Source organism: Cynocephalus volans, chromosome 1, assembly GCF_027409185.1.
Source record: "Cynocephalus volans isolate mCynVol1 chromosome 1, mCynVol1.pri, whole genome shotgun sequence".
In the NCBI taxonomy this organism is placed as follows: Eukaryota; Metazoa; Chordata; class Mammalia; order Dermoptera; family Cynocephalidae; genus Cynocephalus; species Cynocephalus volans.
The window spans coordinates 117,280,816-117,348,202 of record NC_084460.1 but is presented as its reverse complement, the minus strand read 5'-3'; the positions used below and the strand labels follow the sequence as shown (position 1 = coordinate 117,348,202).

General features: G+C 45.5%; 1 protein-coding gene across 1 annotated transcript; it reads left to right on the top strand.

Moving 5' to 3' along the window:
• The first annotated feature begins 7,033 nt into the window (after window positions 1-7,033).
• Window positions 7,034-44,761, top strand: TMEM44 (transmembrane protein 44). The gene is made up of 10 exons (XM_063101055.1): window positions 7,034-7,262; window positions 9,253-9,379; window positions 10,826-10,919; window positions 11,376-11,536; window positions 11,746-11,832; window positions 15,818-15,988; window positions 17,354-17,500; window positions 19,347-19,451; window positions 26,545-26,700; window positions 40,495-44,761. The coding sequence occupies exons 1-10, from the start codon at window positions 7,126-7,128 to the stop codon at window positions 40,603-40,605; spliced, it is 1,296 nt and encodes a 431-aa protein (XP_062957125.1). The 5' UTR covers window positions 7,034-7,125; the 3' UTR covers window positions 40,606-44,761.
• The last annotated feature ends 22,626 nt before the right edge of the window (window positions 44,762-67,387 follow it).

The following is a 67,387-nucleotide window of genomic DNA, read 5'->3' as shown; positions in this document are numbered from 1 at the left end:
ATTACTTCAGTGCAAATACTCAAGTACTGAGTTCTATTCCAATGGCTCTTTAAAAGGTAAGTTGCCTCACTGTTAAACAGCATTCATTGACATTTGCCTCTTTCAAAATGTAGGGCTTTCCTTGATGTAACATTTCAACATCTGTTAGTTCCATTAGCCCTTTCCTGACTTCTGAGCATCCTGAAGTAAGTGAATTCAGCAACGGGATGTTATAAATAAGGAACCTGAGGGGGAAAAAGTGAAGGAACCTTCACAAGATCATACAGTGAGCTGATGACAGAGTTCTAAATAGAGCCCAGGACCCCAACAGTCCTGCCACCTGCTTCCATCATGACATCCTAACATGTCCACAATGGAATTGATTAGGATTTGGAAATGCCATTACTACAAAAGGTATTCTCTTAGAACTGATTTCACTACAGCAGGTAGATCAGAGTGATGTAGAAGTTTTTTTTGAAGCAATGCAAATTTATTTTATTTTTTATTATATATTGACAAATTATAGTTGTCTGTATATATGGGGTTCAAAGTGATGTTATAATTTTTTAATATAGTGTAAAATGATTAAATCAAGCTAATTAACCTATTAATCACCTCAAATATTTGATGTTTTTTGTGATGATAACATTTGAGATTTATTCTCTTAGTGATATTGAAATGTACAGTACTCAATTATTAGCTATATTCAGCATGCTGTGCAGTAGATCTCTTTAAAAATCAAACTTATTCCTCCTATCTAACGGAGGCTTTGTACCCTTTGATTATCATCTCTCCATTCTCTCCTCTGGTATCCACCATTCTATTCTCTGCTTCTATGAGTTCAGTTGTTTTAGATTCCCCATATAAGTTAGAACATGTATTTGTCTTTCTGTGTCTGGCTTATTTCACTTAGCATAACGTTCTCCAGTTCCATCAATGTTGTTGCAAATGACAGAATTTCTTCCTTTTTTAAGTCTGAATAGTATTCCATTGTATAAATATACCACATTTTCTTTAATCCATTCATCTGCTGATGGACACTTAGGTTGATTCCATAATTTTGCTATTGTAAATAGTGCTGCAATTAACGTGAGTGTGCAGGCGTATGTTCAACATACTGATTTCAAATCTTTTGGGTTAAATACCCAGACGTGGGGTTGCTGGATCATATGGTAATTCTATTTTTAGTTTTCTAAGGAACCTCCATACAGTATTCCATAACGACTGTACTAATTTACATTCCCACCAACAGTGTACAAGGGTTCCCTTTCCTCCAAGATGTAGAATTTCTTTTAACGTTAACTGTTTGATTAGTAGCCACAAGCCCTTCCTCTAAATAATGCATTTTACAAGAACATTGGCAGGAAGCAATGTGCCCTCACTGAAGGGAAACCTGTTGAGCAGCTGGCCTGTCCACCCCTGGCGGCTGGGATTTATGGCGACCATCGACTGCCCACTCCTGCAGGGCTGCCTGGGTTGCTGCAGCCCTTCCTTCTTCAGAAGGACAATGTCCGAGGTCGTGCTGCCGCTACCAACAGGAAATGCCTGTGAGCAGTGACGTGGCCCACTGTCTGGAAGGACAAGTTCTACTGTCCTCTTCTTAGTTTTTCTTTTCAGCAAACTGAACCATGGCCAAAAAACCTTATCTTTAGCTCCTGGGTGGCTGCCAGTCTTCTGAGAAGCCTGGTAAAGGAACTGATTCGCTTCCTGAGAGCCAAGCATGTGCAGGGCCCTGGGGAAGGTACTGGGAGAATCTGGAAGGAGTCCCAGTGAGAGGGAGGGTGTCGATTAGAATACACAATCCCTAAGTGTTCCCTGCAGGATGAAGTCCCAATTCCTCTTGCCTCATCTTCCCAAGCTGCAGTTCCTCTGCTATTTGCCTTTCTCAATAGGCCTTTCTCCTCCTGCCTCCAGGAGGGCCCTGCAGGGCAGGTGCCATGGCCTCATCACAAAAGCAAACACTCTCCAAAGGCCAGCTAGTGTGTTATTTCTTGAAAGCCTTCTCTAACAAACCCACAATCACAATGTTAGGTGTCACCAAAGCACTTTAAACATTCCCCTCCTGCACTACATAGCACATTTTTATGGCCTGTGTAAAAATCAATTTATTCATTCAGTACATATTTTCCTTCTTATATGCCAGGCGCTGAGCTAGAGACTGAGGATATAGGCATGAAGCAAACACGTGAGGCTCCTGGCCTGGTGGAAGACAGCACTCACCCTCTGAGAGGTGCCCTAATAGAGCATGAGTGCAGGAATGGGGGCCTGTCCCCTCCAGGACCAGGACACCCAATCAGCATGGGCAGGGAAGATCGCAGGTGGGGGAGCTTCAGGAGGGAAAATCAAGAGTGTGGTTTTAGATGTGTTCAATGAGAAATGTGAGGGGGACGTCGAGTAGGCAGTTGCACAGGTGAGGCTAAAGTTTGGGAGGGAGGTCTGACCTGGAGCTATGTGCTAGGGAACCACAGGAACAGAGATAGTGCTTAAAGCCAGAGACAGATGAGATCCCCCAAAAGAGGATAGGGAGGAAAGAGAAGAGAACAATGTCTCCCACCATTAGGTGACCTTCCTCTTCAGACTTTTTGAATCCTTTTTTCTTTTGGTGCATCTGAGGCACTTCCTAGGGAAGACAATAATAATAACTTCCACTGTTAACATGATTCTTTATCTGCAGGATTTCTAATAATCACAGTAACTCTAAGGTAGGTACGACTACCCTAGTTTTACAGGAAAGAACACATAGTGCAGCGAGGACCAGTGCTTTGCCCCAAGTCACAGCTGCACGGAAGCAGAAGGAGAATTCCAGTCTGAAATTTGCAGGCTCCAAAGTACACACTCTTCCTGTTGCATTTTCCTGTGACCCAACATGTCCAGCAATGCAAGCAGCTGCCCCCACTGAGGGTCACCTTCATACCCCAGTGTTTCTCGTAAGAATCTCCCAGGAAGCCTGTGGAAATGCAGTGCAGTTGGCTGAATAATGGCCCCGAAGATACCTGGTCCTAATCCCGGGAACCTGTAAATGTTACCTTACATTGAAAAAAGGGTCTTTGCAGTTATGATTAAGTTAAGGTGTCATGAGAGGAAGATTATCGTGGGTTATTTGAGTAGATCACAAATGCAATCTATCACAAGAGAGAGGCAGAGGGAGATTTGACACAGAAGTCAGTGTGACAACGAAGGTAGAGATGGGTTGGAATGATGCAATCAAGGCACGGATTGCTGGCAGCCACCAGAAGCTGGGAGAGGCAAAATAAGGAGTAGATTCTCCTGCTATACCCCACAGAGGGAGTATAGCCCTGTTGATACCTCAGTTTGGGTCTAGTGAAAATCGTTTCAGACTTCTGGCCTCCAGAACGGTGAGGGAACCAGTTTCTTCAATCTAAGCCACTAAATTTGTAGCAATTTGTTACAGCAACACCAGGAGGAAATTAATCCATGCTGATTTCAAGGGCACATGCCCAGAGATTTGGATTTAGTAGATCTGATTTTTTGACAGGCAGTCAGAGTGATTCTGAAACCGATGATCTATGGACCACACTGCCCCTACTGCTGAGGCAGGGGACTTATACGGAAGCACTTGAATCTTTGAGCTAGGGGTTTTTAGTCTGGGCGCCATTCCTCCACAGAATCCAGAGTTGAATTTCAGGGGAGTCCATATATTCCTGAACATCATATGAGAAATCGTGTGTGGGTGTGCACACATGTTCATATTTTTCGAGGATGAGGTTTTCTTCAGATTTTCAAAGGGGTCCCAGAAAAGATTAAGAACTAACCAGTATTCCAAAACAAACAAACAAAAAAAACCGTCTTGAAATGTGTAAACATAGTCGAGGGTGGGTGGAAAGGAATGAAGCAATTTTTAAATTAGGCCCTGCTTCTGAGGGCTTATGCTGAGCCTGAGGGAAAGGGAAGCCGTAACAGAGTGAATCAGTCTGGCCAGTTAACTCAGTTGGTGGAGCATGGTGCTGTCAACACCAAGGTCAAGATTTCGCATCCTTGTACCATCCAGCTGCCAAAAAAATTGTGAATCAAATTAATAGTGGTATCTTTAAGTCTCTACAAAACAGAGTAAGTTGACCCTGCCTTAAGGCCTAGTGAAGGAGTGACATAAGAGTGGGTGGGGTGTCCCCCTACTTTAGGGAGATAGTGGAATAGATTATCTCTTGGGAAAAGTAGGTAAAAAACATCACCAGGGGGCCTAGGATCTAGACAATCACAGGTCAGTATCCAAGAAAGATAAAGGATGAGATGACCATTTACGAGCATGTAGGACATACACCAGAACGCTCAAGGGAACAGAAAAAAGGGACTTCATATTGGGGTTCTTCCAGTGGTGTAGGCAGTGGCTCAGCAAAGAAGACACTGGGTACTTATTATTTATAGACTATGAGAAACTTGCATTATGTGTTTTTTCCTTTTAATTTAACTCTTTAACAATGCCTTAATTGGTATTCATTTTATATCACTTCATCTTAATTATTTTATTCTAAATTTGGCCCTTTTTGCATAATAAGATATTTTAATTCTCTGTTTATGTATTCGATTGCTTGTTTAATGTTTCTCTCTCCTACATGACTGTAAACTCCACAAAGGAAGGGAAAATGTGTTTTTCTCAACAGTGTGTCCCCAGGTCCTAGCACAATGCTCATCTTAGTCCATTTGGGCTGCTATGAAAAAACACCTTAGACTGGGTGGCTTATAAACAACAGATATTTATTTCCCACCGTTCTGGAAGCTGGGAAGTCCAAGATCAAGGCGTTGGCAGATTTGGTGTCTGGTGAAGGCCGGCTTTGTGGCTTATAGACAGCAGCTTTTTGCTGTGTCCTCCACCCTCACAACCTAATCACCTCCTAAAGGCCCCACTCTTAATACCATCAAATTGGTGATTAGGTTTCAACATATGGAATTTGAGGGGACACAGACATTCAGAACATAGCAATGCCTGATACATAGTATTTCATTTCTACCGTGAGTGGTCATAACATTTAAAAATGAATGAACCTGTAAAACAGTGTAGGCAGTTTGGAAAACAGTCTGGCAGTTCCTCAAATCGTCAAACATAGACTTACCATATGGCCCAGCAATTCTACTCCTAGGTACATACCTATTAGGCCTCATGGCCAGCTTAAGGGAATTGGTCTGGGCTGGAAGCAATGCTTCAGAAGCCTATGCCCTAACCGACAGATGCTATCAGAGCACAAGGGCTGTGTCACCTTGCATACCACTGATTTCGAAATTGCCCATTACTGTCAGAATCCTCCCTAAAAGTCTTATAAACCTCCTGCTTTCCTTGGTTAGGGGGAACTGATCTGGTTCAGTCTCCCCTCCACGTGAGTGGAATAAAACTTTTGGCTGAAGTAGCACCCTGCTCGGGTCTCTCTTTCTCTCCCTTATCTCGGTCTTGCTGAACCTAACAGCACCCAACGGAACTGGAAACCTATGTCCACACAAAAACCTGTACACAAATGTTCACAGCAGTATTATTAATAATAGCCAAAAAGTGAAATCAATCCAAATGTCCATCAATAGATAAATGTATAAATAAAATGTGGTATAGCCATACAATTTATTATTATCCAACCATAAAAAATGAAGTACAGGGCTGGCCTGTGGCTCACTCGGGAGAGTGCGGTGCTGATAACACCGAGGCCCCAGGTTCGGATCCCATATAGGGACGGCCACTGGCTGGGCGTGGTGCTGACAACACCAAGCCAAGGGTTGAGATCCCCTTACCGGTCATCTTAAAAAAAAAAAAAAAAATGAAGTACTGATTCATTTTACAACATCAGTGAACCTTAAAAACATGCTAAGTGAGGGCCGGCCCCATGGTTCACTCGGGACAGTGCGGCGCTGGTAGCACCAAGGCCGCGGGTTCGGATCCTATATAGGGATGGCCGGTGCGCTCACTGGCTGAGCGTGGTGCAGACCACACAGTGCCGAGGGTTGCGATCCCCTTATTGGTCAAAAAAAAAACATGCTAAGTGAAAGAAGTCAGTCACAAAAAGGTCAGATATTGGATGATTCCATTTATATGGAGTGTTCAGAACAGGCAAATCCATGAGTCCTGGGGATGGGAGTGTTGGAAATGGGGAGTAACCTCTAACGGGTAAGGTTGGGGGAGGGAGGTGATGAAAATGTTCTAAAGTCAGATAGTGGTGCTGGTTGCACAACTCTGGACATACTGCAAACCACTGAATTGGTATACTTTAAAAGGGTGTAGTTTATGGTATATGAACATCTCAGTAAATCTGTTACTTAAAACAAATCAATAAATAAAATGATACATTCATGTCCTGCTCGAAGCAAACGTACTAAAACCAATAAGGAAACTTAAAAATTGTTTTCAAGAAAAGCAGCCCTGCGCACCTGAACTGTGTGGCAGTGTGGCTGCATGGGAGCGGGCAGATTCCACAGATAACCAGCTCCTTGGCTGCGGGCCGCGGTCTAGGATGACGTCCAGACGCCCCTCCTGGGTGCCCTTGACAGCTTCACAAGACAGAGTGAGAGGCAGATGTAGGGGCACTTGCTGCCTGGCACTTTTGTTCCTCCTTCCTGGCCTCCTACCCGACCCTTGGTATTGTGCCCTTTTCACGATCAGGACCAGTCCCCACACACCTCGGGATCCCCAGCACCCAAGAGCTTCTCCAGCGCGCGTGTGATCATTGTTTGGCTCAGGAAAGTGGTGAATTAATAAAGGCACAAGGTGCCCGGCAGTGACCCGGCAGGGACTCGGCCCTTCCCGAGCCCAGCCTCCTGCCCGGCTCTGGCCGCGGGATTTTGAACGCGGGTGACCGCGAAGGGGTCGTACTGGGAGCGCGCGCCGCCGCAGCTGTCTCGAGGGCGGGGGCCGCAGCCTTTGTGCGGAGGCTGCTCCCGGCTCCCGCCGCTGGGGGGCGGCCTCCGCCCCGCCGACCCCCGACAATAGCGCGAGGGGTGGGGAGCAGCGCGGTCCCGGAAACTTTTCCCTGGTATCCTCGCCGCCGCCGCCGCCCGCGCCCAGGAGCGCGGAGCTGGTCGCGCCCATCCCTGCCCGCGGGCGGTACACCCGGCTGGGGCCGACGCGGCGGAACCGAACCCAGAGAAGGGGGCGCGGGGCGGCAGCGGTCGGGGCTGCCGGCGGCGGGGGAGGCTGCGCCCGGCCGGGCCATGGGGGAGGCGCCCAGCCCCGCGCCCGCGCTCTGGGACTGGGACTACCTGGACCGCTGCTTCGCCCGCCACCGCGTCTGCATCTCGTTCGGCCTGTGGATCTGCGCCGCCTCCTGCTGGATCGCCGCCCACGCGCTGTAATGGGGCCCGGGACCCGGCGGGGCCAGGCGGGAGGCGGGTCTGTAGTGGGGGGAGAAGGGGGCAGGGGTGCTACCCCCCGGCTACTCCCTCTTGGAAGTCCAAAGGCAGGGGCGGAAAGGGGGCATGGAGGAGGCAGCACGATTCCGGGATCAGATCAAACGTTCCTCTGTACACTGAAGTCGGATACTTCTTTCCGGATTCCGCACACAGGGAGGCTGGGCTGTGAGCCGGCGGGAGAAGGCCGGGTGGTGCACCTGGGTCCTGCTGTCAGCCCTTCCCACTGACTCGCGGTGTGACATGGGCAAGTTATAGAACCTCTGGGCCTCGTGTGAATAGGAATGAAAAGACGCCTAGAACCTTTACTGTGGGCCTAGTGTTGCATTCATTAACTCACTCCACCCCTGCCACAAGCCCACTTACAGGTGAGGATCCCCGAGGTTCTGAGAGGTTAAATAACTTGCCCGAGTGAATGGGAAGAACTGAAACCCCAGATCCTGCCAAAACGGGGTAGATTTGCAAAGATTAAATCATCCAGATCACAGATGGACATTGAGGAGGCACTGCAGGTGCATTACCTCATTTGTGCCTCAAAGCCACCCTCTGCAGGCAGCACTGTTAGGCATTTTACGGACCTGGAAACCAAGGCTTCGAGAGGCTAAGTAACTCCCCTGAGAATGCCTCGCTGGTCAGTCTGAGAGCAGGGCCGCTGCTTTTTCACCCTGCCTGGGGTCTAGACATATCCACTTGTTTTCAGGACCTCGCCATGCCTGAACCTCCATTTGTCTTTGGGGAATGTGTCTCTTCTCGTGGTGTGTGGGCTGGGTGGGGTAAGGTCAGCCTGGGATCCCTGGCTGCTGAGAGTGGGGCAGCTGGCTGAGAGCAACCAGGTGCAGAGCAAAGCGCCACTTGTGAAGCCAGAAGACCCGCCAACAGCTCACCTTATCACCATTTTCTCCTCTCACAAATGGGAGGGTTGAAATAAATGATTTGTGATTAGAATCTCCAGTTTGAAAGTTTTCACTCCTCAGCCTTAAATTGGTTTCAGGACCCCAGGGCCCACATGGAGGTTGACGTTCCCACTGTGAGCTTTGGGCTTGGGCGGGCAGGTGGAGAACTTTTAAGGAACCCCAGAGCCTCAGTCCTCCTCCATTATCCCCAAGGGCTGCCACTCAGAACCAGCCAAACATGCCTAAGGCTGTGGAGTGAAGACCACCTTCTGGTTAAAGGAAATGAAATCAGAGCTGCAATCAAGCCTGGGGTTTCTCTGTGGAAATGTAGCAGGGAAACATCACGAACAAAGTGTTTCTGAGATCTGATCAGTGATGCTGACAGAGACCTCTGGCCCCTTCCAGACTGTCTTGCCTTACTGCACGTGTTCCTGGGTGTTTGGGGTGGGGACAGTGCCATAAGGAGAGAAGCCGGCAGTGGGAACTGAGCGGGGAGGTCAGCCCCAAGTGCCATGGCATCTTCCAGGAGTTTTGCTCTCCCTGTGAGTAAAGAACATGCCCAACTTGGACACAGGCCAGCAGAAACCAGGCCACCCCACTGCATGGATGGATTAGAAGAATTTACTTTAATTTCAGGGAAACAAATTGCCTTTTTAACTTAGGCAATTAACTCTGCTCTGCAGTTAACTTTTATAACCCTCCTGTTTCCCTTTCAAAAAATAAAACCATCTAGTTTATCAGTGCTAAGTGGTGGGTTAGTAAATTGAATTGGCCTGATTTGAAGAAGAAAGTAATTTTTCTTCATTAGAAAAGTAGGTGTCTCCACATTTCATGAGGTGTGGCTCCTGCCGTGGGCTTGTTGACCAGGGGCCCTGTAGTCTTGATCTTTTCTTTTCCCATCTGTAAACTAAGTTTAAAAACACCTGGGGGAGAAAGTGCTTCGTAAGGATGCAAAGTCACAATTGCCCTTTTCAGATGCCTGCTCGGGCCTATCCCCAAACTCATGGCTCCTGTATTTGTCCACACCCCTGTACCCCAGGCTTCTCTATCTGAGATGTACAAAGAAATCCAGACAGGACCAGTCGGCATTGTGTGCTGCCTGCTGCCTCCTGACCAGTCTGTGTGACACCGTGGGGGCGATTCTGGCCAGACAACTCACAATCCAGGTATGTCGGATCCGTGGGTAGCAGTGGCTCAGTCTAGCACAGGCGTGTCTTCCCTTTCTCTCCTGCAGCCACAGTGGCTTCTTTCTTGTTCATTCTCAATAAGGGTCTCCTCTGTTTAAAATTGTGACCTACCTCTTCCACCAGCGCTCTAGATCCCTCATACTGATCTGTAGCTTACCCCCTAGTACACCATATACTTTAGTTACTTATGTGTATTGCTTATTGTGTGTTAACCCCACTAGACTGTCAGCTCCACAAGGGCCATATCCCCATTGCTTAAAACAGCACTTGGCATGCAGGAGATGCTCAATAAGTAGTTACTGTTCTTATGGTTTTTAGAGCCTTTAGCCTAGCCCCAGCTCATGCAGGAGCAGCTGAGTCCTTTCCCAGGTGGTGATGTGGGCTTTGGAGTCAGTGGGAAGCAGTTTCAAGTTCCCCAAAACCCATGTAGAAGAGTCCTGTCCCCAGACACATATCCTAAGGGAAACTTGGTGGGCCCTACCATGGGAATACCTCATGGAGCTGGCCCCGGCCTTGTGCCCACCCGGGTAGAAATGAAGGAGGGCGGCCTAGTGGTCAGGACACAGCTCTGGAGAGTTCTAATGACCCTGCTTTCAGAAGCATTATCTCAGAAGCAAATCACCTTTCATTCTGAGTGCCTGTTCCCATTATCTGATAGAATATAATGAGGCCCAGCTCAAGTCCAATGATAATGGCTAGTGTTTATTAAATACTTAACTATGTACTTGAGACTGAGGACCTTTCATGTGTTAACTTATTTAATCCTCAAACTATCCTGTGGCATGAATGCTCTCATCATCCCTGTTTTGCAGATGTAGAAACTGAAGTATAGAGAAGTTAAATGATTTCTTTAAGTTAAATGATTTCTTTAAGGTCACCCATCTAGTAAGTAGCAATGCTGGGATTCAAACTCCACAACACATGCTGTTAACCACTAACTATATTGTCATAGTAGCTGGTGCCTTTATTTCTTCCAGGCACTGGTTCTAGCACTTTCCACATATTGTCTCAAGCAATCTGCTTGACAGTCTTTGAGGGAGGCACTGTTACTATGCTTGATTTACAGATGGGGATACTGAGGATCAGAGAAGTTCAGTGGCTCGGCCAAAGTTACACAGCAAAGACTACCCCATGCAGTGGAAAGAGTGTGGAGTAGGAAGCAGAGGGCTGGGGTCTTGTCCCATCCCTACCCATGGGCATATGTGTAGCTTGGAATCAGTCATTTAAATACCCCGCCATCTCATCAGTCAAATAGAAATGATAATGGACCTTCTGGGGGCTGGTGGGAGGTGTCACTGGACTACTATGTGTGGAAGCACTGCATCAGTGTAACCCATGTGGGAGGGGATCCCAGGATGACAGGTGCTGTAGTTGCTGGAAAAAAAGATGCTTGGACACCAAGACTCTGTTTCCATTTGCTCCCAGGTTTTCACTGGTGCCTATCTAGCAGCTATTGATTTAGTGAACTTTATGTTCACTCTCTTCCCAGTCTGCGGATCCAAATTCAAGTCTACTTCAGGTGAGTGTGTGGCAGTCTGTCCTGCTTCCTTCATTCGTTCACTTTTCGGCACACTGAGTGCCTACTCCTTGTCACACCCCAAGCTGGACCCCTGCCAGGCACAAACAAACGAGGTCCTGACCTCACCTAGATGAAGGAGAGGGCCCTAAACAGTCATTAGAGATGCCACCTCAGAGGTGTGTATACACCTTAGGCAACTAGAGGGAGGGAAGGGCTTCAGGTGTCAGGAAAGCATGTGACATTGGAACTGGGACTGCAGGCAAGGGCATTCCAGGTGGACAGACAGCATGGGCAAAGGCCAGGAGGAGGGATGGTGCATGGCTTTGGGGGATGAGCAATGACACCTCAGCATGCGAGTAAGTCCAGGTGGCCAAGCAAAGCCCCACAACTTCCCACCCAGCCATCTGATAAGTTCTAGGTTCCAAGAACCATGTGAGATTTTGGTGTCTGTTGCAGGTTGGGGCACCCCAAAGAGGAAGAGGAGGCGACGGCTCAGGACCAGTGTATTTGCCCTGGCTCTGCCACTGAGCCTGGGCCCAGGCTTGGCTCTCTGGACTGCTGTCCCGAAAGCACCAGTCCGAGGGCCACAGCGGAGGCTGCTGGGAAGCCTGTTGCAGGTGAGAATATGGGGTAGTGCAGGTCCCGGTCCCTTCACTCCTTGTGGTCTTGTCAAATGCCCTGGTTGGGAGAGGGGTGGTGAAGATTAGCCCTTGCCGTTGTTGGGAGAAACCTTCTAACAACAGAAAAGGACTGTCAGGTTTTGCTGTTTGTGGGACACACGGATGGTCTCTGCAGAGTGCTGAGATCATATCACCTCTTCTTGCAGGAAAATACTGAAATCCTCGGCTACCTTCTGGGTGGCATCGCTGCCTTCGGCTCCTGGGCTTCCCGGATCCCCCCACTCTCCAGAATCGTGAGGCTGGGGGTGGGACTGGGACTGTGGGTCACGTGGCAAGTCTTAGGGCACCTGGGAGCCTCCTGGAAGCTCCAGGTCATTGGGGAGGAGTTGGGATGTCACTGTGTATGTATGTGCACATGTACTTAAATTTTTCTGAGGAGTGACAGTGTGTATGACAGTGACAGTGTGTATGACAGCAACAGTGTGAATGACAGGCTGAGTGTGGGCAGCCAGCGCAGGGGAAGTCCTGAGGATGCAAGAGCCTATCAAGGAAAGCCCACTGCATTCTTTCCCTTTTCTTGTAGCAAATGAAAAGCAGGCTCTCAGGAAAAAGCCACTGGGGTTGGATAAACAAGAATCTTATTGGAGAGTAACAGGGTTTTAGAGGCTAGACTCAGTCAGGTACCAGGGTTCTGTGCAGTTCCACAGCATTTTTTGGCAGGTATTTTCTAAGTACCTGGGGTGGGGAAGCCCCGTTTTGGCCCATCCTGTTTGGGATATAGATGTGAGTTGGGATGTGCTTGCCCTAGGGCAGCTCACAGTTCACGGAAGACACAGAAATAGGAAGCAGGATAATTTAATGCTCTTAGAAAGATAGACACAAATATTTGGGGTTTGGGAAGGGAAAGAGAGGCTCCTGCATTATTCAAATGAGCGGCTGTGAGGCTGTGAAAACTGTTTACGCTGCCAGGCCACTTGTGGTGGGAGGCATCAGGTGGGCAGAGGAAAGGTGGGATTTGAGGAGGCGAGTCTAGGCAAAGGTGGCCTGGGCAGAGAATGCGGGAAAAGCAACCATGTAGGACAGCACCTGAGAAACAGCAAGACACTGTGGACGTGTGAGAACTGTTCAGCCAGGCTTCCTCGTTAGACAGCTCTGAGACAGCTGTTCCTGTCCCGCTGGTAGGAACAGCGGCCAAACCTAACACCATGAAATGTAGCAGGCTCATCATTTAGTCCAAAAAGAATCCTTCATTGAAGAGTGGTTCCAGGGGAGCAGCATTCAGGGATGCGAGTGGTTAGTGATCATTTATGTGAAGCTTCAGCCTGTGCTGTGGCTGCCAGAAGCCTTGTGGGGCATGGCCCATCAGCAAGTGTCCTATCTCCAGATTAAAGGGGAAGGGGTGTTGCTGGGCTCCATTCAGCATCCACTGGGGTGGGGTTCCAGGGTGACGGGGGCGGGGAGGTTGAGGAGCCATGTTGCATGAAGGCCTCTGAAGGAGCTGGCATAGTGCCCTGACACGTCTATTGGTGGCCTAGGGCTGCATGACAAACTTTGAACCGAAATTTATTGTCTCACACTTCTGGAGGCCAGAAGTGGAGATCAAGGTGCCGGCAGGGCCATGCTCCCTCTGAAAGTGACAGGGAAGGACCTGTCCCAGGTTTCTCTTCTAGCTTTGGTAGTTCTTGGCCTGTAACAGCTCACTCCAGCCTTCACATGCTGTTCTCCCTGTAAGCATGTCCTTACTTGGCCTTCCCTCTGTACCTGCTGTGTCCAACTTTCCCCTTTTTATAAAGACATTGGATTAGGACCCATCCTAATGACCTCAGAATAAGAAGACCTTATTTCCAAGTAAGGCCACATTCACTGGCATTGGGGGTTAGGATGTTAACATCTTTTGGGGGAACACAATTCAACCCGTAATACTACTCCACCTAAAATAGCCCCCAGGCCAGCCCCACCCATGTGTTCCCTCACTCTTAGGAGGTAGTGGGCTTTATTTTCTTATAATAGCCTAAAATTAGCTCCTTTAGTTATTTACTAAGTTACTGCCTGGTCTCCCAGCAGAATGTCTGCACCATGAGGGCAGTGGCCTTGTCTGTTTTGTTCCCCACTGTAGTGCAGGTGCATGGGGCCTGCCCATGGCAGACGTCATCAAATTCTTAGTAATGACTGACTTAATCTGGCCTGGAAGAATGGAAGCTTATGGGTGCAGGAATCAGAAAGGCTGTTTGGGGGCAGAAAGAGCATCCTTGTTCTCAGGTTTCAGAGAACAGAACCAAGGCCAAGATCAAGAAGAGGTTGGGAGTGGGGGGCAGTTCTCATTGAGTGAAAGGAGGAACTTCATGGGTAAGACACTTTGCATGTGCCTGGCATATGGAGAGCAGTCAGTATTGTCCCTGCCTTAGAAGGTGGCGGGTTCCCCATCACTAAAGGCATCAAGCCTGATGGCCCCTGGGCAGGATGATAGAGTGAGATTGTAGTGGGGATTGGGCTGGGCACTGCCTGGGTTGCTGACAGAACTGAGTGTCTCTGTTCCCATGAAGAGTCCAGAGCTAGGGTTCCCTTGTTAGGGAGAAATCCAGCAGGGTTTGGGGTATTCTGGGAAGGCTGGCCAGCATGGCATTGGACCCTGGTTCTCCCACAAGTGGCTTCTGATTTAGCCATGAAGGGGCACTACAGAGAGGAATGGCTGGGTGGCTTTGCTAGGAGAGTTTCTATTGCCCCAGGAACAAGTCCTTGAACAGGACGTGGCATCAGTAAAGCACTGTGCTGACACCAGGAGTCGTGGCTGCTGCAGTGGCTGTCTGAGGCATGTCCTGCCTCCAGCCCCTAGCATGGGTGTGCCAGGTGGCCAGCAGTGGGGGGTGCTCCCAGCGTCTGTCGTGTCCTGTAGACGAGACCTGCTGTACTGGAGAAGGACCTGCCATGTCTCACTGAGCCATGATCCAGTTCCATTCTTCAAACAGTTATGAAGCACCTGCTGTGTGTCTGGCACTGCAGATATATAGAGCCCTTTAGGCCCCAGTACTGACCTGAAAAGCTATTGAGTTTGGAAGACGGTGGGCGCCGTAAATGAGTTAACATGTGGGCAAAAGCAGAGGCCTCCCCAGCATGGGCACGTTGAGCAGCAGCAAGAGCCAGGCCAAGAGTCAGGAAGGCCAGGCCTGGGCCTGGCTCTGCGGTGGCACTAGCTGTAGCAGTGCTGCTTCCTGTGTGCGGCGCATCATCCCATCCTCAGCCTCCGGCCCCTCCCGGGCCAGGTGCTCCACAGAGGAGCGTCTGATGGTGCTGTCTCTATTAACCACTCTTCAGCGGAGGGCAGGCCGGAAACAGGGAGGCCTGGGAACAAAATCAGACAGAATGCCAAGGGAAATGTAATATTCCTGAGGATTCTTGCTGAGAGTTAAAATAAAAATGGGGGGAAATCAGCCAGAATATGCTTTTTCCCCTTAATTTTTTCCATTCCCTAGCCAGGGCCTGTGTATCTCTAAATATGGTCATTTAATGAGCAAACTAAATTGTATGTAATGTAACTTATATATATTATACATTAATTTAAATATATATAATTATATATAATTGGAAATATGTAGTATTTGTGTATATAGATGTAAATGTATATGTAAAGTGACTTTATACCTGTAAAGTCTACTTACGTGTAAATATCACATACATTTCCTTTTTTTGAATCAATATTTCCATTACTTGTTCTCCAAAAGTGTCCTTTAGCTTTAAAATTTCCACAATATCAGCTCTCATTTTTCTGACCTTTCCCATCTGACCTGGTCCAGAATTCTTCCTGGGATGAGAGGGAAGGGGCAGGCCTTGGCTGTTCAAAATTCAGTCTTCCTCGTGTCCTTCCAGCTGACATTCATGAGCCCCTGCCCAGCGTCAGGTGCTGGGCACTGAGGTGGTGGGGACCCCGGTGCTGCTCTCAGGAGCCTTCTGAATGTGTGAAGGGCTAAGTCATGATCAGTAAAAGGCACTCTGCTAGAGGGATGTGTCACGTATGATGGGCCCAGAAGAGGGAGCTACTCGCTTTAGGGTGGGGGTGGTAAGGGGAGGTTTGCCAGAGTTAAGTGTAGGCCAGGTTCTGAGGGATGAGTAGGAGTTTGTCAGGCCAAGGAAGCACCTTGAGCAAAAGCTGGGAGTCTAACAAAAGCAGTGTCCTTGGAGACTGGTGTGGGCAGAGGGCTTACTCTCCAACCTGCTATGCCTCTGAGGGGCCTGGGTCTCATGCGGTTCCTCCCTGCCCAACCCCTTCCTCTCTCTGCCCAGTGCCAGGGGAAGACTTTTCCCTTCATCCACCTGTGGGCCCGGCTCCTGTTGGCCCTGGCTGGCCTTCTCTATGCCTCGGCCATCGTGGCCCATGACCGGCAGCCTGAGTACCTGCTGCGGGCCACACCCTGGTTCCTGACCTCCCTCGGCCGTGCTGCGCTGGACCTCGCTGTATCCACCCCAGGCCCAGGAGCATGACTGCCTAACAGCCAGACGAGGCCTGAGTCTCATCTCCTCCCTGCCCCGTCACGCCCTCCTCCCCTCTTGCTAGGTGGAACTCTCCCAGCAGTCATGGAGGTGGTTTGAAGCCTGGGGTAGGCAGACACAAATGCAATTATTTCCAGTTTTATGTCTTCCCTTTTTTTATAAGAAGAAATCAGCTCTTGGCTGGAGCTCTCTGAAACAGCAAAGGGTGTCAAGTTTCCTGGCCCTGGGGTCAGAAGACCCAGGTTTCGAAAGTCTCCGTTCTGCTCTCTGCCTGGGCATCTCATCCCAGGTAGCTCCCTGCCTTCCTGTGAGCTTATTTTCCTCACTTTTGCCTTGCCTTCCCACAAGGCTGTAGAGGCTTTGCAAGCTGACCCACAATGCAGGGGTGATTACTCACTCTCTGCTTTCTGTTATCTTTGTACCATAGCCTTTGTCAGAGAAGCAGAGATAAAAGTCGGCAAGTGCTGCCATTTGCCAGTGGCTGCTGAGCACCTTCCTAGGTCCCAGGGTGTGTTGCCTGATGGGCTGACACCCAAGTGACCTTGGCATTAGAGCTTCAAGGGCAAGCTAAGCTCAGACAGATGGTTGGAGGTGCTGACAGTGGATGTTGTAGGTGGTGGTATGTGTGTGTAAATAAACCAGACGTCTGGAGTCAAGGCAGGGCCACACTCTCTGAAGGCTCTAGGGGATAATCTTTTCTGGCTTCTTCCAGCTTCTGGTGGCTCCTTGGCTCATGGCATAATTTTAGTTTCTGCCTCTGTCTTCACATGGCCTTCTTCCTTTTGTATATCTGAGTGTCTTCTACCCTTTTTTTTTTTTTTTTTTGTGGCTAGCCACAGGGTGTCTTCTCTTCTTGTAAGGGCTCACCTTGGATTTAGGGCCCACCCTAATCTACTTTGATTTCATCTTAACTAATTACATCAACAAAAACCCTACTTCCAAATAAGGTCACATTCTGAGGTCGTTGGTGGATATGCATTTTCAGGGGACACTATCCAACCCACTGCATTTCCTGTCACTGTAAACCACGCCCTTCAAGAAAGATGTTTTTCAAAGTGCTTTTGTTTAACAAATATTTACCAAGTGCTTGTTAGGAACAGGGTCTTGCTGGTTGCTGGGCCCTCGTGGGGACAGGAATGTAGAGTCAGATCTGGCCCTGTCCTCAGATGAACTCATGTATGTCTGGGGCACACCCAGGCAGGGTAATACCAGGCAGGGATGAGAGTCCAGAGCGGCAGGAAGGGCCCGTCCCAGGGGTGGAGGGACACAGGGCAGCACTAGGCAGCAAAAGTGCTCTGCTTCCTTCTACCTTAACTTCCACTACCTCAGATCATTTTCCTTTCGTGTGTGATGAAGAGCAAGATGAGACGGGCCTTCAGGTTTGCCACTGAAGCCAGAGAGAGCCCCGACACCCAAGCCCTTTTGACCTGTGCAGAGAAAGAGGAAGAAAATCAGGAGGCAAGAACCGAGCACCAGGTCTCTCCGGCTAGAAAATGTCTGTCCCACCAAAGTGTTTATTGGCATGGAGTGGACGAAGTCCTTTCTCACTTGGTCACTGAAAAAAGCTGCTATTTATGTCCAAAGCTAAGGTGACCTTGAATGCAATGAGATCCTTCCTTTTCCCAGTTATAAGAATTTTTTAAAAGTTTTTTTGATCACTCACTTAATCAACTGAATATACTTGTAGCAACATAGATGAAATAATCAAATGTCCACTTATGCTATTTAGTGATTTACCTACTGATACATCAATTTACATACTACATAAATTAATATATTAATTTTAAAATAATGTGATTTTTCCTCTCATTTTATAAAAAAAAGTGTTCCCACTTTCACATGCGCCTTTAACATTCACATTGTCACCTAACACAGTGTTCCAGAGCCTATTACTGTGCTAAGCTGTGCGGTACAGCCTTTGTGAATCTGTGTGTGACACTGTCTAGAAATGCATCTCAGGCCATAGGACCCATTTGCTATTTGTGGTCACTAAAATCACATTGACCACAAATAGCACTTGCATTGCTTTTTTTTTAGTCAATATTACTAAAAAGCTGTCCTTTATACATGTTATTTACAATAACATTCAACATGTACAGTTACGTCCTACCACCAATAAGAGTTAACGTGCCCAGGGTGAACGCGTTTGTTTCTTTTACTGATTCAATCAGGTGACCTCTACAAGTAGCCAGAACTTATTCTAATCAAGGCAATTTGTTTTCATCAAAGGTTCTTGGTTCCAAACAATTGAGAAAGCACCTGATAATATGAGAAAGCCTGTAAGGACTTAAATATAGGGTGGCTTCTTCTTTCTAAGATAATTTTTTTGGGGAAAAAAAATCTCACCTATTGCCTGGTTCTTCACCACTTAGGTTCCTCTTACAGAGACTGGAAATGAGGCTGTGAGTGAACGTCCTCCATGGCCGGGATGGAGGAAAGGGATGTACTTAGGCAGATAACAAGAAAAACTCCTCCAAATGTTCTAGGCTTCACAGTGTGATCAGACTGAGTTAATAAAATCGAAGACAGTGGTGTATATGACGAAAGTAAAAGTGATTTGTATAGGTGCTTGGAACAAAGAGCCAAGTTCCCCTAAAGGCCCCAGTGGGAAGTTATTCTCACTCCATCCTAGCTACTGTTATGAAATTATATCTCAAAAGGGAGCTAAAATATTTAGAGAGAGCTCTGTGTCTTAGTATTCTGAAGAGAGAAGTGGAAGCTTTTGGAATCTCTTCAGCAATCCTTTACAGCACCGGCTCTCAAAGTGTGGTCCTTGGACCAGCATCACCAGGAACTTGTTAGAAATGCAAATTCTAGGGCTCTACCCAGATCTCCTGAACCTGAAACTGAGTATGGGGTCCAGAAATCTGTGTTTTAACAAGCCTACGGGGTGCTTCTCAAGCACCCTAAAGTCTGAGAATCACTGCTTTACCAAAGCATTTATTTAGCACCTACTGCAGTGGTTCCCAGACTTTGCCACACTTTAGAATCAGCGGGGGGTTTTAAACTATCCAATGCCCACGTCACATCCCATACGTATTATATCAGGATGTCTGGGGGTGAGAAACAGCAGTTATTTTGCTCTTTAAGATCCCCAGCTGATTCCACTGTGCTGCAAAGTTTGGGAACCACCAACGTACTGTGACTGCAAAGAGAGAGATAAAGACACATCTTACAGGAAGCAGAAAGTGAGATGTGCTGTAAAAAAAAAAACAGACAAAATAACTTGGGGGTTCTTTTGAGTAAAATGAGACCTTGTTTTTAGAAAATCCCTCTTGATTTTAATAATTCCCTTTTCTGTTTCCCTATCTCCACTTGAAAGAATTCAGATTGGGTGCCTCTTACCATGCTGTCACACTGCAAGTCACTGAGGACGATGGCAGCAATCAGTCACTACATGGAGCTGACCATTGAGCCCGTGCAGCAGGTGAGTGGCTGTGGGCAACAACCGGGTGTCCAGAAGGGTGGGAATCAGTCACGGTGATGCTTTAGCTGAAGGATGGGCAGGACAAGGCAGGGAGGCATGTAAAAATGGAGCTCTCCAAGGCTACCATGGAGGAGCAGGTGAAGAGGAGTGTAGGGGAGGAAAAATCTTCTCCCTCTACCCGCCTAAGTTCAATGTCTAGGTTCTGTGAGTCAAACTGATAAAAGACAGAATAACAAGAGGAAAAAAAAAAAAAAAAACAGGTTTAATTACTTGTACAGGAAAGTTCACAAAGAAAAATGTGGTTCAGGGAGGTGGCCTGGTGATTGAGGCTTATATACCATCTTAGGCTAGACAAAGGAAAAGGGGTTGGGGCTTTGGGGGTGGGAAGGCAAGTTATGGGAAGGTGAGGGAGGAAAAGTATGTTAAATAAGGGTTATCTTGTTATGCAGATAAGAGTCTCAGGGGTAAGCCCTGTCTCTGGAAGTAGCTCTCTTCCTGGTTCAAGAAACATCTTTAGAAATGTAAATTTCATTTATAAAGAGAAAAATTATGCTCTATATATAGGCAGTTGGGGGAAGGTAAATACTGTAGCTTCTCCTGCTTCTGCTGGTTTTCAATTGTCTTTAGCTCAAAATAACCCAGAGGCTTATTTGTGGGTGGCATATTCTGGTACAGTAGTTCCCCTTTATCTGTGGGGGATACATTGTAAGACCCCCAGAGGATGTCTGAAACCATGGATAGTACCAAACCATACGTGGAAGTTAATGAAATCACTTTGTGTCATACTCAGACGAATTAGGGCCTTGTGCAAAGGCACAAAGGAGCAAAGCTCATGCTTGCTTGTCTGAGATAAGAACTGTTTCCAAAGACCTTCTAAAAACCCATCAGAAATCCCTTCATGTCTTTCATGTCCTTTACACATCTCCTGCTTTGCACATATGCACGTGTTTCTGTGACAAAGTTCATCATTAGGCATTCTATATAATTGCAGTTATTCAGAGAAGGTGCTCTGAGAAGAATCTTGCCCAGTAACGCCTCTCATCTGATGAACTGATGACAAATCTGACTTTGAGCATTCTAAACCAACGAACTCAGTTTCCAAACAGCTTATGTGAACCTCTCTCTTTTTGCCAATAAAAGCTTTCTCTTACCTTTCCTTTACTGAATGCATTCATGGCTTACCATGTTATGCGTTCCGGATTATAATCCTATTTTCTATTCCCGAGTGAACACAACGTATTTGGAGATATTTTTCTCTAGTATATTTCTTCTAGGTTAATACTTATATATCCTATGTTTTTTCCTATACATGCACTGTGGCTGTAACTTTTGCAGTTTGAAGTGCAACAGTAAAACTAGCATGAATTTCTTTTTCCTTCTTCACAAATTCACAGGTAGAAGATTAATTCTTACCTTAGACCCTAGCCACCTAAGCATACAAATTTTTTTCTTTCCTTAAGTCGAGAACTTTCACATTTTCACTGAAAGGAAACACTTTTCGGCTTCTCTTTGGCATATCTGAATTGCCAGCATCACTGCTCCTGTGATTTGGGGCCATTATTAAGTAAAATAAGGGTGACTTGAACACAAGGACTGTGATACTGATACAGTAACAATTGATCTGATGACCGGTGGCTACTAAGTGACTAACGGCAGTAGCGAATACAGCATGGACACTCTGCACAAAGGGACAATTCATAAAGTGGGACAGTGCGAGATTTTATCCCGCTACTCTGAATGGCACGCAATTTAAAACTTAAGAATTTTATTTCTGAAACTTTCCTTTTAACATTTTCAGATCGACTGTGGGTCACAAAGTGCGGGAAGCAAAACTGCAGATAAGGGGGGACTTCTGTACCCTGCAGGAGTGGGGTGGATGAAAAGGTAGAGAGGAGGCACATCAGATCACATGATGGAGTCTGGCTATCATCCTGAGGTGATGGGAGTTGGGGAGGCTTCAGGACTGGAGACTCGAGGTCAGATGTGCATTTTAGAGCCTCGCTGGGGCATTGTTGGGGGTGGACTAGGGGAGATGAGACCAGAGGCAGAGCAGTCAGTAAGGGCCACGGCCAGTCTAGGAAGAGCTGGTGTGACCCCAAGGCTGGAGCAGATGGAGCAGCAGAGAGGTGGGCAGTAGAGCACTGGAGGGGGTGAGGATGTGGGGTGAGGGCTCCAGATGACCCCCAGGCTTCTGGCCTACATGCAGGGGTCCTCAAGAGGAAGAAGACCTGGGAAAGAGGTGATAAGAAGTTGTATCAGTCTGTTTTTGTGTTGCTATAACAGAAATACCTGAGACTGGGTAATTTATAAAGAACAAAGGTTTATTTGGCTTATGATTCTGGGACAGCTGCATCTGGTGTGGGCCTCAGGCTGCTTCTACTCATGGTGGAAAATGGCAGGCTGATCTGTGGGTACAAGCAGATCAAATAGTGAGAGGAAGCAAGAGAGAGAGGGGGGAGGTGCCAGGGTCCTTTAAACAACCAGCTTTCTTGGGAACTAATAGAGCAAGATCTCCCTCACTACCCCCCACAAGGCACTTAATCTATTCCTGAGAGATCTGCCCCCATAACCCAACCCATTCCCGACATTGCCTAGTTGGGGATCAGATTTTGACATGAGCTTTGGGGGGACAACACATCCAAGCTCTATCAGAAGTTCACCCCATCGTCCCACTGTCACACAAAGACTGTTGTCAAGAATCAGTGAGCTCCAAGTTGCTAAATCAATGGTCATTTCTGTTCTAATTGAGGTTTGACTCATTTGGTCACTAGCTTTGCCTCCTTTCTGTGGCCCCCACTCTCCTAGTTTTTCTGCCACCATCACAGCCTCTGCTGGTTCCTCCTGGTAATTCCTGTCCTGGGGGCTTCCTCCTTGTGTGCTCATGTGGTCCCACAGCCCCATAGCTCTAAATCCCAGCTCTCACTGGCGTCCCTGGATTGCATCTCCATCCTTCTCCTCTGCCCTCAGGTCCAGTCTTGGCTGCCCAGCTGCCTGCTCAACGTCACCATGTGGCGACTCACGCTTACCGTGTGCAGCACAGAATTCTACATTCCTATGCCTAGACCCGTTCCTCTCATCTGCCTCATCTCTGTAAATGACACCCCTATCCATGCAGTGGTTCAAGTCAAAAATTCCTGTCTTCCCCCTCTCTCCAGCCCCATGCCCATCTCATCCATTTGTGAGATTTGTAAATGCTTCCTTTAAAACAGGTCTTGAGTTCAGCAGCCTCTAAATGGTCTTCCTCTACACTTCTCCTCTTGTCCTGCCCCCTCCATCTGTAGCAGCAGCCAGAAGGGTCTTTTACAAATGTAAATTACATCTTGTCTCTCCTATGTTTAAAACACACTTCTGACTTCCCTAAAATCTAAACTCCTTACAAAGACTTCCAAGACTCTCCAGACCCAGGCCTTGCTCCCTCCCGGTGTCCCCCTCTCTTTCCCTGTTTACTCCCTTCTCGCCTGTTCTCTTGACCTGGTTCACTCCTCTCTGGCTGCTCAGGGTTTCTCTCCATTCCTTGGCCCAGAATGCTCTTCCTCCCTCCCGAGTTTTTTCCTTTTAACATGTCTGCCCCTTTCTTATCTTTTAGACTTTAACTTAAATGTCACCTTCTCCAAAGGCTTTCCCTAACCACCCAGTCAGAAGTAGTCTCCACCCGTCTGTCCTATCACAGATGCTCCTTGGCTCACAATGGGGTTACATCCCGATAAACCCAACATAAGTCAAAACTATTGTAAGTCAAAGTGTGTTTAATACCCTGATAAACCCGTCATAAGGTCAAAAACTTGTAAGTCAAACCATTGCATGTCAGGGAGGGACGTCTGGACTTTATTCCCTTTTACTACCTTTTGCTTTTGTTTGCTGCCCGTCTCCTGCTGGGATGTCAGCTTTGTCTCCTGTCTTGTTGCTCCTCATGCCTATCACATGGGAGTCAGGGGCTCAGCAGCCCAGAGGACACACTGGTGCTCCTCAGAGAGAGTTTGGGCCTACAAGAGAGGTCTTTCTCTGTGCTGCTGTTGTTCCTTGGATATCGGGTGTAAATAACTGTGTATGTGATGGACGTGAAGTTCAGGGAGATTCAGAGCATGCCAAACCGTTCTTCTGATGGAGGGAGGGAGGGTGGAAGGAGAGGTGGGAAGGAAGCCCTCGGGAAAGCACAGGGAACTCCAGCAGCATCTAGCCAAAGGTTTGTGAAAGGACGAGTCGACACCAGTTGAGGATCCAGAGAGAGCTCGTTTATTAGGCGGCACACACACATATATATAGGGCTTTTAGGGAAGGCTGATTGGCTTAAAATGCAATCCCTACTTAGCATACCGCATGGGGCTTGGGGTGAGCTGATTGGTGTGCGATTCGTGCCGGCGGGAAGGAGAGTACGGAAGAGAAGGGCAACCAGCGCCATGATGGGGTGTGGCCGAGAAGGACTTATGTGATCAGGGTGTGATCCCTTGGGGCATTTGGGTTCTTACATTCCTCGGTGTGATCCCTTGGGGCATTTGGGTTCTTACAGTTTGCACTAGAACATTTTAAATTGTGAACTTCTGAAAAAGAATAGTGTGGAAGTTGTATTCACTTTAACCATTCTGGTACCTCAGTCCTGAGTGGATGCCTGCTGGGGAGCAGATTCCTCCTTCACTCTACCGGGGAAGCTTCCACCCAGCCGCTTCCTTCTGTGTCCACCAGAGGGCGACAGGTGGCTCCCAGGCAGCTCCCAGCAGGAGCCTGAGCCCAACTGTCCAGCCTGGGCAGGAAGCCGCCTCCCTCAGCTCTAGGGGCACCGTTTCCATTGTTGCCTATTCACTGAGGGCTGACTGCTTGCCAGGCTCTGAATAAATAATAACAGCCAACGTTTACGTGTGGTTTATTATGGGCTAGCCTATTGGTCTAAGTGCTTTACATACTTCAAGTCTATTATCCTCACATCTGAGGCATTATTCTAATTTTTACAGATAAGGAAACAGGGGCACAGAGGGTTAAGCTGCTTGCTTAAGGTCACAGTCTGTCAGTTGTAGAGCCAGGATTCAGACCTGTCTCTACCCGAGTTTGAACCCTTGATTGCTATGCAATGCAGCCTCTTCCTTGACATATGGCTGATACCAAGTAAGTGCTTGGTAAATGGTTGATTGTTACTATTATTAATACAAATTCTTATAACAATCCTATGGGGTAGATACTATTATTAGTTCTAGAATTATTATTTTCCTAGCAATTAATAATTTTATTATTTTATTTTATTTTAAAAATTTTAACATTTATTTATACATATTTGTGGGGTACAGTCTGTTGTTTCAACACATGCATATCTTGCAAAATGATTCACTTAGGATAGATAGCATGATTTTGTACCCATTAGTCCACCACTTAATAATTTTATTATTTTAAATTGAAGAACAGAGAAGTTAAGTAACTTACTCAAAATCTCATAGATAGAAAATCACAGAAATAGGTTTCAAACTAAGTCTTTCTGATTCTGGGCCCTGAGCTTTTGTAAAGACAACATGAGACTGGCCAGTTAGCTCAGTTGTTTAGAACACAGCCTTGTAACACCAAGGTCAGGGGTTTGGATCCCTGTACTAGCCAGCCACAAAACAACAACAATAAAACAAAAGAAAGAGAATATGCTCTCTATGCTGCCATTTTGTAGAAGCTCAGTTAGCAATTTTTTTTATTTAAATAAGAATTTCCCAGCAGGCAAGGTTGCGGTGAGGCAGGTACCCTGCTGGCCATGTGCATCAACAAACTCCTGTTTGGACAGCCACCTGGAAATGGGTAACGAGAGCTCCAGAGGTGTCCCCTCATGTTCCCATCAACCTGCCTCCTGAGCACTGATCCTAAGGAGAGATTTTCCAGGAGATGTTTCTTTTGTGGGATTTCTCTGCCTTTCCTGCTGACTCTCACATGAAACTGCACACTTAAGCCTTCTGGGCTGGAGCCCACTTGATTTGGGGTCCAGTACTCATAACCATTCTTCTCATGTGCCAGGGCATTTATATCTGAGCCCCGTGACACCCCTTCAAAGGAAGCAAGGCACGGATTACCACTCCATTTTACAGACTGGAAACTGAGACTCAGGCAAAAGTTTTTTTGAGGTCACATGTTAGTTAGCAAAAGACACCAGTCCAGAAAACAGGTTGTTTGCCCTGTCCTGTGTATGTGGAAAGCCTGAATCCTGTGTGACTCAGTGAATCCAGCTGATGGAGTTTCGTAGATCTATATTGAAACGCCCTGTGAGCACTGTGGGAGAAAGCTCTCGGCTTAGATAGATAGATAGAGAGAGAGAGAGAGAGAGAGAGAGAGAGAGAGATGATAGAAAATCTCACAAGTTTCTCCTTTAAACCTTCCCAACCCACTTTCATACACTGTTGATGGGCGTGAGTTGGTGAAGCCTCCATGGAGTACATTTTTGGCAACAGTGATCCAAATTACAAATGCACATACCTGGGCTGGCCGGTTAGCTCACTTGGGAGAGCATGGTGCTGGTAACACTAAAGTCACAGGTTTGGATCCCCATACTGGCCAGCTGCCAAAAAAACAAAAACAAAAAAAACCCCAACAAAACAAATGCACATACCCTTTGATCTAGCAATTGCACCTCTAGGAATTTATCCTTTAAATATCCTGAAATCTTGGATGTATAAGATGTAATTTACTGCAGTCAGTGTTAACTATGAAAGCAAGAGATTGAAAACATCCTATATGTCCATCAGTAGGGGACTGGTTAAATAGATTGTGAACACCTACAATGCTACCCAAAAAAGCCCCAAGACTTCTGATGTAGAACTCTCTCTAAGGCGTATTGTTAAGTGAAAAAAACAAAGTGCATAGGAGGGTTTAGAGGGTGCTGTCATTTGTGGAAATAGGGGGAAATACACATATGCATTTGACTGTATATGTATAGAACATCTGGAGGGATACACAACAAAGTGGGCACTGCTGCCTCTGGGAGGATTGGAAGGCTGGGGGTGAGAGTGCAGGCAGAGGGTGCGCTGCACACACTTGTGGCCTCTGGGATACTTAAGTGTGGGATGCTTTGACAATTCCAAAATAAAGAAGCAAACTAAGTGTCCCTGCCTCCCCTTTCCCACACACCTTGCAGGCAGGCTGCAGTGCCACAAGGCTGCCTGGCGATGGACAGATGAGTGCTGGCGACCCAGCCCCGCAGGAGCCCCCCTCATACCCTCCCGTTCAGGTCATCCGGGCCCGAGTATCATCCAGCAGCTCCTCTGAGGTCTCCATCAACTCTGACCTGGAGGTACATGGCTGTTGCCTGCCGCATGGGTACATGGGTGTCGTCATTCACCAGCACTTGCCAGGTGCTCCGTGGGGCTTGCTCTGCTGTTCTCTACTCTTGCCCACATTAACCGCATGCCTGCTAAATAATGATTAAACCCCTGCGGAGCGCCCACCATCTGCACGAGGAGTTTCCCAAACTGTGTCTGTACTGAGAACAGGTTTCCATGGTCCAATTAGTCAGAGAACACTGCATGTTGGAGTCCAATCTTCAAGGATCACGTACACATTCAAGTCCTACAGTAATAAATGCATGGATAATAAACTTTTTAAAAGTCTCAGTGTTTCCCAGCCTCATTTGACCATGGAAGCTTTTCTTCCCCCTGAGGACCAGCTACATCCTCTTGTGTTAGTAGTGGCATTCATGGGGGGACCTGTGGTGGGTCCTATGCCTGGCACTTTTATAAACTACCTCATTTTGAGTTTTTATATCTGTGCACAAAACGTGTCACTTCTTGGATACACAAACAGGTGTAACTCTGAGGTCGGAGCTGTCCTGTCCCTCTTGGTCCCACAGCTGTGGTTCCTAGCCCTATTCGATGAGGAGGTTTCTTTTTGTCTGTGGAAAAACGAGAACCATGAGGACAATGTAGTGGCCACATGTATGTCAACAAAAGGTCGCCAACTGTTTCGGTGGGTGGAAGAACAGTCTTTTGTTCAGAGTTGTGTCCTTCAACTTTTTTGGTGTTAAATGCCCTTTTATGAAATGATGGCAAGAGTCAGTGGTAGTTGGTGTTGAGTGTTTGCTTTGGATTCTAATGCCCTTATTTGACAAAGTAATCAATTAGCCATCCTAAGTCCCCCAAATTTGTTGAACTTATACTGGACTTGGAAATCTGAAACTCAGAGCCACTGACTGTGTGATAAATCCAGAGTCTTCAGTGTGACGTTCCAGACCTTTCACAGCCTGCCTAGCCTCATGTGCCCCCCCTGCCTTCACCCCATGCCCTTCCCTGACCATGGTCTCTTCTCTGTCCCCAGGCCTTCTGGGCTTTTCCTCCTGGGGTTTCCTCTGGCCCCATTTCCTGTGTGAAATACCTCCCTCCCCCCAAGATTAATGGCTCCTTCCTCTGTGTGCCCGGAACACACACCTCCCTTACACAACTTCCACCATTGGCCTGTAGCCCAGGTTGCTGTGGGGTCCTGGGGCGCCTTTATCTTTCCCCTTCAATCCTGGGACACAGCTGGTCATTGAGAGCTGGGTTTGAGTTAGGAATTCTGCATCCTCGGGGTTGTATCGCTGTGTCATTCTGTGTTATGTATTTCTTGGATCCAGTCTCAGGATCTGTAGGACACCTAAGGCCCATGGCCTGGCAGCCTGGAGCCCACGGTCTTGGCAAAGATCTAAGGCTGAATGGGAGAGGAATGAGCTTGAGCAGTGTGTTCAGAGAGAAGGGACGTGAAGTCTGTGAGTCAGGGAGGGACTGGGGAGAGGGGAGGCAGCATTTGCTCTGTGGAAACAAGGGCGACTTCTGCCACCCACCCTCAGTTCAGGTAAGCATTGGACAGTGAACCTGAAAAATTCAGAAATTTGTCCTTGCTGATTTGGGCCATTTCTGTTTTGCAGTCCTTGTTTTTCCCCTGTTATCTCTCTTTTTAAAAAATCTATTCTTTGACATATGTAAATTCCAATGGGACAGGGTCACACTCTTAAAACAGGCAAATGAAAATGAATGCTTTTGACCTTGTTACAAGGAATCATTTGTAGAAGTTCAGCTGCCCCAGCCCGACCCTCCCCATCTTCCCGCACCTTCCCCCCGGCACAGCCTTTCTGTGTCACACCCTAAAACATACACTGCAAATGACAAAGTTACTGAAGTCCTGTAAAGAGATAGCTTAACATTTAACTAAACAGGATTGTAAAGCTCCCAATACAAATTGTTTAATATATGACCAGGAGATGGGATAGCTTTTTTCAGGTATGTGATGCAGCAGGGCTCCTGGTAATCTATATTTTCCTGTTCTTAAAAGTAATACGTGTTCGGATCCCCATATTGGCCAGCCACCAAAAAAAAAAAAAAAAGCGAAAAGTAAAAGTAGTACATGTTTTTGGTAGAAAATGTGGAAAATGAGAAAACTGTAAAGAAGAAAATTAAGATTAACCCCCAAGCTTACCCACCAGTGGCTGCCTGTGGGTGGAGGGACTGGGCATGCCTGACATGCTCCCTGTGTTGTTTGAAGCAATATTCCTTGAAGGTCCTGGTTCGTTTATGGTGAAGAAGGTGTGAGCAAGGTGTCTTTTAGCAGATGAGCGTCACCACACTTCACCTGGCCGTTTGGCCATTCACTCAGCACGCGTCTTCTGAGGGTAGGAATTTGAAAGAAAAATGCTCGAGGAATGACGGATCGGCTCGAACCCTCATCTCAGGGTGGGAGGTGAATCGACGCCGTGGCTTTCCCCCTGGTTCTTTGCACACTCCTGAGACAGGAGCAGCTGTTGACTGATGTAGGGCCTTGGGTCGTCACTTCCTCTGCCCTGTGACTTCTCTTGCTCCCAGCATTGCGTAATTCAAATATTTCGTGGCCTTGGGTTCAGACGACCCAGGGTACCTGTCCCCGCACTTGGGTGGCCCCTGTCCCTCTGCCCCGACTCTGCTGAGGTGGGCTTCCACTCCCTCACCCACCTCATCAGCTTCTGTTTGTCCCCCTGGGTTGATGAGTGGATGCGTTCTGACCCAACTGTCGAGGCCTGTGGGCCTGGGAGCCACGCTGTGTCTTTAAGGCAATGTGGTCTTTTATCATCTTATAACTGAACTCTGGGATGGTGGTTTTGTGTCCACGTTCTTGGGGCATGTACCAACTGTTTTGAACACCTACTTCTTGCAGAATGCTGGGAGAGATGGAGAAATGAGTGATGCCTCGCAAAAAACATTGTATCCACAGCACTCTAGTTCACGAAGTGTCTCTGAATGCATTAACAAGAATGACAATAGGCACTGCCAGCAGTGACTGTGCATGTCATGTGCTCAGCACGGTGTGGTCTATCCTTTACAAGTGCTGCTTCTTTTAATAGGCCTGACGCAGAGACTGGGCTAAATGAGATTAAGTAACTTGCCCAAGAAAAAAGAGTAAAAATAATAATAATGAAGGAGAAGAAGAGGCAGAACTGGGATTTGAACCCAGCTCTGCCTGCTGTGAAACCTCTCTTGTTTACCATTCTGCTCCACTGCCTTGGATTAGCTGGTACCCAGGGAGGTATGCAGGACCATGTTTGTTATCCATTATTCCCATTTTACAGATGGGAAAGCTGACTCTCTGCCAAGGATCTTTCCACTCACCTGTGCCGTATGCTCTGCCTCTGTTCTAATAGGATAAAACATTGGGATGTACAAATTATTCCATTGACGGCAGAACATGAGAAAGGGTGAGACAGGACTATGGGAGCTTGCAAAGAGGGACAACTTAGGATCTTTTCACCTTTCCTCAAGTGTCCCACTGGCTGGACTGGTCAGGGCACCAAATGAATGATGTGAGAGCCTCAGTATGACCAGTTTGTTGACCAAAGTAAATTAACCATCTGGTCGAGATATCAAACAAAGAGGATTTATTTGACAGCTCGCTAGAACTGCAGCCCAGCAGACACAGGTCCAAGAAGTCTGGGACGTGCTCTGAGGGACAGAAGAGGGTCAGAATATTGAAAGGAGGAACCCGCGGAGAGGAGGGGTGGTTACAGAAGTTGTGTCTGGTACCAGCACACATCAAACAGTCTTGTCCATATGAGATTAGTGATTAGTCCTAATGGTTCTTTGAGGCAGGCTTTAGTCAGGGACATTCTGATTTGGTAGGAAGTAGCAGAAAATAGAGATCAGCAGATTCATAGCAGTTCATCCAGGAAGTCATAACCTTCGTGATGCAGCTGAGTGCAAGGTTTCAGAGTGTTCTCAGGATGTGCCTGGAGCTCAAGCTGGGATGGCCTCCCAGCTCCATTTTAGGTGCTTTGACTAGACCAGTGTCACTTTCCCTTGTCACCAGTAACCATGTAGGGAGGCCATTGCTTGGGCTGTGCAGATTTCTGAACATCTCTATGGGAGATGGCACATGCCACAGAGATTGTGGATCCACTCATTCATTCACTCACCCACACATTCAACACAAGATCAGCCCTGTTCCTGGCAAAGCCATCTGAAGGGCAGACTGGATGGATGTTGAGTAGGGGTTACCAAGCTCACGAGTCCCGTACCCCTGGTCTGCAGGTGGGGAAAGAGGTCAAGAGGGAGCAGGGCTACAGGAGCGGCCTCTCACTTTCCAGGGCAGCAAGAACCTGTATTATGAGTGCAGGGTTGTCTTTCTCCGCTAAAAATACTGTGTTTCATCCCTGTTTTTGGCTAAAGGGGGGCAAGGGTACGAGTGCACGGGGAGACTTTGAAAACTGGCAAAGGACCAAACATCTGTGTTGTGACATGCCTGAAGACTGCTGCTCCTGCACCTTTTCAAGACCCACCCTCCCTCCCTCTTCCTACCTCTAACCCATCCTTTCCCTTCCCTTCCCTTTTGAGATTCAAGAAAATGTTGAGTCCAGCTTTGTGGCGAAAGTGTTTAATCATTTTTTTTCTTCTGTGCTGACGGCAATGCCATAGACCTGATATAAGCTTTATAGGAATTCTGCAAGGAGGCTGTTTCTGTCATTGGAACGAAGTCTGCATATTGGAGAATGACAGCAACAGGAGCTGGTGCTGTCATGTGTGTGTGTGTGTGTGCACGCGCGTGCACACAAGTGTATGTGTGTAGAGCATGAGAACAGAACCAAACACCAGATTGCTCTGTCCAAAGAGGGTCAAGTCCCAGGCCCATGTGTCCCTGCTAATTCTGTGCCTGAGGCTGTTGATAACATGACTGCTTGCTCCCTCTCCAAATGGTTTCCAGCACCAGTAGACCAGGGTGGATTCCCTTGGATGTTTGCCATTCTTAAAGCCAAATCATTCTTTTAGGGAAAAATGTGTGTGTGCATGTGCATGTATGTGTGTATATACTGACTAAAGAAGTGCTAATTTTAGAATTACATATAAGTATGAAGAAAGAGGCCCAGAACATTCCAACAGGCACCAAAAGGCCAGAAATCAAGTTCAGGTCAAGCCACAGATCTGTTTCCTCCCTGAGGAAGTGAAGCCACCTGCCATGAGACAGCAAGAACCAATAAACACAGTCCATCTCGAAACATGTGGGTCAGCCAGCTGGTTCCCTGGGGGATGAGGAAGAGACTTCATTGGTCCCCAAAGAAGGAAACATTACCACATGCAACATAGGGGAAAGAAACATTACCACATGCTGCATAGGGGAAAGAAACATTACCACATGCTGCATAGGGGCTGTGCAGGGGAAAGAATACTGACCCAGGAGCCAGCTGAACATGGGGCTTGCCTGGGCCTTCAGCCTGCCCTGGACTTCTCAGGTGTTAGCTTTTCCCTCTGTGAATGGGAATCATGAGGCCTGCCCTCCCTGTATTACAGAATGACTGGGAGGGTCAAACGCAGTGCTACTGACTCTTCGCAAGACTTCCAAAGGTGCTGCACATGGTGCAGTGGAAAACGGACTGCAGGTGGAGCTCGAATACCGGCTCTGGCCCTTACAGCCATCGAACTGGGCAACACATCCATTTCTCTAGACCTGCTCTGAAAGGAGATAATAACCCTGGGGAGGGTGGTGAGGCTCCAACAAGGTCAGACTGTGAAGGGGCTTTGATGCAGTATAGTACTGTTCACATAATGCCAATTGTGAAACTCCAGCTTTGGACTGGGCCATCCTTAAGGTCTAACTTAGCAATGGGACCCTAAGTGTATAAGTATACTGTTAGAAGAGGTAGGTGGAGGTTAATTACACTAGGTCAATTCTTAGTAATAGAAAGGCTTCCGTCAGGAAAACAAAAGGGTAAGCCACTGGCAAAATGCGTCATTGTACCTGATGGCCCAGCAGCAGAGGCTGCAGGGTCTGTCCGGATTCCACTCTCTGAAGCACCTCTTCTGTAGCCTCAGTCTCTAGGTTTCCAAACCCACTGTCTGAAATCCAGGTGAGAGCCTTATTACTTCCGCCTGGACCAGGCAGGTGCTCTTGATGGAGCTCCCCGCCTTCTTTCATTTCTGTCCCATGCAGAATATGGCATGGGATCTTACCAACACTCGACCCCACCCTGATAGCCTCCCTGCTCGAAAGCCTTCTCTGGCTCCTTACTGCTTGCAGTTTAGGTCCAGACTCCTTAGCCTGACCTCCAGGACACTTTCTCGTCTGTGTCAACTCTCCAGGTGCTTCTCAGTGCATCCAGCCAGCTTTCCCTTCTCTGGATTTCTTTGCTTGTCTCTCTAGTCTCCTACCCGAAGCCCTGGCTAAATCCTCCTTCCTCCAAGAAGGCCCTGATTATCTGAGTAAGATTGCCAGATTTGCAGGTAAAAAATACAGGACACCCAGTTAAATTTGAATTTCAGATGAATGTACTTACGCTAAACAGATATTCGTTGTTTATCTGAAATGACTCAGATTTCACTGGGTATGCATTTTATCTGGAAACCTAGTTCTGAATTAAACTTGACCGTGCCCACTTTTAGCCCTTCCCTGGACCACTTCTTCACTTCTTCAGAGCAGCATTTGAACAGCAAGATTTCTTCCAAACAACCAGGAACAGGAGCCATGGCTGCCAAGGCCACTGGTGGTCCTGGGATTTGGCCTGGAAACAGTATTTGTATTTCCTTGTGACTGCAGTTCGGAGCTGCTTGTCTCCACCTCCTGCACACACAATGGCTTCTCCATTGTGGTCCTTTCCTCTCCAACCTTGGGATGTTTCTGAAGTGAAGCTGTGTGTCATCTCTATAAACGAAGTCAATTCACTGTGGGTCAGAACTTTTCTCTCATTGACCCAGTTCATGACGGCCCTGTTGAGACCTGAATGGAGAAAAGCTTGGGCAGTTAAGCCACCCAGAGTGACAGGTAATTGGAGGACATTTTGCTTCAAAAGCCTCGCCCTTGCCTGTGGCACTTGGTGACCCATGAAGCATTTCCCCATCTTACTTCCCATCTTCCCCCCACAACAGTCCAGGAAGGAGGAGCAGTACAGGAAATCTGGGGCAGTTAGAGATGAGGAAATAGAGCTTGGGGAGGTGAAACTGTCTGATCCAGAGTAAGTGCCATATAAGTGGTTGTTTAAGGGCTGGCCCGTGGCTCACTTGGGAGAGTGTGATGCTCATAACTCAAGGCCACGGGTTCGGATCCCTAATAGGGATGGCCGGTTAGCTCTCTTGGGAGAGCGTGGTGCTGACAACACCAAGTCAAGGATTAAGATCCCCTTACTGGTCACCTTTAAAAAAAAAAAATAGGTGGTTGTTTAACTATAAATATTGTATAGGTTAAAAAAAGAAATAGGGGCCGGCCCGTGGCTCACTCGGGAGAGTACGGTGCTGATAACACCAAGGCCCCGGGTTCGGATCCCATATACGGATGGCCGGTTCGCTCACTGGCTGAGCGTGGTGCTCACAACACCAAGTCAAGGGTTAAGATCCCCTTACCGGTCATCTTTTAAAAAAAAAAAAAAAAAAAAAAAAAAAGAAATAGGATGAGATGTTGAAGCATATGGTGTAATTTTTTAAAGTCTGTAAGGTACCAGGTTAAAAGGAAATCTATTTAATGAAATCTAGGAAAAAACTGAAGCTGGTATATACCTGGCCAGTCATAAAACTTTATAATCCATCCAGAGTCCAGCATAATCTCATCTCCCAATCTTGGGGAAAGTCACTTCTCCCTAAATATAAGATGAAAGAGTTGGCCAGATGGTCTCTGAGGGCCCATCCAGCTTCCATGATCTAAAATCTAAGCATAGAAAGTGACTATTTCCTCAATAACTTAGACACACCCCAAACTTTTCAGGAATGAAGGAAACATTACCACATGCTGCATAGACAGGGGCTATAGGATGCTTCTTGATTTCAGCAGCATGGAAAAGTGCTTTTGGACATGAAGTGAATTGTAATACTAAATGCTATGGTTCACGAAGGTGATAGAATCATAGTTCAGAAGACAATTTAAGGACTTGTAGAAATGCTCATTATATGTTAAGGGAGAAAAGCCATTTGCACAATTGTATTATATATAATATATGTATGTTTCAGAGGGCTATTCAATAACTTCATAGAGATGCTCTTTTAGGCATAGAATTATGGGAGGTCTTTATTTTGTTCTTTGAAAATTTCTCTATAATGAACACATTTTGCTTTTGAAACAGAAAATAAAATTTTATAAATTATAAAATTTTATTTATTTTTAGTTTTGGGGGGCTGAGGAGAGACCTCAGTTACAAAGATTTGGGTTAATTGTACTCCTTAGGCACATTGTTATTGGTTTAAAAAGGAACTTAAAAAAATACTGAATACTACTTCCACTAGAGGGCACTCTTCTTAAATTTTAGACTGCCTGTAATGCTGAAGATTTGGAAAGGAAGTTTCAAGATTTCATTTCAATCCAGTTGAGGAATCAAGCCTATTTATTTGTTTGCTTGTTTGTTTGCTTGGCTTTAAATAACTTTTTTATTTTGGAATAACTTTAGATTTACAGAAAAGTTACAAAGATTGTCCAGAGAGTTCCTGCATGACCTTTGCCCAGTTACCCTAATGTTCATATCTTACATAACAATGCTACGTTTATCAAAATTAAGAAATTAACATTGGTATATTACTATTAAGTAAACTACAGACTTTATTTGAATTTTTCCAGCTTTTCTGTTAATGTTCTTTTTCTGTTCTAGGATACAATCCAGGGTACCACATTGCATTTATTAATTTTTTTTAAACACCCATAGCTGTAATAACTGTAATAGCCACAAATTATCATTTATATTTTGCATGAAGATCAATATTTTTTAAAGAAAGGTGAAGGTTAGCATTTTTTCTTTAATCTCTCTTTTTATTTTCATTACATTTGTAAGTTATTTAACCTTTTCAACCCCTAATTTATGTCATCTGCATTTGCTTTTTGCAGTGTGTGTGGAAGCATCATTTTTGGTAATTTGTATCTCCTGTGTTAGTCCATTTCTGTTGCTTATAACAAAATACCTGGAACTGGGTAATTTGTAAAGAAAACAAAATTTGTTGCTTACAATTTCAGATTCTGGGAAGTCCAAAATCCAGGGAACACATTTGGTGAAGGCCTTGGTGGTGGCAACAGTGACCCAAGGGTCTCATACAGCAGTAAATGGCAGTGCAGAGAGAGGGATAGTTCCTCATGCACTCTCCTTTTAAAGCCCTCAGAACCACACCCATGCCCACCATTATTAATCCACTCACTATGGCATGATCCTACAATCTAATCACCTCCTCAAAGCGCTACCTTTCAATTACCGTAATAGGATTTCCCACCCTCAACAGTAACAGTGGGAATTAATTAAGTTGCTAATAATATGAAATTTGGGGGACACAATCCAGTCAGTCCACAGCATCCTCCAATTAATCTTTTTTTAATTTTTATTTTTCAGTTTATGTTTCCCCAACAGGATGTCATTAAAAGATGAAAGCTAAGGACTTATTTATAATTTTGTTCTGTATAATAATGGCATTGTGTTTAGGATTTTTAAAAAAAGTTATGTATGAGATACATTCTGATGCTTTTACAGATGAAATTATTTATTTTAGAATACTTTAGGGCCGAGCCCGTGGCGCACTTGGGAGAGTGCGGCGCTGGGAGCTCAGCGACGCTCCCGCCGCGGGTTCGGATCCTATATAGGAATGACCGGTGCACTCACTGGCTGAGTGCTGGTCACGAAAACGACAAAAATAAATAAATAAATAAATAAAGAATACTTTAGCCAGTAAAAAAATAAAGAGAAAACACAAAAAAATAAATATTTGAGGTAATGAAAATAAATTAGTGGTTGCCAGGATTTTAGGGGATGAGGGAGGGAGAGGGATGAATAGGTAGAGCACAGAGGATTTTTAGGGCAGCAAAACTATTCTGTATGATAGTGTAATGGTTAATTCATGGCATTATGCATTGGGAAAAACCCATAGAACTGTACAATACAAAGAGGGAGCCCTAATATGAAATTAATATTAATATATCAATATTGATTCATGGTTGTAACAAATGTAGCACACCAGTGTAACATGTCAGCAATAGGAGAAACTGGGTGGGGGGAGGGTATGGGTACTTTCTGCTCAATTTCTCTGTAAAACTAAAACTGCTATAAAAATAAAAAATTTTATTTACTTTTTTAGAAAAAAATTCAAGACAAAAAAAGTTGGGGAGTTAGACCAAATAAAAGCAGATGTATTCGTTGGTGTTCTTTAGATATTTCTTTTACCTTTGTGTGTGATTGAAAATCCTATAATTAAAAAGTCATTTAAAATGAAAATGTAAAAGACTTGAACAGTACAGACTTTGTTTTAATGTGATAATAACTCCAAATCCTGTGGACTGTTCAGATTGTTAGCTGTTTAACAGACATTCACGGATCAGTATAACAGAAATTTGCAGATTCATAGCTCTATGTCAGAAATACAGGTCTCCCAGGCACTGCATGAAGTGCTGCAGGAACGAGAGCAGACCATGGCACCGCCCTTTGAGAACCTAAGTCTGACATATCTGAGGCTTGGAGTAGAACCAACCATGCAGTAAACGCTGATTAAAATTGAATCTTGGCTGGTAGCAAATACCCCATATTTGCAAGGCAAGAATTTTATTTGCATCTGTCTTTCTTAGTTTATGGGTTTGAGTCATCTCAGCTGTGTGGTTAATAAATGGGAGATTTATTATTATTACTCTTAATAATAATAATTTCTAATAATAGTAATTTTTAAATCTCTATAGACTGTAATTTTTCCCAGGACCTGCAGCCATTCGTAATTATCACAATTATCTTACTGATTATTTAACAAAATTGTAAGTCCTGCTTGCTGAAATCAGCTGTCCCTTTGTCCTCCAACCCTCTGAGGGCTTGTCTCCTGGCTCACTGAGCAGTCAGGGACTGGCACTGAGCTCTGCTCTGCTCTGTGATGGCGGCAGAATCAGTCCAATACTTTTTCTATCTCTCTTTTTATTCTGCAGCAGAAGTATTGGGAGGCCCTAAACTCAGAGCACGTATGGATAATCATGCTGTCTCTCTCTTGCAGGAAGGGCTTCATATGGCTTGATTTCAATTCCTGTTTTTGTTAGACCCTATTGGATGGCTGGGCCCGTGACAAATTCCTGTAATTAAAAAAATGTAAAAATGAGAGGCAAGTCTGAAGATCACTGGCACTTTCAGGGCTCTCTCAGTTCAGAGTTCTTTCTGCTTTGGGCAGTATTCAGATAAGCCCCAACTATCTGGTAAGGGCCCAGAGAAGAAACATGGTTTGGAATAAGGGTCCGTGAGAAAGCAGAAAAGCTACAGGCCACTAATGGCAGTAGTGCTGGGCATGGATGCAATAGCTGTTGCAGTGAACAGTCCCACACATTCTGAGACCTTGGGCAGCTGGCTCCTGTCTCTCTGTGCCACCCTGGCCTCCAAGTGACCTATGAGCACATGTGTTATGACAACTCCCTGTGCCTGTCATCTCCCAGATTATTTCCCATATGAGAATAGATCATCTTTTGCTCAAATTCTCTTTATGTCTGGTTTCCAGCAATGTTTTTATTACTTAAGATGAAGTTTTAAAATGCATTATTCTGAGGATTCAGAAGAAAGAGATTTTAAATGTTTTTGAAGAGATATATTACTTTAAAGAGGTCAGTTGATCAAAGTGGTAGGTTTCTTGTTTGCAGGCAGCTAAATTGGTCAGGATTAGCAAGAATAACTCTTAGGAAGCCATTTAAGGAGCTGGATCAGTGGTTCTAAAACATCTGAGCACCTAAGAATCACCCTAGGAGAACTTTAGGTCTTAATCCACAGAGAGGGGCTGGCATGGGCCCCCAGCATCAGCTTTTAACCAGCAGCCTGGGTGCTTCTGGGGTGGTTGGATCAGAGCACACTCTGAGAACTATGATCTAGGACTTGGGCCTTAGCTTGGAAACAGCATTGATCAAAGGGTATACTGTCCATCCTCAGAGAATAGAACACTGGGCAAGTGGGTCCCATAGGCTGAGGGGCTGGGTGAGCTTGTTTACTTGGCGTCTTTGATAATGTCAGAAAGGGATTTGGTTAAAGGTGTCCAGCCAAGTCTGCAACCACAAATAAATGGGAAGTTTGTACTGGCAGTGGCTGGCACAGCCCCAAACAGGTACAGGGGGCTGAAGTGCATGAACCAAATCAGCTTATTCCCTGGCCTGTAGGGTCACTGGGGATGAGGTGATCTTTTTAGCGTGACTTTTTTTTAAATCACCAATTAGTAGAACTTGGTTCAGTTATTATCTGTAAATCACTAATTGAATTTGGCTCTTTCTGTTCAAAATAATGCCACAGTTTGTGTTTTATATAACATGTTTTATAAAACGTGTTTTATAATTTCATGGGCATTATGTCATTGGCTTAGGGAGCCTTGAAGACTCTATCTGGGACTTCTAAGGCCTGGACTGTTTGGTTCAGCTTCAGTTTGAGCAGCTGGTAGAACACCTTTTTTTTTTCTTTTATTATTTGTTTCTTCTCTCTCTCTATCTATCTATCTCTATCTCTCTCTCATTCGCTCTCTTTTTCCTTCGATGGTAGAGCATCTTTCTTGGAGTGCATGTCCATGCCTGGGTCTATTATTTTGCCCAAATAGATCATCTGACCCATGCTGACACGTCCTATGTTGCCTTGGCTTGTTATTTCCTGGGTCTCCTGATACTGTCAAATGTGACCTTATGACTCAGAATCATCAGTCATAGAAGCTTAGACATGGAAGAGATCTTATTATCTAATTGCTAATCGAACACTACAGCTTACACATGGGGATACTGAGTTCCAAGGAAGAGAAAGCAAGTTGGTGACAAGAGGAAAACTTGAGCCCGATCCTCACTTGCGTCTGTGGCTGGAACTTCAAAGGTGGCACTAAGGATCCCCTTGATCTTGACCCATGTGCAAAGCTCTCTCCCTAATCCATCACATTAGAACAATAGGACTTTGCAAAGAGCTTCATCAATGTTTATGCTCATTCTTTTTAATCTTTCACTCTTAACCTTGCAAATTTCAATTTCCCATACTTATCTGAGTCAGAGTGATGGAATATTCACTGGTAGTGCCCACCACTCTGAACTGGGTTTTAAGTATTGTTTTTGATAAATCTGCTGAGCCTCAAGTTTAGAGGAAACACAATATAGGTGGTAAAGGCAGACCTGTATTTTGCTCTTAAGGAGCTCACCATCTGAGAGAACAAGGCAGAGATGTCCAAAGAAAGGCCAAGGCTGTCCATGCTCAGGTGCAAATGACTGGTATAGGTAATACAGAGGGAAGCGGGTAAGAGTTCAGTGGGCTAAGGCAATAAAGGTAGGCTTCCTGGAGAAGGAGGTATTTACCTGGGCCATAAAGAATGGGTTGAGTTTGCCTGGTCTTTTCCAGGAATAAGTTTGGCATGGAGGTAAGAATTCTCAGAATAAAGGGAACATGACTCAGTCTCACTAGATAAGGACTTGGTGAAGGTGGGGAACAGTGGGGGGAAAATAGGTGGAGCTGGTCTGTTCAGGGTGGCTGTTCATTAATTCCTTAATTTAAAGCTAAACTTGTCCCCTTAGGTCCTAGAAACACTAGCCTGGTTAACTTGTCCTTACCTACTTGTCCTTGTCTGTGCCTGGGTCATGAGAACCAGACTGGAGCTGCTGTTTGGGGTGGGGGATTGTAATATATGGGAAGGATCTGTTCCACCCAGGTACCCTTTGTGTCTTTTCTCCACAGTGGGACCCTGACGACATGAACCTTGAAGAGAACAAAGACAACACGGAGATGCTCAGACCCCAGGTGCACAGGGGCTCTTTGAGGCCAGTGGATTTGACCTCTGATGATTAACACTTTCTGGAACCAGCCCATCAACTCAGAGCCCAAAGTCAGGCATTTGTCAGTAACTGAGCAGGGATCAACCTGTAGTGACACCCGTGGCAAGAATTTAAGCTGCTGCAGAAGCTGCCCAGGAGAGGGAGGAACCAGGAGCTGTCATTGAGCTTGGCCGGTCTACATATCATGGCTTAGAATGGAGCTGAGACTTTGGGTTCTGTGCACAGACCTGGATATGCCCGGAGTTCATTCTGAAGATTTGAAGTTCACAGATGGCTCTTGCTTTGTAAAGATAACCCTTCATCCAAAGATCATTGAACCCTCTTTTCCTTTTTTTCCCCTTTTCCTCTATTCCCTTGAGATCTAACCATAAACTGAAAACCTGCTAAGTGCCAGGACTGAGTTCTCCTAACAAACGGCTAATGTATTTGGATCTCAGCAGAGCCCACTCTGCAAGACCTGGCTAAGCCCAGGAGATAAAAAGATAAATCCACGTGCTGGAGAGCCTGGGACACATACACAGGAACTGATGGGACCTGGCTCCTGCCCTCTACTCACCCACTTTGGTTATCTGCTGGAAGCTATAGATAGAACTGAACAGTCAACCTCATGCATGTGAGATCACTGGTATTGCAAGGACAAGCAAAGCAAATTGCTCTAGGTAACAGGACTTCCTCCAACCCAGCACGGAGTGTGCTAAGGCAAAGTTTGCAGGAGTGGGGGACTGTATGCTTCAGGAGGTAACTAAAAGCATGCAAAGGGTAAAAGGCACAGTGGGAAGTGTTAAATTCTAACAGCAATCTCATTTTAGGATTACTGTGATACTGTGATCATGAGTGAGGGAAAGGGTGAGGGAATGGGATTAAGGTGGCAGCAAACACTGGAGTGAATAAAGTTTGAGGGAATGAATTAAAGTCTCTCACTGTGGAGTACAGTGACAAATCAGAATCCCAGCATAGTCACAGAAGTCTGCCATGAAGAGAACTGGGAGAAATGCCAAGAAACAGCTCTGCTCCTGGCTGACCCACAACAGCCTGTGTGAGTCAGCTGCAGCTGCCCAGTTTATCCTCAGGGTGAGTGCAAGTCCCAGCAGCATAAAGAAGGGAAGCCAGTTGGTTCTTGTGGTCTCTGCATAGATCCTAATCTCCTGAGTGACCCCTGAACAGGAAGTGAACTTAAAGCTGTTTTATTTATCCCCTTTACCTGAACTGCTTTGGCCCCTGGTTCTCTTGAAAGGCAAAGTTTGCTTAAGTCAGCTTTGCTTTGTGACCGTAACCACTGAAGCTGTACTTTGAGGGAAGAAGATTTGAATGGATGCCCAGGGTTGGGGAGAGAAAAGCATTCCAGAAGATGAAACAGTAGGCAGAACTGAAGGCAGGGGAGGGAGGAATGTAGTCAAGGAAGGAGGAATCTGATGTGGCCAGGATGGATGGTACAGTATGGACTGTAGGAGGTGCGAAGAGGCTGTAAAGAAATGAGACCATGGAGGCTAGGGAGTTGATGCTTCTGTGGCCAACAAGTAGCCGTGGAAGATACCAGAGTAGGAAAGGGACTGACTTGCTTCAGGTATGCCACATCTGATTGGTAAGTTTTTCATCGCTATGGCTACTTTTTAGGAAGCAGAGTCATGGTTACAGAGTGAACATGGGGAACGTGTTTAATGTAAAGGGTACTGAGTGCTAACAGCAGGGCAGGAGGAGGTTCATGTGTAGAAAGGTGGAAGGCATGGGAATAGGACACCTCTGGAGTTTGCCTTTAGCACATCCCCCCCTGGGGAGGGGGATGGTTAGGTCATTCTCCCTGGGACACCAGAAATTGGTTGGATCTTGGTGGATGTGGCCATTCCCCCGAGAACATTAAATGATCTTCCTGACTGAGTAGCTACTTGAGGTCCAAGTATCTATCCAAGTATCTCTATCTCTATAGATCCCATCATCCCAGAGTCCTCCCTTCACAAACTAGTTCCTGTCAGTGTGGTCCCAGCTTGTCTCAAAGCTGAGTCTTAAGTCTCTTCATCCACAGTGAACCATCAAACTGGGAATTTTGGAAGCAAAGTTTGGCTTCATTGTTCAGTGAGAATCTGCCTATATGCAAAGCTCTGAAACTCTGGAGCCTTTGTGAAGAGGTGCCAACCAAAATGCCTTTCTCCAAGTAGGAGAGGGCCTCCGTTGCAGCTTCATCCCTACCTATTAGTCAAGCTGGGAGGGCAATAGATTTTACTTGCCCTGATGACCCCACTGAGCTCTGCAAGTAGTTATCTAGACTGGGGAGGGACTGGGGAACAAACTGTAATCATCATCTCCTGCCTACTCATTTGGAGATGGGAGATGGTGTAATACAGTCTTAGTTGTGCTGCCTATTGTCTGCGTGCCTCAGAGCATGTTACCTGACCTTTTTGAACTCCTGAGATAGAATGAGAATACCTACCTAGAAAGCCTGTGAAGACTAAGTGAATTAACATGTAAAATTGCATAACATAATGCTGACTCAATGTAGACTTTGAAGAGTGATTAGTTTCCTTCCTCCCTATACTTCCTGGACACATGCACTGAAAGACAGTAACCGAAGAATCAGAACTACAGATGGAAGGTATTTCAGGGGCCTGAATCCCCTTACCAGTAAGTGATTATCCAGCCCCTGCTTAAGCTCCACTGAAAAAAAAAGATTTCACCTGTTTCATCTGCCAAAGAAGTCTGTATCATTTAGGGAGAGCTCTAATTACTAAAATTTTCTTAAAGTCTTTCTAGATCTTGAAGAAATAATCCCCTGGTGTCCCCCCAGAACTTCAGTATGATGAAGAGATTTACGAGCATCATCTGATGACACACGTTTGTTACAATGGGTATGAGTAAGGAGAGGCACGGGGCCAAGGAGCATGGCCGGGCTCCAGTTCCTAGGTCTGGTTCAGTGTGATCCTTGTCATTTCCCTTTATGGGTCACGGTTTCCTCATCTGTAAAATGAAAGACCAGATTTCTTTCCTTTTTTCTCTTTTATGAATATGCCGGTGAATTTGTTACCCAAAAAAGACTGACATCTTTATAAACACTCAAGAAAGAGCCATTATAATAAAACAAATTTCAGATATGCTTTGAAAATAGGTTTCATTGTAATATACACTTCTTTCTGTTTGGATTTTACCAATCATTTAAAACAAAATCTGTGTCAACCACTAAGGAAAAGGATAGAGGAGTCTTAGGAGTGTCTCCAGAATAATTTTGCAACACTTCCAAGATTCTCGGTACTTCTTTTTCAGTCCTTTCTTGATCCTTCTCCTCCACATTTTCCAACTGTGTAGGAATTGCTCTACTCTCTTCGATTTTACATTTTTTTCCCCTGACGTTCAGGTCGATGCTTTAGTAGAGGAGGCTCTGCTTTGAACGAACTCAAGACATACTGCAAATGCTGAGGAAGATGTCTTGAAGTTAAACATGCCTGTCCCGTATTCCAAAGATCATCAGGTGAGAGGGGCGATCTTAGAGAGGAAGTTAAAGGAATGGCGCTAGATCAAATGGCTGAGAGAACATCTAATTTGCTTTTTCTTTACCTAATTCTGAAAGCCACACAAGGCACCGGACATTCAGGGCTGCTGCTTTTGAGCAGGACACTCCACTAAACAGCGTTAAACTTCTTCAAGAGCCTTCGTTGACCTGTCACTGGGAGAACTCGGCTTACCCTGCCAATTCTGTTGGAAATTTTCCATCAGCTGCCGGTATTGCCGGCAGGGAGCTCGGGTCTTCTCTTCCTCATCCTCGGGGTCTGCCGCTGTGATTGCGGTGGGATTTAGTGCCTCTCCGGGGTCAGGGGCCCTTGACCCCCTTTTCAACCTCCAAGGGTCTCATCCACGATCGTCCCGACGGGGCAGTAAGGGGTTTCCTCGAGCTGTAGACAGGGGGCACTGTCGGCACCGGTCAGAACTGAACCCCGACTCTCACTGCCTTCTTCCTGGGAGAAGCAGCCATCCGCAGACATCTTGGGGACCATTCAAACCACCGGCCGGAGACTTCCGGGAAAAAAGGGAGCGCGCGGCTCTGCGCGTGCGCGCTCCGCCACCACCTCCTCCAGCCGCAGCGCGCGGGCTCCGACGTCGCGACAGCAGAGTGTCCTCCCGGGAGAGCCGCCGGCGGCGACCCCCGTAGTGTGGCTTTCACCCCACTGGGGTCTAAGGACGTAATTACAAGGTTATTTTACGGTTCCGAGCGTATTTGAGACGGTAACCATCCTCCTTGTTTTTGAATACATTCAAAGTTTGGTTTTGAAATCAAAATAGTGCAGGCACAAGGTTTAAAAAAAGAATCAGACGGTACCAAAAGGATTATGAAGAAAAGCAACAGTGCCCAGCCCCTCCGCCCCAACAGTCCTGCTTCTCCGGCAACGGCTTGTTTTTGTTTTTGTTTTTCCCTGAGGCAATCAATTTTAACTGTTCGGCTTGTTCTAGTTTTCTCCGTTAGGTTTGATTTCCAACGTGCTTTTCAGTTATAGATTCTAAAATTATACTTTTTCTCCCTTTGGCTAGATTATCTCCAGCTTCCAGTGAGTACAGGCTAATGAGGCACAGTAGCTAGCACAGGCCACCGACGTGCTGAGAACCGTGCTAAGAACGGTCTTCACATCCGCGGGTTGCGTGGAGTCCTCAGCCACGGCCTCCTTGGCCACCCCATTCTTCCTGAGCTGGGGCCGCTCCCACGGGCATCTGCCCTCAGGGCAGGCTAGGAGTTCCCCTCCTCTGCTCTAGACTTGACCTTTCCCTTCTTCATCCTACTACTTCTCTGGTAGCTGTTTTAGCGCTTGGAATTACCACTGCAAGTCTGAAGGATTTTCTAAACCCACAACTGGAAAAAGGGCCACTACAGTCTCTCCCAAGGACAGCCTGGCCATGTATGAAAAGGGCCATTTCATAAGCCTTACCTTCTAATTAATTATCATACTTTGTGGAATATGTATATCCTAAAGCTCTGATGTTCAAATATAGGCTCTTAGGTTCCACCATCTGAGGACTTCCTAGGTCTGGACCAGGCCTGGGAATCTTAACAAGCCCCTCAAGTGATTCTGTTACAGAGGATCCAGTACTACTCTTTGAGAAACACTGTCCTCAGGAAATTACTTTTAAAAAGTGATCTATTTGTATGAGATGTTCTCATAAAACTATTTAGAATAGCAAAAAAAAAAAAAAAAAAAAGAAAAAATGATAAAGCCCCAAAACTCTACTGTTGGGAAAGGTTAAACATTATACTTTAATGAAGAAGTGATATTTTGCCATTAAACCTAGATCATAGAACCATAGACTGAAGAACAGACCTGAGTTACCTTGAAATCATCTAGTAAAGTGCCTGAGTAGCTTGCCTGTTTTCACAGCATGGATTCCCAATTCTAACACGGTAAAAAAAAAAAAGTCTACAAAAGATAATGTCAAGTAATAAAAATAGAACACAAGAGACCAATTGCTATTATTAGCAATTATAAGAAAAAAAATTTTACTAATAAGATCAGAAAAGTCTTGTAAGTTTGATTGTAAAGAGTGTATGTAAATTCTTGTAGTAGAGGGTTTTTTTTTCTCTTTTTGGCAGCTGCCTGGTAGAATAGGGGTTTCTTGACTGTGGAAGCACTTGAAATACATCCCCCAAATAAAAAATATCAGTCCCACCAGCTAAAGGTAGTGCGTTATCTCAGTTGGTTGTTCATAGTCACAGATCTAACTCCTTTTTCTACTCTCTGCCTTCTCACTACTGGACTTGACTAGTCTTTAAAAAAAAATTTTTATATTTCTCACTAAAATTCACTTTTCTTTAAAGTTTGCAGCACAAATATCTTTTACTCCAAAAGAAGCCCCTTGCCTCAAGCAGCTGTCCTACTGTCAGCTCATTGCCAATCATGTCCCATAAGACCCAGAAAGGGTAATAGGAGATCTGACAGAAACTACTCCCAAACCAGAGAAAATAAGCAGGAAAAAGCCCCTGGGAAAATATGACAGCCAAGTTGTACTTAAAAGCAGGGCAAGAAAAAAAAATGATAGAATTTTTCTGGAGGCCTTAGCCTGAATAAGGAAAAGGGCATTCAAAAAATTTTTTTAAAAAGTAACTTTATCAGGATATATTTATGAATTATATCCTTGTTAATGTCTTATAAACTTTTTTTTGTTTGTTTGGTGACTGACTGGTAGAGCGTCTGCACCCTTGACCTTGGTGTTATCAGCACCATGCTCTCCCAAGTATATAACTTTTTCACTTAGCATATATCTATTTATAATTAGACAAAACAAACTAAAAAAGGCTTCCCCAAATAAAACCCACATAAACATAAGGAAAGAGGAAATTCATAAGTAAGTGTTCTGTGTATTAATGCTATATTTTTTATCTTGCTCTCAGTGTGTATATAGAAATGATGTTTCCTTTATACTTTTCAGTATTTTATATTTTTTCTATAATGAATATACATTTATTTTCAAAATAGATAAAAACAAGCTGAAAATTAATCCACCATTTTGCAACCACCATAATTGACAGGCAGGGACCTCAATAATTGCTAAAAGTATTAGGTGAAAGATTAATGGGAATAGGATATTCACATGGTCTCAAAGTATCACCCCACAGATTACTTTATTAATTACAAGGGGAAATGGGTTTCTGTACAATGGTGAAATCACCTTAATAAGGATATCAGCTTAATCAAGTAATCACATTCATATCACTAAAAATGGGATAAACTGACATCACGCACCTCCTGATGTAATATCTGGAACAGGACACATAATCATCTATGAAGTATTCTTGCCAAAATACTTTAAATGGAATGTATTTTTGTGGAAATAACCAAAACAAATTCATATTGTGGGACACTCTACAAAAAACAACTAGCTTGACTTTTTTTAAATGTCAGTGTCATGAAAGACCAAAAAAGGAAGAGAACTGTTGTAGTTTAAAGGAGTCTGAAGTGGGGGTGGGCATGGGGTGAGCTATATGGGATTATTGAGACAATTGGGGAAATTTGAATATGTACAGTATGTTAGCTAACATTATTGTTTCATTTCTTGAGAGTGATACTAGTATTATGGTTGTGTAGGAGCATGCCCTATTCTTAAGATATACATGTTGAACTATTTGGGAGTGAAGCATGATTTGGCAACTTAATTTTAAGTGTTTCAGCAGAAAAAAAAGTATACATTTCTCAGGTATATATGTACACAGAGATAAAGCAAATGTGACAAAATGGAAACAATTAGTGAGTGCAGGTGAATAGTATAAACATGTTCATTGTGTTATTCTTTCATGTTGGAGGAGAAAGTACAGGATTAAAGAAAGACTCTCACAATCATCCCCTCATGAGTTGGCTCTCCACAAATCTCCATCACACTTGCCAGTAGAGGACCCTGAAATCCTAGGGCTTTGTGAAAGAAAGAGCTAGATTACCAGGGACTGCTTTTCAAGCAGCTTCACAAGTGTGGCAGGATTCTGAGCCTGCTAATTGTGGCATGACATCAGGCCACCAAGCATGGACAGATTCCAGTTTGTCTAGTACTGAGAAAAAAATAGGCCCTATATCTTAGACAGCCCTGATAATGTGCCTCCATGGATATGAGTAATGGTCAGACCCAGGGGATGAACCGGGGCTAAGCAAGCTGGACAATGGAAAGTCTGGAGCACTGTGACAAGGAAATTCTTCCCCTGAATTGCCTTTTCCTATTGAGATAAGATAGTACACAATAAAGCGACAGGCTCAGAAGTGCTGCCACCAATCCCAGCAAGAGCAGCCTGCACTCAGGCCTGAGCTGAAGCACATGAGTGCCTGGCAGTGTCAGCACCTGGGGTGGTCTCCAGAGGGCTAGCTCTGGCCTGACATGCACAGGGCAGTCATTGACCTTAGACCCAGAAGGCCTGGGGTAAGTCCTGATTCTCACCACTCACCAGCTGTGGGATTCCATTCCAGTTATTCTTATTAAAAAAAAAAAAAAAAATGTGAGGTTGTCCAGTTAGCTCACTTGGTTAGAGAGTGTGCTGATAACACCAAGGTCAAGGGTTCAGATCCCCATACCAGCCAGCAGCACCCCCCCAAAATGTCTACCCGACTTCTACCTGCATTACTGGGTGGCTGCAAAAACTGAAAACAAACCCTGAAAGGGTCTTTTCAACTCCTAAATGCTATGAAGATATCAGTTATTATCATTACTTCCCCAGCATGAAGCAATTGGTTTTTTAGGCTTCCCGTTTTTTAAATCTAGTTCCAGATTTCCTTAAAACTCCCCTGGATGTCTTTTAGGCCCTGAGTACATTTTTATTATGAGATTGTATGAGTAAAGCCATTTGAACTTCTGAGGAGGCAGGATTGAGACATTTTGAAATACTCCACTGTCTTCTGAGTGAGCAGAGAGTGGCAGAGGATGTCACCCCTTTGATAGCACCTTCACTGAGAAATAGATCCCCCTAGGCGAGCAGTGACTTACCCACTCCACCCTGAGTGAGTCAGTTTCCTAGCCAAGCAAGTGCTGTAGCCTCCGCTGCAAGGGATGGGAAGCAGGGCCTGGACTCGGTCTGGATGTCAGCCATGGCATGTCAGGAGCCATAAAGCAGAGCCCACAGAGTGAGAAGGGAGCCAACATTTTCAGAAGAGGATAGAGCTAATGGGCACATGACAGAGAGAAAAATTTTAATATGGTGTAAGGGAGAATTTTCCTTTGGCCCTGTCCATGCTGCAGTAGGTGCCAGTAGCTCCCCTTACTAGAGTTATTCCAACACAACCCATCATCCCTCCTCTAAGATGTTTGGGGGAAGACGCATCATTGACCAGAGAGTTGGATCAGATATGTCAGGGCTCTTTCCAGCCTTAAGAATCTGAACTATTTTTGTCTAGCAATGAATTTGCAGTAACCCGCCCTCTACTTAGTAGCCATGTGAACTTAGACGTGTTTATTGCCTTTCTGAGCCTTATTTCCTCAGCTGTAAAATGGAATTATTAATATCTACCCTACCTATCTCATAGGGTTGCTTTAAGGATCAACAGAGATAATAAATAATTCCTGGTAAAACCATAAACGTTGTTCTCACCTCTATCTCAGAACGTCATGATACACAGTTCCAGGGTGACCAGATGAGTGTCTGGACTGGCTGTCCCATGCATGAGAGCAAAGGTCACATTTACTTAAGGGGTCAGCATTAAATCAGATTTCACTAGTCATCCTCCAAACATCGTTGCCCCTTTATTCTTTCGTCTTCCCTGTCCCTCTATCTTCTCTCTTATCACCTTCCTTTCCCTTTTGTTTATTCACCTAACCGTCTCTGAGGGGTTGCTATGTCCAAGGCCCCCTGCTGGGGGGGGGGGGAGCATGTAAATAATTCCCAGTCCTTGCCTGCAGTGTGTCTTAGCCTGGAGGGGGGAGCACAGTGCGTGGGGGAGAGGCTGGGAGGAGGCAACACTAGACAGGGAAGGTGTTCACCAAGAAGACTTTGAGCCTGGCTTTTAAGAACAGATAATGATTTTCCCAGTAGAGGAGCAGGGGAAGGGCCCGGACTGACAGTGCATGAACGTGTGTCTTGGGCCGTGGGCCTTGCTGCCTGCTGCAGTACCTACCAGCACCTCCCTCTGTGCTTCTGCCTGTGGAGCAGTGTCCCCTGTATGACAGAAGAGGACTTCTGGTCAGGCTCTGTGTGCAGCTTCTTTCTCAGCAAGAGGATTTGAAAACCGGAAGCTGTTCCTGGAGACACTCTGTTCCCTGCTTGTTAGGGGCTGTGAATATGACTATGAAATAAAGCAGGAATTCTCAACTCTGGCTGTACACCAGAATCACCTGTTTGGGGTTTTGATTTAATTCACATTTCCTGGCCCCACCCTTCATTCCTTCTGATTCAATGAATTTGGGTAGGGCCCCTGTAATTGGTATGATCTGCTTTTATGAATTTGAAGGTAGAAATATTGTCACATCATCTTTGTTTTTCCAATTCCGTGCTAAAGAATGTACATGTTTTATTGCAGGAAACCCAGACTCCCCTAGTGAAGCTTCGCACCTACCTTAAGTTTTCTGAGAACCCTAAAGACTTAATGAAGTTCCAAAAAGTGAAGGAGCTGCCACGGGATTAGTCCGGCTTCCATTCCCAGAGGGGACGATGAGCAGTCCACTCCTTTTCTTTGCTGTGCCTCACTTTCCTCATTTGTGAAATGATAATAAAAATATTTCCTACCTCATTAGATTGTGTGTAACATTATGTGTGTGAAGACTAGAAAAGCGGGGGAAGCCGAACCCAGCTGCAACTAGGCAAGCTGCGGCCACCACCCCAGGCCCCGCTGGGACCCTGAGGTGTGGAGCCCGGGTAAGCCGAACCCAGCCACAACCAGGTGAAGAGCACACCAAAAACTCCATTTCCACACGAGTAGCCCACCATAGCCACTGCAACTGCCATAGCTGCTGCAAATACGGCTAGTCTCCCTCTATAGCAGCAGTCACAGCCGCCGTGCAAATGGCACGCCAGACTCTTCCCAACTTCATTGACACGAGGAGAGGCACCAGCGGAGACCAAAAAAAAAAAAAAAAAAAAAGAGAAGAGGTCCTCTCTGTCCACAAAGCACACTGCAGAGTAATAGAAGAAACATCTGCTTTACAATAATGGGGGAGGGCTTGATCACACTGTCTCAGTACTGGACAGATCATCTAGGCAAAAAACCAACAGAAGAACAGTTAATCTATCTATGATTGTTGGAGGGGAGGAGGGAGGGAGGGAGAGGGGAGAAGAGGAAGAGGGAGGGGAGGCATTTATAAGGGGCATAAAGAATAAGTATGATCTGTAACAATGAATATGCTAATAAAAAATAAAAATAAAAAAATTTATTTACAATAAAAAAAAGACTAAAAGAGCACAGAGAACATAATAGCACATAGTAAGTGCTTAATAAATGATGGCTATTGCTATGGAGGCAGCAATGCCTAGTGGTTAGGGATGTGGGCCCTGGGGCCAGACTGCCTGGGTTCACAGCCTGGTAGCCACTCTAATTGTGTAACCACCATTCCTCAATTTACTTCTCTGTACAATCAGGGCCATAATGATTCCCTCACAGAACTGTTCCTAAGTGCTATTTGTTTTTTTGTTTGGGGGGCTACCTAGTATGGGGATGCCAACCTTGACCTTGGTGTTATAACACTACACTTGAACCAACTGAGCTAACCACCCAGCCCATTTTATTTATTTACGTTTTTTTGTTGTTATTAAATAAATGAATAAGTGTAGGGCACTTCCATCAATTCTGGGCAAATAACACCAAAGAAATATTAGCAGTAATGATTACCTCTGCTGTGACTTCTCACTGCCTCATGGTGTCACCATCAGACACTGGTCCTACCCTGTCCTCAGCTGGCACTTGCCAGCTGCTCCTAGCAGCTTCTCAGGCCAACTGTGGCCTTGCAAGAAGAGACCACTCCCTCCGCCTTTGCTAACCTTGGCCAAGGGAACCCCCACTTGGGTTCCTAATACAGCAGTTCACCTACACAGCCTCTTCCCAGGATACCAGCTGGCCCTGGAATGCTGAGTCAGACCTGCTCCAGTCCCACCAGCACTCAGAGCCAGAACCTCCACTCTCTTGCCTTCTCTTCCCCAGAGATCTACCCTCGGGTCCACAGCTTTTTTTTTTGACCACCTTGGAGCCTAAAGGGCCTGAGTACACCCCTTTCCCCATACAGTGAGGCTATTCTTTTAAAGGAAACTACCACGGTAAGTCCTGGGATCCCCAGACCCCACTCTATTCAGAAGACTGTCCTCTGAAACTTCACATGATTTACTCTCATAAGGGAGATTCCCCAAGAGATTACCAGGTGCCAACCAACACTCATGGTGGAGCCACTGCCCAGGATTGCAAGTGATTTTTTTTGCTTCCTTAGAGAAGTGAGGAAAACCCCCCACATGTCTGATCTCTGCCTGGAAACCATAGTATGTGTAATTTTTTAACCTCCCAGGCATGATTTTAATATGCATCCAAGGTAGAGAATCAATGAGGTAAGAAGACTGAGACCTAGTGGTTATTAAAATGCACCTGCACAAGTGGGAAGCTATGTGCTTATTCTTGCAACTGCCATCCCTCAGAATGTTTTGATCCTAGAATATTGGAGCTAAATCAGTTCTTAGAAATCAGCTGGCTTGGTCCTGAGGCATGGAACTGAGGACCAGACCCCTCCCCCCACAACCAGCCACACCGCCAGTGCCATGGGGCCCACCTGGAATCGTGAGGCATGGAGTTGGGGACTGGACCTCTTTCCCACAACCAGGCGTATTGCCATCAACACCACCAACTAGGTAAAGAGCATGCCAAAAACATCACCTCCATGTGGGTGACCCACAACAGCCACCACAATAACCACGGCTGCCATGAAAGTGGCTAGATGCCACAACCACCACACAGATGGTCTGCCAGCCACTGGAGTGCATTGACACAAGGAGAGTCACCAGCAGAGACCAAAGAAAGGAAAAGGGTGTCTCTCTCCACAAAGCCCGTTCCAGGGTGACAGAAGAAGCATCTGCTCTACAATAATATTGGGGGACCTGAACACACCTCTCAGCATTGGACAGATCATCTAAGCAACAAATCAACAGAGTAACCATTACTCTTTCAGAAGGAGAGAAGAAATCTAGGGTTATCAGAGGTAGGAGGGGGGAGGTAGAGGGGGATGGGGAGAGATTGGACAAAGGGCATAAAGAATAATTATGATTTGTAACAATATATATGCTAGTAATATTGATTTGATTAACATATCTCAATGTTGAACCCCCAAAATACATATTATCAATTATGATTCAATAAAAATTAAAATAAATAAATAAATAAATTTGTAGAAAAGTGGGGCATGTGAATATGAGTAACTATTTTCAGAATTCAGTTGGATGCTTCTACTTTCATAATTAAAACAATAATTGGAACATAAAATATTTTGACAGCACTTAGTCTTTTTTTTAGAACAGTAAACCTTTTAATAAAGGAACTATTTAATAAAGACTTTACAAATTGAAAAAACAAGAAAGAAATCAACTGGCTCAATGAGTCTCAAAATCAGTGTGCAGCAGAATCACTGGGTGGTCTGCTTATAATACAGATTCTCAGGTCTCAGCTCCTGGTCAGCAGCACTGATTCATTCAACAGGTCTGGGGACAGAGGCATGGGGAGAAATCCCACATCCTAGTATGGGACCCTGGGTGTAGGCAAGGTGGGAGGAGGGGTGCCTGCGCAGTTGAGCCTAGGCAGGGAGTTATGAGAGGCAAGGGCAGCATCTGAGATTGGATCAGGTGTGAGGGGGTAGGCACCAGAAGCTGGAAACAAACTGCATTTCTTAAAGCCACATCTCAAATCTCTTGCCAAATAATATATCCCTTGTCTGGCTATCAGGGTATATTTTCAGATGGAAGAAAATGTATGTCCAAAGCAGGAATCCTAACATCAGAACCCTATGTGGGAGCGGAGGTGAACCTTTGGGAATGCAAGCTGGGAAGACAATTGCTGCTAGTGGTCAGTGAGGAAAGCCTTGGGCTCCGATGACCTCATGGCTCTTTTCTGTCGCTGGTGACTGGACACTCCCTTCCCCTCTGCCCACCTCCACCCACAGGCATATCAGACAGATGACCACATGAGCACAGGGGAAAAGTGTTCCCCATTGATAACACATTCTCACGTGCTGCTGCTGCCGTCTCCACCTCGTCCCCCCGTGTCCCATGACGGCAGACTGAGCAAGGCTGACTGAGGTCAGCCTCGAGCTCCAAGTTCTCTCTCTCCCTGGGGACCAGGGATTTTTGAAAAGTTCCATAATGGCAAATGTGTGGTCATGCCTTGAATTTTTTCACATGAAAACTTTAGCTCGGACAGCTCAGGTCTCATTTGTCCCCTGGCACACTGTGTGTGATTTTGTTTTTCTAAGCAGTGTTTACCAGGAAAGGTAAAAGAATATTTCCGCTTCTCCTCATAGGGGCCAGCAAGGCAGGCTGAGCAGCTGTGAAGTGGAGAGAGCTGGACCACACTGAGCTCAAATGCGACACCTCCTGTGCCCACAGCTCAGGAGTCTCTCCCACTCTGCACTCCAGCAGTAAGTGACCCTATGGTGTCCCCTTACTCCCAAAGTGCTCTCAGTCCTTCCAAGTTAGTGATAAAGGGCACAAGTCGTGGAGCCAGACTCCTGCATCTAACCATTCCCAGAAAAATGCAAAGAGATCACCAGAAAAAGTCTTTTCCTCACATTATCATGCTCTCAAACCTCTGACCGCTCCCCAACCCTCTCAGGCCTCCTACTTGGCTAAATATTTGGGAGCTGAAACAATAGCCTTCCTAAAGCTGTGGTGGGCAGTTACTGGAAGGTCATGTGATTGTCCCAGTTGAACCAGTTTGTCAAAGACCACTTTCCTCTCACTCACCACCTCCCCACACCCCACGATAAGATAGGGTCCCCAGAGCACAATAATCCTTTCCTGAGATACAATGTAGAGGCTCCTGAGAAAAGAAACAAAAGGGAGGCTAATTTTGGCTTTTCTGAGACTAAAGAAAAGCACACAGGCAGGCCCTGTCCTGCTCAAGGAAGCCAGGGTGGGCCTTGTTTCTCGTCTCTCCAGGGTATCTGCTCAGATCACCAAGGGAATTGGAGAACAATGCAGTGGGGGGTGAGGCAGAGATGGGAACAGACTCCTGGCCCTGGCTACAGTGACCTTGCCTGGGTTCTGAAGAGATCTCTAAAGTGACAGCCCATGGCTTCAGACTTAAATTTTGTTTTAGCTGCAAACTCCTCACCACCCCTCCTCCACTAAATTATTAATGAATTAGGATTCAGGGGTTCTTTACAGACCCAGGGATTCCTCACAGTCCTTGATGTTCTTTAGAGTTCTGTGACTCCTAGAGTTGTACAGTAATGTTGGTATGCATCTACACTTTTTCTGGGACATTCCTTGGTTTTCCTCTAATTCTCAAAGGAACCTGTGATCCAAAAATGGTGTACATTTCTAGGAGTTACCCTCCACTTCCCCACCCCACACCCACCCCCTGTCACCTCCCTGCCAGGCAGAGCTCCTTTCCTTTCTGGCAGTGCTGGGCAAGTTTCCATATGTATTACAATCACCTGGGTATAATGTCAAAATTTAGACTGATTCATTAGGTCTGGGTGAGGCTCAAGAGACCGTGTTTCTGACAAGGTGCACACAGGTACATGGTGACATCTCTGTATCGAGGTGGGTGGGGAGGCTGCCAGTCTGCAGACTACACTTTTGAGTAGCAAAGCTTGATGGCAAGCAACGATTTGCTCGTGCTGAGCCTGTACCGTAGCTACAGCCTCCTAAGTGAGCTCCAGTCCACCCTCCTGATTGCCACCAGAGTGATCTCAAGGCAAATTCTAATTACGTTTTTCCTCCTCCTTAAAACCTTCTATGTCCTGCCTGGCCTGTATACTAAGTAAAGACTCCTTAGAATCTATAAACAGGAGGGCCGGCCCGTGGCTCACTCGGGAGAGTGTGGTGCTGAGAACACCAAGGCCCTGGGTTCGGATCCTATATAGGGATGGCTGGTTGGCTCACTGGTTGGGCATGGTGCTGACAACACCAAGCCAAGGGTTGAGATCCCCTTACCAGTCATCTTTAAAAAAAAAAAAAAAAAAGCATCTATAAACAGGATGTTCCATACCTTGTCTCCATCCTATCTTTTCTCTCATTGTATCACTCCATAAGCAATTCATTCCATCCATGCTGGACTACATAAGAGCAAAAGACACTGGTTTGACCCTCGTTTCTGCCATTTACTAGCTTCATGACCATCTGAACTCTATTTTCTTCACATGTAGGATAGGAATAAAAATATCTACCTCATGGAGTCACCATGAGGAGCAAATGAGATAATGTATGTAAAGCATTTAACATAATGGTTTTGCATAGTAAATGCTCAATAAGCAGTACCTGTTGTGACTTAATCATGATACATCCTAGAGTTTCCATTTACTCACGATTCCCTTCTTAGACAATTCTCCCCAGTACCCCTTCTCTGCCCCCTTTTCCTCGAAGCCTTTCTGATCACCCCAATCACTATCCAATCTTTCACTTCAGTTATAGCACTGCACGTGATTTCTTTTTATACCTAAGCAATGCCCGACATAGTTTTGGGCACATATTAATAATATTCACTAGTAAAGTCTTATGAAACTGAATTGTGTTCTTGGTCCTTTTTGTTATGCGTGCATATAATGTACTCTTTAGCTACAATGAATATACATATATGTTGTTATGGTTTGAATGTTCACATCCCCTCCAAAACTCATGTTGAAATTTAATCCCTAATATAACAGTGTTAAGAGGCGGGGCCTTTGGGAGGTGATTAGGCCATGAAGGTTCTGCCCTAGTGCCTGTATTAGTCCCTTTCTGTTGCTTATAACAAAAATATCTGGAAATGGGTAATTTGTAAGAAAATGGAATTTATTGCTTACAATTTCTGAGGCTGGGAAGTCCAACATCCAGGGAACACATCTGGAGAGGGCCTTGTTCTGGTGGTGACTACAGTGACTCAGGGTATCACATGGTGGGCGGTAGAGGTAAGAGAGAGAGACTCTTATGTGCTCTCCTTTTAAAGCCCTCAGAACCACATCCATGAACTATGGCATGTCCTTACAATCTAATGACCTCTTCAAGGCCCCACCTTTCAATGATCATACGAGGATTTCCCACCCTCAACAGTTACAGTGGGGATTAAGCTTCAATGACCTTGGGGGGGGCCACTCAATCCACTGCATTGCCTTATAAAAGGGCTGAAGGGAACTAGCCAGGCCTCCTTTTTTTGCCCCTTCATCTTTTGTGCCATGTGAGAACACAGTGTTCATCCCTTTTGCCCTTCCATCGCTTCTGCTGTGTGAGAACACCTAGCACCATCTATGAGGAACTTTTACTGAACCTGTTGGTGCCTTGATCTTGAACTTCCCAGCCTCCAGAATGGTGAGAAATAAATTTCTATTATTTATAAATTACCCAGTCTCAGGTATTTTGTTATAATAACACAAATGGACTAAGACATATGTACTATCCTATGATGGAAGAGGATGGTTTAGTTATTTCTCTTTTTTCTCCAATTAATCTAATCTTCAGTAATATCTATTACGTCTGCCTTGACAAGTTGCAGCTCTCAAGAGGATAAACAGTTTTGCATGGGCATTATCTTATATTGGAACAAATTTACTTAAATATTTATGGGTGTCTTCCATGTACCAGGTACAATAAATAATAGTAATGAAGATCATCCCATTTGCTTTGCAACAACACAGATGCAAGTGGCCTTCCTTGGCTCTGAGGCAGCTTCTGCCACAGACAGGACAGTGTCTATGCCGTAGCCTTCCTCTGTACTCCATTGGATACCTTCATAAATATCAGGGATGCTCTACTCTGAAAGGCAAGTAAGCTACTATCCCTCCCCACAGCAGCTGTAGACCCAGGCAAAGATCCCCTGGCTCTATTTCCAAATTCCAAGTGGTTTGAGCAGAATATACCAGTTCCCTGCAAAATTAATCCTTTTGACTATTTGTGCTCCCATCCAAGCCTCAGTTCCCCGATCATAAAGACCCTTACTCAAGAAGTCCTTACAGCTTACAAAGATTATTTACATACATTAATAAGATTGATCTTTGTTATAACCCAAAGGGTAGGCAGGGCAGGGTTCTAGATCCCCATTTTGAGGTTGAGGTACCAGAAGCTCAGAGGAGAAGGGATCTATTCAAGGTCTTGTAGCAAGTAAATCACTCAACATCATAATCCAAACCTACTGGACATTTATCTAGCAACACTTTCTGCTGTTATGGAATCTTAGATCTCTTAGGAAGAAAGAGATGAAGCAGAATATCCAAACAATCCATCTGTTACTTGCTCTAGATGGTGCCCTGGAAGACGACAGGGGATGAAGTGAGGTCCTGCAGCTGTGGGAGACAGAGGGTAGGAGGAAGGGTAGCCCTTCCAAGTGTCGATTAACCAGAGAGGAATCTTGAGCTTAGATGAGCCTTAGACTGTCTCCTGGCCTTTCTTCCTTGCTTTGCACTCCGCAGACTGCAGTCAAGCCTAGTTGGAGCTTCTTCGTCTACTGGGAAAGAAAATGGCCTCTGCCACAGGGGCCTGTGCAGGGAGACAGACCACAGGTGTCCCTCTCTGAAGACAAGTGAGCTGAAGCGGGAGCAGATATTTTTGGTAGACGTAACTTTTTGTGGCAATTTCCCATCACTTGTCCCTCAATTTTTAGCAAAGCTGTTTTCAGTTGAGAATTAGGGACCTTCCGTCCAGCTTGGTATTAGCACCTGCAATTATTGGGACTGTCAAGGAGAAGGTGATTGTCAGGAGATAAGAGTCAGTGTGAGGGCCAGCTGCCCCTCTTCATTCTCCATGTGGAGATGGCCCTCTATTACTATCTTTAGGATTGAGGATGGTTTTTGCTGGAAAAAATCTCATGAGTTTCCATAAATGGGAAAGACAGATTTTCAGAAGTCACCTCTAGGTACTTTTCAAGGCTTGGGGTTCATAAGCTTTGAAGTCCAACTAACAGGGTTTTTCGTGCATGCCTGGACCTCATCCTTTCTCTGCTGAGAGCTGTAAATCATAAAGGGTTAGTTGATTCTCAGCCCCATGCACATTTGAATCACCTGGGGAGCTTTTAAAAAACCTCAAGCATGGACCCCACCCTCAAATTCCTATTCAATTGGTCTGGATGAGGCAGGGGAATGGTATTTCTTATAAGCTCCCCCAGGTGACTTATTGTAGAGTCAGGGTGGAGAACCTCAGGTGGGACAATCTCTGAACTCTCCTGAAAAGCTGAAGTAAGATCCCAGATTTGTGTTTGGTCTGTGTTACACAGCGCACCATGTGGCCTCTCCAACTTTAGACTCACGACCATAAAAGACTACAGCAGACAGAACTACAGAGGTCACCAGCCAAGTCCCTTACTTTATAGCAGCAGGCCCCCTGAGGAGCAATGTCTCCTGGGTCACACACACAGCAAGGCAGAGCAAGCAGGCGTGCAGCCTCCAGCCCCCAAGCCAGTGCCCTGCCATGAGCCACACAGTACTGGAGGGTGCCAGGGGAGCTACAAGCGAGCAAAGTAACACTTTGGCCCAAAGTTCCCCCATCAGCTCTTCATCTGATGGTGTTTTGGAGTTTGGTGATATTTATTCATTCCTTCTTCACTTAAATAAACATGTGTCCACACCCAGGGAGGCAGGTATCATTATCCACCGATGAAGAAACTACAGATGGGAAGGTTGAGACTTGTCCACGCCACACAGTGATAACAGCAGAGGCTGTGTAATGCATACAGAGGTCCTTGCTTTCCTGCAGGAAAATCCCTTCCTTTTCACCATGACTCAGCTGTACAGAAGCAGCAGCCTTGGGGGCATGGAGCCGGGGACCAGACCCTTATCCCACAACCAGGCACACTGCCATCACCACCATCAACTAGGTAAGGAACATGCCAAAAACATCACCTCCATGTGGGTGTGGCCCACCACAGTCACCACAATGACCACGGCTGCCGCAAAAGCAGCTAGATGCCACAACCACCACGCAGATGGTCCACCAGCCACTGGAGTGCATTGACACAAGGAGAGTCACCAGCAGAGACCAAAGAAAAGAAGAGGATGTGTCTCTCCACAAAACCCATTCCAGAGTGACAGAAGAAGCATCAGCTCTACAGGAATATTGGGGGTCCTAACCACACCTCTAAGCATTGGACAGATCATCTAGGCAACAAATCAACAGAGTAACCATTACTCTTTCAGAAGGAGAAAAGAAATCTAGGGTAATCAGAGAGGGGAAGGGGGAGGGAGAGGAAGATGGAGAGAGATTGGACAAGGGGCATAAAGAATAAGTACAATTTGGGGCTGGCCTGTGGCCCACTTGGGAGAGTGCGGTGCTGATAACACTAAGGCCATGGGTTTGGATCCCATATAGGGATGGCCGGTTAGCTCACTGGGTGAGCGTGGTGCTGACAACACCAAGCCAAGGGTTAAGATCCCCTTACTAGTCATCTTTAAAAAAAAAAAAAAAAGAATAAGTACAATTTGTAACAATATATATGTATAATAATATTGATTTGATCAACATATGTCAGCGTTGAACCCCCAAAATATGTATAAACAATTATGATTCAATAAAAATTAAGAAAAAAAAAAAAAGAAGCAGCAGCCTGAGCTGCAGTGAGCTCCCTTAGGCACAGGGGCATGCCTGTCTGAGGTGGCTCCTGCCCTCTCACCATCCCAGGAAGAAGAGAGAACACCTTCTCAGCATCACTTTCCCCCTAGTGGGGCAGCTGTGTCTGTGCTTTTGGCATCACAGTATCTCTCACATGTTTACCAAGACCTTTCACATCTTGTCCACTGTTTTCCTACCCTTATACTCTGGCTCAAACTATCTTGGGTGTCCCCAGCTGCATCATTTCATCCTGAAAGGCAAGGTGGCAGGAAAGCTTTTGCCAGGGGGTGGAGAAGGTGATGAGAAGGAAAATGTTAGACTTCCAGTTGTCCTGTGGGTCAGTGGAACAGCTGCAGAGGTGCTTCAGCATCTCACCATAGTGTCCCAAAGTGGAAGCCCCTGCTGGCTCATGTGGAGCGTTTCATGTTGCCACACATGCATACTGTAGGGAAAGTGAGAATAAATTGTCACGGTCCCTCTGGGGTTAGGAGTCTTGCTGAGCATTTGATGTAAACATGCATGTGTGCCCAGGTGTTCTTGGGTTGTCTGACTCACACCCACATGTCCTGGGTTATAGTACTTAGGTATAAAGGATTAGTGGCTCTGACCCACTGTGAGCCCCCCCACTGGGACGTCCCAGTGGGGGGGGGATGGGGAGGGTGCTACTGCTGCTGGAGGCTGTTGCTGCTGCTGCCAAAGCCCCTGGGATGTTACTTTTGCTGTAGCTGCTGCTGAGGAAGCTGAGAACTGAGCTCGTGGAGTCTGCTAGGGGCTCCTGGGATCTTTCCCAATTACCTATCTTGTGGGCCTGCATGTGAGGGGTCTGGTGACCCAGCCTGGCATATGAGAGGTCTGTGACTCAGTCTGTACAAGAGATTTGAAGGGTCTATGGGCCCTAGCCTAACCCGGCCATACAATTGGCTACGTCGACAGGATTCCAACAATTGCCTTAACCAGACATACTTACGACTTTCTGTTTACAAAGGGTGAGAAGACTATTTTCATACAAATCCACTATGTCATGTAGATTTCTTTTTAGGTTTGCTCAGTGAAGAATCATTTCTGAAGTCCTGCGGTGGTTTCACTACCCCTTCTCAGTCAACTCTAAATCCATTAGCAGCCATAGACAATGTAAATCTGGAAACAGTGCATCTAATAGATGTGTAGCAAGCAGTGTTTGTCCGGCACAGTGACAGATCTCAGTGTGGCTTTGCTTTGAAGGTACAGCTCATGCTTCTCTTTTAGGAAACTATGAATTTTCACTCTGTGGAAGGTTATTTGGACTGATGGAAAATTTGATAGACCAAGAACACCATGTATAGATCCCTTGACTGGAATAGCCAGGACAGTGAACAACCTCAGTAAAGCTTGGGCCTTTTCCAGTTGCCTGCCTTTTAACATTCTGTAAAGTTATGTAAAGAATGACTCTGTCATTCCAAGTGTGGCAGCCAGACTCCAGGATGGTTCTAATGATCCTCACCTCTTTGTATTCACACCCTGTGTAGTCCCCTTGTGTAATGAAGAGAACCAATCCAGGTGACCAATAGGATATTGCAGACCTGATGGTGTGATCATTTGTAAAACATTGCAGCTTCCACCTTGGGCCCTTGAATTACTCAGTCTGGGGGAAGTCATCCACCATGTTGTGAGGACATTCAAGCCACACCATGAAGAGACCATGTTGGGAGGAACCAACTTGCCAGCATGGAGACCTTGCCAGATAGATGAGTGATTCATGTCCGGAAGTGAGTCCTTCAGTCACAGTTAAGCTTTCAGATTATTCTAGATGCTCAGTGTCTGGGTCTAAAGCTGAGGTCTGAGGTATCACAGAGCAGAGACAAGTTTTTCTGCTGTGCCCTGTCTGAATTTCTGACCTACAAAAATAATGGGATAACAAATCATTAATGTTTTCTGCCACCAAGTTGTGGAAATGATTTGTTACACAGCAATAGATGACTCCAGCCTAGTTGTACATAGATAAGAGCCATTACAAAATTGTATCTGCAAAGCCCAACCCCCTTCTATAAAACAATCATTTGAAGCTGGATTTTTCTAGACCTACCTTTTAAACTGCATACATTCTTGACTATTCCCAATAGAGGTGGGACCTCTGGCTACAACACACCAAGGAAGGCTCAAATGTACCTTGCTGTTGGAGATAATCATACAAGGTCAACTAAAGGAGCCCTTCTTAAACAAGCAGTCAACACTCTCAACTTCCTCCCAGCAACCATGGTTCCCTACGAATCTGACTTCAGTCTCTACCACTCCTTTGAAATCATCCTCTCCTTAATCCCCATCTCTAACTCTAGGGGCCTAAGTTCTGATTCTCCTAGAACTTCTTGGTTTGTCCTTCCCTTGACTTCTCTAATACCAACGTCCTTCTGTGCCCCTACTGCTTTTTCTATTTTACTGGCAAATAACCTTCAAACTCTTTTCATCCTAGACTTCCCTGAAGAGTTAGCCATTTTCTCCTTCTTACTAAAGAAAAATGGGATACCTTCGGTGGCAGTGACCTTCCTGTCCCTGTAGGTTAGTAGATACGAGGTGACCACCTAGCAGGAGTGATGTGGTAAGGATCTAAGCAGTAGACTCTGAGGCGCTATTCAACAATATAATTCTGTAATAGTTGAAAGACAGATATCAACATAACTTTAAGAATATTTGGAACCAGAACTATGGGATAGTCTATTGTAATCCTAGAGTTCAAACTCATCAGAGTCAAAGCTGAACAGGATCTTTGAAATCATCTTCATGGTCTTATCCACTCTAAAATTTCATCTCTATTTGTAGAGAGGACTCCTATTGTTTTCTCATGTCTAGACCTACTTTCCAAGAACAAGTCCTGAGTTCCCTCCATGTCTCAGTTCATTCAGGCTGCTATAACAAAATACCATACACTGGGTAGCTTATAAACAACTGAAATTTATTTCTTCTAGTTCTGGAGGCTGGGAAGTCCAAGATTAAGGTGCCAGCAGATTCAGTGCCTGGTGAGGGCACAGTTTCTGGTTCACACACAGTGCCTTATCACTGTGTCCTCATGAGATGGAAGGGGCTAGCTTGCTCTCTGGGGTATCTTTCATAAGAGCACTATGCCATCATGACCTAATCAGCTCCCAAAGGCCCCAACCCCTTAATACCATCACCTTGGAGGTTAGGACTTTAACATAGGAATTTAGGAGGACATAAGCATTCAGTTCAGAGCATTCTGGGAATCTGTATCTTTGCTCATGGATGTATCCCATGACTCTCAAACTCTGCCTGGCTAAATTAGACACACTTTCTTCTTCTCCATATCTCCTCCTCCTCCTGACTTCCTTATCTCAATTAAGCACATTGCCCTCTGGGCATGCCCCCAAGGCAAAACCTTGGAATCATTCTTGTCTCTTTCCTTTGTCCTCCAAGTCTATATTTTATCAGTTGCTGACTAGTTTATTCTTTCTTCTTCATGTTCCTCCTGTCTTTTCCCTGTTTTTTTCCAGAGAAACAGAACCAACAGGAGGAGATATATATTATAGAGATGAAGAGAATAATTACAAGAAATTAGCTCACATGATTATGGAAGCTGGCAAGTCCCAAAATCTGCAGGTTAAGTCAACAAGCTAGAGACCCAGGAAAGCCTGTTTCATTTTGAGTCTGAAGACAGGAAAAAAGCTGATGTCTCAGTTTGAAGGCAGTCAGGCAAGAAGGAGGGTCAGCCTTTTTGTACTATTCAGGCCTTCACCTGATTGGATAAGGCCTGCCTCATTAAGAAAGGCACTCTGCTTTACTCAGTCTACCAATTTAAATGTTAATGTCATCCAAAAACACCCTCACATAAACACCCAGAATAATGTTCAATCAAATATCTGTGCACTCCATGGCCCAGTCAAGTTGACACATAAAATTCACCTTCCTGTTCATACTCACAGCCTCCACCCTAGTTTGGTTGGGCCTATAGTAATTTGCTAGGGGGCTGTCATAACAAAATACCACAGACCGGGGTGACTTAAGCAACAGAAATTTATTTTCTCACAGTTCTGCAGGCTGGAAGTCCAAGATCAAGTTGCTGGAAGGGTCAGTTTCCTCTGAGGACTCTCTCCTTGGCTTGCAGAAGGCCACCTTCTTGCTGTGTCCTGACATGGTCTTTCCTCTATGTACAAGCATCTCTGATTTCTCTTTGTGTGTCCACATTCCTTTTCTTATAAGGACAATAGTCTGATAGGATTAGGGCCCATCTTAACAGCTTCATTTTAACTTGATCACCTCTTTAAAGGCCCTATCTCAAAATACGGTCAATTTCTGGGGAACCAGGTGTTAAGGTTTCAACATATGAGTGTTGAGAGATGCAATTCAGCTTATTACTGGGCCTGAATCATCTCTTGCCTAGTCTCTCTGCCTTCAGTCTTTTCTCCCTTGAAACCAGCCTGCACATACTGGTTGATTAATCTAAAGTATCTTTGTGTGAGCTCAGCTGGTTAGAGCTTGGTGCTGATAATTCCAAAGTCCAGGGTTCAGTCCCTGTACTGAACACACACAAAAGTACATATGTGGTCATGTGTATCTCCTGATGAAAGCCTTCCCACATTTTACTGAGAAAAGTACGGAAGGACATTGTGATAGTCAATTTTATGTGTTGACTTGGCTAGGCTACATTCCTGAGTTATTCAATCAAACACTACTCTAGGCATTGCTGTGTAAGTATTTTATAGATGGGATTAAAGTCCATAGTCAGTTGACTTTAAAGGAGATTGTCCTGATAATCTAAGTGAACTTGAAAAAATCAGTCCTTGAAAGGCCTTTAAGGCAAAGCTGAGGCTTCTCTGAGGAAGAAATTCCACCTGTGGGTAGCAGCTTCCGTTGATGCTTGAGAGAGTTATAGTCTTCCTTTTATGCCCTGCCCTGCAGATTTCAGATTTGCCTAGCCAGCTCCCATGATTGCATAAGCCAATTCCTTGCAATAGATCTCTTAATATTTATCTCCTAGTGGTCTTTTCTCTGGTTAAACTCTGGATAATACAAATTTGGTTCTGGAAGTAATTCTAGAAGAACAGATTTTTTTTAAAAAATGAGTTTTAGAAATTTGTTTCTGGGTTTTCTGGAATTGGTTATCTGATCTGAATTGATTTAAAGGCACTAATGACTCTATTTCCAGGGGTAGTCAGGACACTGGTAGTCCATGGCATGTTATGACAATAGAGATATGCAAAATATCACTATTGAGTGCTCCTAATAAAGTATTTATAGAAGGTATATTGTTGGGTGACCATGTACTTGCCACCTTAGCACATTTTAGTCAAACCAAGGTATATAATGGAATTGGGTGGTTGTTCCTAACTACACGGAAGAAAAGTGGGGAAAGGAAAGGATGAGCTCGGGGTTTTGAATTCCCAGCTCAAACTTTGTATAAATGTCTGAAAGCTTCTAAATCAGCCCTGAGAAAAACCCTCATGTCCTGTAGCTACAGGGCTGAGATTCCTGAAAACAAAACCCAGAGTCTCATTCTCCAAGTGGCTAAATTACAATGTAAATTTAATTTCCAACCTTCCAGGATCTTTTGTTAAAGCAAGGACATTGATTGGGAAGAAATGGTGAGTGGAAAAGAAAAACCCACAGACAAAGCAAAGTGTTTTTCCTATACTCTTACTCAGCAACAATCAACACAGGAGACTTCTGTAACCAATTGTGTGGGTTTTTTCTGCACATACCAAGCAATTCTATAGTGAACACCAGATGGATGTCCTTTAATTCAACTCTGACACTATCTACCTGGAGATAGTCAAATCCCACAGGTTGAGGGCTCAGTCTCCAAGACTTCTGATGCCAATTACAAGCCCTGGGTCGTTTTACCAGTGCTTCTCACCAACTGGCTATAAATTGGGGTTCCGGCAACCACCTCCTTGGGTTCAATTAATTTGCTAGAGTGACTCACAGAACTCAGGGAAACACATTTACTGGTTTATTATAAAGGATATGACAAAGGATACAGATGAAGTGATGCATAGGATGAGGAATGGGGGAAGGTGTGCAAAACTTCCGTGCCCTCCCAGGGCGCACCACCCTCCAGGAACCTCCATGTGTTCAGCTATCTGGAAGCTCTCTGAACCTTGTGCTCTTGGGTTTTATGGAAGCTTCATCACATAGGCATGATTGAAGCCTGGACGACTGTGTAGAAATATGATTGGACAAAAAGGGTATGATCTAATACTAACAGACTGAGGGCGGGGTGGGGGGGAACCCAGCAAAACCTGTTTGTTCAGATTCTTCTTGGCCTCTCTGTGCAGAGTTTCCTCTTCCCAAGTAGGGAGCAGGACCCCTCCTGAAAAGGGAACCTTATGACCTACAATCAGACAAGGTAAGTCAGAGTATTTCTTTATGGCCAGCTCCAAGACAGAAAGGTTGGGGAAGGTTAGGACAAGCCAGTGTAAGACCTGTGCACTGTGCACAAATCCCACACGTTAGGATGGCTCACCTCACAAAGACCACGAGAGAGAGAGCATTGCAATCAAGCAAGAGGAGTTTATTCCAGCATGCTGGGGTCGCTCAGCCTTCAAGACAGAAGCGGCCTCAAGCTCTTAACACAGGCGCTTTTTATACAGTTTTTTAGACAGACTTTTGCAACAGGATGAGTTGTTTACTGCTTACGGGTTATCTGAGGTGACCTTTAGATTTATTG

Bases quoted from the DNA above. Each gene is read 5' to 3' on its own strand.
- TMEM44 (XM_063101055.1), top strand. From the start codon at position 7,126: ATGGGGGAGGCGCCCAGCCCCGCGCCCGCGCTCTGGGACTGGGACTAC. The intron at 11,537-11,745 runs GTGAGAATATGG...CTCTTCTTGCAG, and splicing joins TGCTGGGAAGCCTGTTGCAG to GAAAATACTGAAATCCTCGG. The intron at 26,701-40,494 runs GTACATGGCTGT...TTTTCTCCACAG, and splicing joins CCATCAACTCTGACCTGGAG to TGGGACCCTGACGACATGAA.